The 70,966-nt window shown below is 46.5% G+C and overlaps 3 protein-coding genes, 1 non-coding gene and 3 pseudogenes across 4 annotated transcripts; 3 read left to right on the forward strand and 4 right to left on the reverse strand.

Annotated features, from left to right (window-relative positions):
• The first annotated feature begins 1,402 nt into the window (after positions 1–1,402).
• TRNAT-CGU (transfer RNA threonine (anticodon CGU)) lies at positions 1,403–1,474 on the forward strand. Its single transcript has one exon. It is a non-coding gene; the product is annotated as a tRNA-Thr (tRNA).
• A 2,154-nt stretch (positions 1,475–3,628) lies between these two features.
• Positions 3,629–14,019, forward strand: LOC136641882 (zinc finger protein RFP-like; annotated as a pseudogene).
• A 3,368-nt stretch (positions 14,020–17,387) lies between these two features.
• On the reverse strand, positions 17,388–52,100 carry LOC136641904 (zinc finger protein 585A-like). Its single transcript, XM_066618005.1, has 10 exons — positions 51,880–52,100; positions 50,180–50,225; positions 49,456–49,539; positions 48,265–48,385; positions 46,897–47,067; positions 43,365–44,679; positions 30,394–30,839; positions 27,383–27,389; positions 20,387–20,569; positions 17,388–20,302 (listed from the first exon to the last, which is right to left on the reverse strand). The coding sequence occupies exons 3-10, from the start codon at positions 49,477–49,479 to the stop codon at positions 19,942–19,944; spliced, it is 2,628 nt and encodes an 875-aa protein (XP_066474102.1). The 5' UTR covers positions 49,480–49,539; positions 50,180–50,225; positions 51,880–52,100; the 3' UTR covers positions 17,388–19,941.
• LOC136642521 (5S ribosomal RNA) lies at positions 23,942–24,061 on the reverse strand (annotated as a pseudogene).
• Positions 32,435–32,551, forward strand: LOC136642878 (5S ribosomal RNA; annotated as a pseudogene).
• Positions 52,101–56,989: 4,889 nt separating the features above from the next.
• LOC136638992 (histone H2B-like) lies at positions 56,990–57,484 on the reverse strand. The gene has a single exon (XM_066613016.1). It carries the CDS (start codon positions 57,482–57,484, stop codon positions 56,990–56,992), a length of 495 nt encoding a protein of 164 aa, XP_066469113.1.
• Positions 57,485–62,383: 4,899 nt separating this feature from the next.
• LOC136638993 (uncharacterized) lies at positions 62,384–62,899 on the reverse strand. The gene has a single exon (XM_066613018.1). It carries the CDS (start codon positions 62,897–62,899, stop codon positions 62,384–62,386), a length of 516 nt encoding a protein of 171 aa, XP_066469115.1.
• Positions 62,900–70,966: the final 8,067 nt, after the last annotated feature.

Consider the following 70,966-nt stretch of genomic DNA (forward strand, 5'->3'; position numbering starts at 1 on the left):
ACCTGCCAGAACTTTTCTATCTGGTCTGCTCCTATAAGGGGCAAATACAAAATAACTGAGGGTAAAAATGTGTTTGCTGTACAGTGTTTTCATAGTTTGCAATTCTCCACATGATCAGAGACAGTCTTTATTTTTTAAAGAAAAAAAAGATTCTGCAGGTGCTCAGGGGCCCTGTGTCTTCAAAAGAACAGCAAAACCGAAGGTATGGTAATTCCCATCACAAAAAAAAGGCTCTCCTACCTATGATTTTCTCAAAGCAGTTTATTCAGGGTGTACATGCATACATTGCAAATGTTCAGAGGTACTCAATCTGAAGGGCTAGATTTAAAAACAAAACAAAATCAGAAGCCTTGCTTCATTAAATAACATATACATTAAATACATGTAAACAAAACCTCAGCATAGTAGATTATTTCAGGAAATCCAAGTGCAGGCAGGCAGTTTTTCTCCCCCCCCCCCCAGTGTGAGATAGCTTTTGTACTGTATCTTCTAAGTTACCACCAGTTGAAAGGAGGAGAGAGGCCATCTTTAAGATTTTCTCTCCCATTAGTTTTGGGATCTAGAATGTGTCCTATTTCAGCACCACACCAGAGAGCCAAAATGGCTGCTTAAATGAAGGATTTCTTGGGATACAAGTGTGTGTGTGGGGGGGGGGGCATAGGAAGAGATCTGATGGTGCAATTGACAGGCAATGAATTATTACACTGGGAGAGATCTGATGCCTGCAGTTAGCATGCAAAAATTATTATGCTGGGAGAGATCTGATGGGTGCAATTGACATGCAATGAATTATTACACTGGGAGAGGTCTGATGGGTGCAATTGGCATGCAATAAATTACTGGGAGAGAGCTGATGGGTGCAATTGACATGCAATGACTTATTGCACTGGAGAGATCTGAAGGGTGCGGTTGGCGTGCAATTATTATACTGGGAGAGATCTGATGGGTGAAGTGGGCATGCACTGAATGATTGCACTGGGAGAGATGTGACGGGTGCAGAGGGCACGCACTGAATGATTGCAGCTGCCGATCGCTGAGCTGAGCAGGGAAAGGCCAGGGGAGGAGTGGGAGAGCGTCGCCACGCAGACACGCGTGCCCGTCCTGCCAGTCTTCGTGCTTCTGCCCGCCCGCGCTGGAGCAACTGGTGCTTGACAAGGAACGGGCGTCGTGGATGCGCGGAAGCTGCGAGGCGGCGCCCGAGCACGCACGTCCTTGCAAAGCCGCCCGCTTTTGCGCGGAGACCTCGTGCGGCGCAGCGCTCGCTGGGAAACAGGCGCTGCCGCAGCCATCGCCGAGCCCGGGCGGGCGGATGGAACGTTGGGCCGCGCGAAGGGGGGGGGCGCGAACCGCGGCTGCCCTTCCTCGCTTCCACTGGCTGCTTTCGCCTGCTGTTAGCCCGTCAGGCGCGGTGGCCAAGTGGTAAGGCGTCGGTCTCGTAAACCGAAGATCGCGGGTTCGAACCCCGTCCGTGCCTCGCCGTGGATCCTCTGGCGTCCCCGGCTTGCTCACGAGGAGTGGGACGGGGTTCCCTTGCACAAGCCGCTTTTTGTTTTGCAGGCTCGGCCTCCTCCGCCGCATTCCGAAAGAGAGCTCGGGGGCGGGGAGGAGGGCTCGCCCGCGGGCTGTGCCACCCTGTGCCCGGGCTCTGCTCCTCCCCGGGGAGGCGCCACTGCTGGCATCAGCCTCTGCCTGCAAGGATGCTGCGGGTTTCTTCGCGGGGTGGATCAGAAAAGTGATGCGCCCAAGTGACCCTCCCAAGTCCAGAGACAGAGAGTTGGAGGGCAGCAAAAGTTCCCCCACTCCCTCCCCCCCAGTCATGCAGGGGGATGCACAAAATGGATAGACTAGGGATGCCCTTTTCCCTTTTACACAACACCAGGGCCAGGGGACAGCCACGCAAATTGAGTGCCGGGAGAGTCAGACAAAAGAAAATATTGCTTTACCCAGTGTGTCTGGTCCAACAAGAAGCTGACGGAACATACCAAGATCCAGGTCTGCAGAGCTTTCGTCCTGAGTACACTTCTGTACTGCAGCGGGTCATGGACTCTTCGCTCACAACAGGAGAGGAAACTGAGCGATTTCCACATGCGATGCCCTCGGCATCACCTGGCAGGACAAAGTTCCAAACAACACAGTCCTGGAACGTGCTGGAATCCCTAACATGTATGCACTGCTGAAACAGAGACACCTGCGTTGGCTCGGTCATGTCGTGAGAATGGATGATGGCCGGATCCCAAAGGATCTCCTCTATGGAGAACTCGTGCAAGGAAAGCGCACTACAGGTAGACCACAGCTGCGATACAAGCACATCTGCAAGAGGGATCTGAAGGCCTTAGGAGTGGACCTCAACAAGTGGGAAACCCTGGCCTCTGAGCAGCCCGCTTGGAGGCAGGCTGTGCAGCATGGCCTTTCCCAGTTTGAAGAGACACTTGGCCAACAGTCTGAGGCAAAGAGGCAAAGAAGGAAGGCCCATAGCCAGGGAGACAGACCAGGGACAGACTGCACTTGCTCCCAGTGTGGAAGGGATTGTCACTCCCGGATTGGCCTTTTCAGCCACACTAGAAGCTGTGCCAGAACCACCTTTCAGAGCGCGATACCATAGTCTTTCGAGACTGAAGGTTGCCAACAACAACAACAAGTTAGCCTGTGGAACTCCTTGCCACAGGATGGGACAACCTCTCACACAACACCAGAACCAGGGGATAGCCACTCAAATTGAGTGTTGGAAGAGTTAGGATGGACAAAATAAAATATTTCTTTACTCAGCGTGTGGTTGGTCTGTGGAACTCCTTGCCACAGGATGTGGTGTCGGTATCTGGCCTGGATGCCTTTAAAAGGGGATTGGACAAGTTTCTGGAGGAAAAATCCATTACGGGTTACAAGCCATGATGTGTATGTGCAACCTCCTGATTTTAGAAATGAGCTATATCAGAATGCCAGGAGGCAGACCTCTTATTATCTGGTGTGCTCCCTGGGGCATTTGGTGGGGCCGCTGTGAGATACAGGAAGCTGCACTAGATGGGTCTATGGCCAGCCAGTGGGGCTGTTCTTATGTTCTTAAAATTTTTAACAATCCTAGGCTTGCAATCCTGCCCACACTTACCCAGGAGTAAGTCCCATTGACTATCATTGTTAAAAGCATATACGCGTACATAGCAGCCTGTTAAAAGTACAGAGCTGTAACATTTCCCCAGATGCAGGCACATCCCATGGTGGCATCAAATCTAATATACAGGGTGACCCAACAGTAGGTGGACAGTAAATGATAATCATTTATTCCACCTACTGTCCACCTACTTTTGGGTCACCCTGTATTAAAATAAAAGATTAAAATGAATGGGGACCCACCTGAAATGGGCTCACGACCCACAGTTTGAGAAACACTGGGCTGGAGGGTGCGTGATGTCCCTCATCATCAATGTATCCAGCAACCCTTGTGGAAGTGAGTGAAGTTCTTTGGCCCCGGAAAAATCATTTGGGGGTGGGCGAGACACACAAGCCTTCTCCGCCCCCTTTCTTGCCCCTGATGAGCCCCCACTTCCTGAGGCTGGCCGGAAGGAGCCGCCTGCAGTGAGAAAGCGAAAGGCAACTTTGTTTCTCCCACGTGTTGCCAGCGCAGGGCATCTCCATGGCCGCCCCGAGCCCCGAGACGGCTCTGCAGGAAGAGGCCACCTGCTCCATCTGCCTGGACTACTTCCAGGCGCCCATGATGATCCTGGGCTGCAGGCACAACTTCTGTCGCGGCTGCATCGCCCAGTGCTGCGGGGCGGGCGCCACCCGCGACACGCTCTCCTGCCCGCAGTGCAGGGAAGCCTTTCTGCGGCAGAACCTGGTGCCCAACCGACACCTGGGCCGCCTCGTGGAGCTGGCCAAGCAGTTCAGCGAGCGGCGGGCGAGCAGGCGCTGTGCCCCAAGCACCGCGAGCCCCTCAAGCTCTTCTGCCAGCGGGACCGGCTCTCCATCTGCCTGGTGTGCGACCGGTCCAGGGAGCACAAGGACCACAGCGTGGTGCCCATCGAGGAGGTTGCTCAGGGCTACCAGGTAAGGTGGGCTGGGCGGGGAGGCGGAGCCTTTGGTTGGTCTGTGGAACTCCTTGCCACAGGATGTGCTGACTGCATCTGGCCTGGATGCCTTTAGAAATGGGTTATGTCAGAATGCCAGATGCAAGGGAGGGCACCAGGATGAGGTCTCTTGTTGTCTGGTGTGTTCCCTGGGGCATTTGGTGGGCCGCTGTGAGATACCGGAAGCTGGACTAGATGGGCCTATGGCCTGATCCAGTGGGGCTGTTCTTATGTTCTTATGCCTTGAAAAGGGGATTGGACCCATTTCTGGAGGAAAAAGCCATCACGGGTTACAAGCCATGATGTGTATGTGCAGCCTCCTGATTCTACGCCAGAAGGTCAGATGCAAGGGAGGGCACCAGGATGCAGCTCTCTTGTTGTCTTGTGTCTTCCTTGAGGCTTCTGGCAGCTTCTAACAGTGTATGATTACCAATTTTTGCCTAGCCCACAGGTATATCCATTTGGTCCCTCTTGCATATATGCAACATTGGGCAGAAATGGCTTAAGGGAAGCTTCTGGAGACTTGGGCAATATCAATTTGCTCAAATAGCTTTAACAACAATAGCTTTAAGCTGTTATGCTGAGATGTTGGATGCCCGGACATGTGTGTCTTCTACTGGGAAGCTGTGGAGTCCTCTGTAAACATGAGTTGCCTTAAGTGGCTGCCTTCCATGAGAAAAAGTTGTTGACCAGCTCTAAAGTGTGTGCTTCTACCTCTTTTAGGATAAAATACATCATTGTTTGCAGCTTCTGAAAGGAGAGAGAGAGAAGGTTTCATCACTTCAAGCCAAAGTAGAGAAGCCAATCCAGGATCTTCTGGTAGGTGTTATAATGTGGAGATGCATTGGGGAGTTAGCCACAGTGTGATCCAGGTCCAGTGGCATCTTCACCCTAAGGCAGTGTGATTTATCCAATATCACCAAATAAGGACCCAATTCTAATAGCACCTAATGCAGCAACAATGAGTCTTCTGGCAGCTCTACATGCTCTGTGGTTGTTGCAAAAGGCAACCAACCAGAGAGTGCAGGCTGGCCGCCACTGGAAGTGGCAGGTGGCTGACTCTTCAGCAGAGTATGCAAGACACTTGCTGCTCCAGGTAGGATCCAGCAGGGAGTGGGAGGCGGGAGGGTGGAATGGGACTGGCTGGGTGGGCGGGTGGAATGAAGCAGCAATGGGAGCAGTTAGGATGACGGATCAGGACCGAGAAGGGGATGAGTTTGGTGGCGTCGACATCAACGAAATCCAAACCTCTTTCCTGGGCTTGATCTGCCTTCATGGGTCCACACAGACTTTGTTGGCACATGCCTGAGTAGACCCAACAGCTGACAGGGCCTTTCCCCTGGGCAAGGGAACAAATGTTACTTTGCCTCAAAGAAGTCTCCAGAGGCCAAAATTCCCCCAAGGGATGCATTGGATGCCATACTGGTGCCACTGCATTGCTGTGTGGGCAGTTATGGTGGATTGGGCGATATCCATAGCTGAGATGAAGTTTCAGTGTAGGTATCTCCAGCATTCTGTCTCGAGAAGGAAACATGGCAGCATTCTTGCTTTGTGTGTTGAGAAAATGGTGTGCTTGGGATAGGTGCTTCCAGATGTGTGGTGGCTTTCTTAGGTGACAACACTGCAGGCCCTGCTGGACCTTCAGTGCTGCCTGAGCCAGCCACACAAAATCCCACCTGTGTGTGTGCCTGACACAATCCCCCCACTGCTGTCTCCACCCCCACATTAAAAAAAACACAAACTCTTGCATGTGTGCCTACCCACAGGTGGCTGGTGGGGAGAGAACAAGCCAGGCCGAGCAACTCAGGTTTCTTAGCTGCTTTCTTAATCCATTTCTGCCCAGCAACAGGTGTACACAATTGATCCCTTTTGTGTATATGCAGTGCTGGGCAGAAATGGCTTAAGCAGCCAGAGGGTGGGGAGATGGAGAGGCAGCCATGGAGGGAAAAGGATGCTGTTCTTTTTGCTCAGTTCCTCTTCTCATTTGCTTTGAGCAAGCAGAAAAGGGATCAGAGCTCAAAGGGTGCCTCCATCAGCGGAAAGACAGATGGCGCAGTGGGCAGATGTGGTGTGTGGGCCCTTCCTCTCTTCTCATTTTGCAACCCCTGTGAATGATGTGCTGGCTCCAGGTGGGCTATAGACTGGCCCTGCCACAGCGTTAACACCAATGTTGTATCAACATTTGTTCCTTTGCATCATATGTTCATTTCTCTTAACAGGAGGAATCAGAACTTGGGGTTTCCCCCCCCCTTGAAATCCAGAAATGTTTATTCATGCAAAGGAGCACACAGTCTCCTGGAGGAGAAAATTAAGAATGCCATTATTATTATTAATTGTTATTAACAGTATTTATATACCACTTTTCAACAAAAAGTTCACAAAGCGGTTTACAGAGAAAAATCAAATCACTAAATGGCTCCCTGTCCCAAAAGGGCTCACAATCTAAAAAGATGCAAAAGAATGCCAGCAGGCAGCTACTAGAACAGACACTGCTGGGGTGAGGTGGGCCAGTTACTCTCCCCCTGCTAAAAAAAGGAGCACCCACTTGAAAAAGTGCCTCTTACCCAATTAGCAGGGGTTAATTACACCTAGTGGGTTTTCATAATAGCGCATCTAGGTGACGGAGGAATAATGAGATGTCTTACCCATGGACAACTGCATCTCCACAGGTTCCATTTCATAGGAACTAGAGACTTGCTAACCACCACAGGCATCACAGTGTCTGAAAGCCATCTTGTTTCCAATTAGTACATGAACCAGGCACAAAGTTACTGCCATTCGACTGTTACCCTGCACATGCCTGATCTTGTCTGATCTTGGAAGCTAAGCAGGGTCAGGCCTGGTTAGTACTTGGATGGGAGACCACCTGGGAATACTGGGTGCTGTAGGCTTATTCCATAGTCTTTCGAGACTGAAGGTTGCCAACCATTTTGAACAGAATAAGACTGATCATGTGGCAGTTTCCGCTGGTGGAATGCTTGTTCTGCCAGCCCAATAGGATTGGTCTGTAATTGATTTGTCTTTCAATTTATACACAAAATTGTGAGATTACTGCAAGTCAACTACTGATTCCCACATCTCAGGATGCAGGTCTTTCATACTATCACTGTTGGCTTTATTCTGCTCAGATGGTGATGGTTCACCATTTTGAGGCGCATGGCTTACTGAATGTACTTCTCATCACGTGCCTTGGTTCACCACAGAAAGAAACTGAAGCAGAGAGGCAGAAGCTTGTGTCAGAATTTCAGCAGCTGCAACAGCTTCATGAGGAAGAAGAGCAACAGCTGCTGACTCAGCTGAAAGACCTGGAGACAGAGGCTGAGAAGGCAAAGAAAGAAAACACAACCAAGTTTTTGGAGGAGATTTCCCAGCTTGGCGCCTTAATAGGTGAACTTGAGCGGAAGAGCCAAGAGCCACCAAGTGGACTCGTGCAGGTAAGGCTGTGTTGAAAGACCCAGTGCATCTGTTTTGGTGCAATAAAGATGCATGCTGTTTGTCAGGGTTGGAGCATAACCCAGGGAGTATTTGCAGGCCTGAATAAGGCAGGGCCTCATGTATTCCATGTAAGCCTACGTGGAAAGTGCTGAGTCATCTTGACATAGTGCATCCACAATAGTGCTGAGTCATCTTGACATAGTGCATCCACAATGCACTGCAATGTAAGTGTATGTGGCTGATGCAATCGCAGGGATGAGATCATGAGTCACAAGACAGGATGAGGTCAAAGGATGATGCAATACCCATCCTGATTGGCTCACAGATCCTTGTAAGGAAGGCTGTGAGAGCCCTTATTTGTAGGTTGGTGGTGGTTGTGGAAAGTCATGTGTGGTGTGTTATTTGCTGTATCCTCTTTGCTGTGCTGCTTTGTCTGTTCCTGCTGCTGTAAATATTTGTAAATACAGACTTAATTGGTGGTGGATATCTGCCCTGTCTGTGTATTCTCTGCTGGGTTGCAAGCTCTGACCTTGAAGACTGCATTCTACTACTCTGCCTGATAAGGAGAAACTCCCTCCTTGACTCAGGACACATGTACTTCCTACCACCTCCCTCAAGTAGCACATTGTTGTGGAGATGATACATTTTCGGAGTGCTTGAATTGAAATGCCCCATGTTGTGTCTGGAAAAGCATGCTATCTTCCCCCCCATCCCCCCAAGTGTCCCTTCATTGCACCTGTACTTCTTGTGTGGAAAGTGCTTGCACTCCAAATTACATTTGTGCTACTATTATTGTATTTCCTCCTCGGCTTTATACACAGTTGCACTAAATCAGAATTGAGTGGCTTATAGAGTATCCAGCAATGATCAAAGTAGTAAGGGTGGCTTAAATGGCACAGAGAGCAAAAGTTGAAGGGAAGATGATCTCTCACTGGAGTAAGAGTAATGTGTGTTAGCTTGCATTGCTTAACCTTGCTTTCATCTCTTTTCCACCAGGGTATTGAAAGTATCTTGAACAGGTAAGAGGCTTATTTTTGCTCCCATTTTTCCATGCTGGGCCCAAAAGACCTAGGAAATGGTGGGAGTGATGCTGGTGTAATGCCTTTCAATCCTGCCCTGGCTCTTAAGTAGCCCAACCTTGTCAAATCATGAGCAATATGGGAGGCATGCAAGGTGTATTTTGTTGGGCCTGCTTAGTTTGCTGTAGGAGCATGTCACCATCTTGGAATAAATTGTTCCATCTCCCAAGCTCATTACTTGTTGGAAATGTTGTCTCTGGGATGGTTTATCCTCACGACAACTTTTCCAGGAATGATATTGTGAGCAGAATTTCAGCTGCACTGATCATCTCTTTTTCTATATTGTAAGATTTTGTGATGCTTTGATTCTTGCTTGTAGAAAGGTTTTAAAATAAGAAAACTGGTTGGAGTGAACAAATTGTCTAAACAAAGGCTGCACTGATGACAACCAAATACAGGCACACAATATTAACATCATATGAAAATCAAATACCTCCTCTTCTAAGGTGCAAAAAACAGCAGTGAAAATGATCAGAGGCTTGGAACACCTTCTAACCACTACTGTATGAGCGATGGGTCTCAGCTATCAATATATAACGTAGGATAAGCCTCCCTCAGAGGTCAGGATAGGGGGGCTGTACAAGCTGACTACGCCAAGCCATCTTTATGTTACAGGCAGATGTTTCCCATTGGGATGAAGGGGGGGGGGTTCTGTTAATGACAAGTAGCTTCCTGTTTTTGTTTTTTTTAATCTTAGATGCAAGAAGGGCAAATTTCAGCCTCCTGCTCTACCTGATTTTTCAAAGCTCAAAAGAGAGCTCCAGGAATTCTCCCAAAAAAGAGCATCACTCCAGGATGAACTTAAAAAGAACTTCAGAGGTAACAAACGACACCAGTTGCTGGGATGCAAAGTTTGCAATTGATTCTTAGACACCTGTCTTCAGATATCTGCCAGTTTTAGTGAATGCCTGCCTGCCAACTGGACAAAGAACTGCTTTTAAAGTGGTACTCCTCTTGTGTTTAGCATTGGGCGAACTCTCTCTCTTCATCCCAGCACAGCATCTTTCCAGTGGCTGCTTGCTGGTATTTCTTCTGCAACTTATTAAATCAGGGCATTCGCTAAAACTTGTTTCGTAAAGAGGTCAGATGTTAGCATTCATGCTGCCTGCTGAGGGCCACAAGCGATGACATTGTGCAGAAAGTGACATCGTAAAGTGGATGATAGCCAGAAATAAGCATTTGGTTCTTGAGTAGAAACTCATTAGCTGCAAACGACAAGAGAAAATGTGCAATCTTGTTCCTATTTTCAAGATATGAGAGAGCCCAATGATCACGCTGGGAGAGCCCAGTTATAATGGAGGCCGGAGAAATTGCTTTGGGGGGCTGCATTTGGCCCACGGGCCTTATGTTTGAAATTCCTGCTTTAAACTGTGAACAGTCTTGGGACAGGGAACAATTTACAGCCCAATCCTATCCAACTTTCCTGCAACTGCAATGCAGCCCCAGGGTAAGGGAACAAATGTTTCCATACCTGAAGGAGACCTCTGCACGCCCAACACAGGAAGCAATGCATACCCCATGGGCACAGCAGCACCGGCACTGGAAAATTGGATAGGGTTGGGCCCTTACTCAGCTATGTAAATAGCTTTGTGAATTTTTTTTGGTAAAAGCAGTATATAGTCAAATTTAAATAATAATCACCTTTGTGAGATGGTCTCCTTTGAAAGAAAATAGCATAACATCCAGTGGGGGGGGAAGAGGGGTTATGGGGGTCTGGGCAAGATAGCTGAATTTCTCTTTGCTCTTGGGGGGGGAAAAACCTCACACTAGGGTAGATGTTGCTGCATGGCTGAAGAGGGGCAGCCCCAAGCCGTTAGCCCATAAACATGTAATGCTCACGCTGGTCTGTGACTGTAATGAAGAAACTACAGGTTATGTCTTCGCGTCTGCGGGGTTTCCATTCTCAGAATCCCGATACCGAAAATCATGTTAAGTGAAACCAATTTTTTTAAAAAAATGTTCCTTTACTCAGCTGTTTAAAAATAGCCTTGCTTACCACTGTAATGTGGGAGAGCAGCAGGCAATCAATCAACAGCTTAGTTTCAGTTCAATCCAAGCAACTCCCAGGAAGGAGAATGCAAATAGAATTCAAAGGTGGGTGGTGATCACTTCCTGTATGCTCCAGGAGGAAGGGAGGGCTCACTTAACTGTGAGTGAACCGAAACGAAGCTGATTAATTGCCTGTCTGCCTGCTGCTGTCTCACATTACAATGGGAACCTAAATCGCTAAGTAAGGGATGTTTTTCTTTTAATGTAAAGGGCCTTTTCTCATCTCATTGAGATAAGACTGCAGGTGAAAAATCCATGGATAATTAGGTCATGTGAAGCATATGTGTGATGCAGAGATGGTAATTTTCTGGGTGAAAGTAGATGGTAGACATCTACCCTAATGTGGGTGGACTCTTAAAGAGTCTACTGTTGTGGATGTATGTAGGTCTGTGTTGTATACTGTATTCATGCACAATCAGTGAAACTTCTATGTCTGTCCTTTTCTTTCTTTAGAGATTCTGAGTAATTCACAATGGATAAAAGGTACACTTCTGTAGAGTTTGGATGATATCTTCTCATAGAAAGGGCACAATAAGTCCTTTTTTATAAAATGGCTTAATTCAAATGTATGTATTGCACTTGTATTCCACCTTTCCTACATGACAGAACTTGGGGGAGGCGTACGTTTCAGTCAGAACATGACTGAGAGGAGGTCCAGGAAACTGAGCTAAGATCTTCCACAGTCAGTGAGGTTTCTAAATGGCACCTACTTATCAGCAACAAAGTTGCTGTCAGCCTAATCCTATTTCTTCCCCCATTGATGGAGATGTATGGAAGAGGCTTGCAATGCATCCTGTGGAGGGGTGGTGGAAGATCAGGAGGCTTGGGAGAGGCTAAGGAAACTATTTTGTCTTACCTCTCTGACTGGCAAGGGGTCTCCTTGGACCCGCACCTGCTCCTTAGCTAGTGCAAGTCTGAGGGGAAAAAGAAGACATGCCGGCTGCTATTGAAGGGGATAGCATCTTGTGCAAGTTGCCTGCACCAGTTGCCACTGCCTCCTGCGTCCATCATGTCCCCAACCAAGTCTACCTGAATTGGTGGCTTCAGCACCAATGGGCCTGCTCCAGCTTTGCTGCCAGCAAACTGGTGGTTCCAGGCATTTTCTGAAGGCCATTTACAATGGCCGGAAAGCACACGCTGCTGCCCAAAGGCTAGTTCTGGGGGGTGGTATGTTTGGGTCATTTATCGAGTGCTCTTCGACCATGTCCTATTCTTTGAGTCAAAACTTGGTTCCATCCTCAAGCTTACATGCTTTCCTTCCCTTTCTGCTAGTGAGAACATCTGCTCATGAAGCCTCTGCCTTCTTCCCTCTCCTCTGTTCCATCCCCATCTCCACATTCCCCTCCTCTTTCAGGAAGTTAGGTTTTTCCCACTCTCTTGCTCTTTTCTGTCCCAGAGACTATAGCTATGTGTGTGAACAGAATTCTTACCTACTTTGTTGCATTTCTGTTCTTAATTCTCCTCCCTCTTATTGCACATTTATCCACTCAATACACCTTATTGTCTGCAATGATATCGCCATCTTTGGCATCCTTGTCCAATGCTAATTTTCATGAGACTGTCCCATGAGCCAATTGCAAAAGGTTCCTACATATGTGTTTGGTCCCCCATGTTTGCATCTTGTTGTACATTTCCCAGGCATGTCTGGTAACACTCTTTGTCTGATGTATTTGCTTTCCTGCAGAGTATGTGACACTGGACTCAGAAACAGCCCATCCTCGCATTGAGATATTAGAGGATCGGAGAGGTATCACTTTGGGAGATGACCTAGTGGGGCTGCACTACAGTGTGAAGAGATTTGACACTGTCCGCTGTGTGCTTGGCTCTCAAGGATTCTCTTCAGGGAAACATGATTGGATGGTAGATGTGAGGAATGGAAGTTTCTGGGCTGTGGGGGTAGCCAGAGAGTCTGTGAATAGGAAAGGACAATTCCATTTAGTCCCTGAGGAAGGAATCTGGGCTGTGGGCCTTTTTAATGGTCAGTACAAAGCTCTAACTTCACCTCCTGTCCTTTTGTACGTCAACAAACACCTTGAGAAGATCCAGATTTGTTTGGATTACGAAGGAGGAACTGTCGCTTTTGCTGAAGACAAGGAGCGCTCAATTTTCTTTAGCTTTGAGGGAGAAAAATTTTTTCCCTTCTTTCGAATTGGGCATGAAGACACTTGGCTCTGGCTGTGCTAAATGTTTCGTCTGTAGGTTTTTTAGTGTAGCATCAACCCCTCCAATAACAAAATAGCAACACTCTGTCTGGCTCTTGTCCCATTTAAGTTCCAGCTCCCCTAAGTGAATGACTGTTTCTGATCATGTATGTATATCGGAGGGTACTGAAGGCAAAGAAAAAATTACCTTCTCTAGATACGTTGCCTATAAAGGGCAAATTCAATCTATTAATATTTCTAGGCCAGGGCTTGTCCGAGATCTCATTGTCTGCCTTTCTCAGCTTACCCGTCAGACTAGACCAGGGGTCTCCAAACTTTTTGGCCAGAGGGCTGCATCAAATGTCTGGCACGGTTTTGAGGGCTGAAAAAAATTTAAATATAAAATTTATATAAATCAGAAATGGAACTTAGATGTGTGAATAAATGAATGAATGGGCTCATTCATTCAATCTCTCTGGCCTTTAGAACACCCTCCAAATGCAACCAGAGCATAGTTCCAGTTATGTTTGGCAAAGTGGGCCAGGGGCTTTCAGGGGACAAGAGGCTCGCCGCGGGCCGCATCTGGCCCCCGGGCCAGGGTTTGGAGACCCCTGGACTAGACCGATGATAAGAACAAAACGAATTTTATAAAGATCTTAATATCTATACTTGACTAAGGTGCATGAGATTTGTGCAGGGATGATTTAGCTAGCAGGTGCAGCTTTTAAGAAAGTATTAACTTGCTCATGGTAGAAATTTCTTGTAGTTTGGTTCAGGATTCCAAGGTACAAAACACCTACACCATTCAATTGTGAAGGATACTTGTATTTAAATTGTTGCTTTTTTAAGCACAGAAGATGTGAATGGTGCACATACATGCCCTTTCCTGATCACAAGTGGTACAATGCATGTGTGTCTTGTGTTTGGCTATTTGTGTCCAAGTACAAACATTATAAGAAGTATAATAAGTACCATAAGTATAAGAAGTTATGGTAGAGAGCAAATTTTTAATGAAGCTAAACTCTGAGAGAAGAAAGAACATGGCACAGATTAATACAAAAACGGTACCTATCAATTTTAAAATGGTAAATCTGGTAATTAAGTCGATCCCTTCTATGTTTAGTTAAAAATCTGTTTTGGATATTCTCTTGTAAGGTTTTTATGTTCTGGAAAACATTTTGTGATCACAAATCTTGTTAGTGTAGTAATCCGGGATCCAGATTTTAAGAATCTGCTCTCTTTTCTATTGCTGTTATCAGTCTTATTTTTAATAAATTTTTTAAATAAGAATAAAAAAAATTGTTTGCTTCTTTTAAATATAAAACTACCAATTGAAAGAGCACAGATAACAGGTGAATGTTTAGACCAGGGGTGCCCAAACCCCGGTCTGGGGGCCATTTGCAGCCATTGGAGACTCCCAATCTGGCCTGCGGGGAGCCCCCAGTGTCCAATGAGCCTCTGGCCCGCTGGACACTTGCTGGAGCCCTCACTGGTCCGATGCAACTGCTCTCAGCATGAGCGCAACTGTTTGACCTCTCGCATGAGCTGTGGGATGAGGGCTCCCTCCACTGCTTGCTGTTTCATGTCTGTGATGCTGCAGCAGCAGCAAAGGAAAAGCCAGCCTTTTATAGTTCTTGAGCTATTGCGAGATCTTCATTCATTGATATAAGTTCATCTTTAATATAGTCATTTATGTATATTTACTCATGTATATTGGCAACCTTCAGTCTCGAAAGACTATGGTATCGCGCTCTGAAAGGTGGTTCTGGCACAGCGTCTAGTGTGGCTGAAAAGGCCAATCCGGGAGTGACAATCCCTTCCACACCGGGAGCAAGTGCAGTCTGTCCCTGGTCTGTCTCCCTGGCTATGGGCCTTCCTTCTTTGCCTCTTAGCCTCAGACTGTTGGCAAAGTGTCTCTTCAAACTGGGAAAGGCCATGCTGCACAGCCTGCCTCCAAGCGGGCCGCTCAGAGGCCAGGGTTTCCCACTTGTTGAGGTCCATCCCTAAGGCCTTCAGATCCCTCTTGCAGATGTCCTTGTATCGCAGCTGTGGTCTACCTGTAGGGCGCTTTCCTTGCACAAGTTCTCCATAGAGGAGATCCTTTGGGATCCGGCCATCATCCATTCTCATGACATGACCAAGCCAACGCAGGCGTCTCTGTTTCAGCAGTGAATACATGCTAGGGATTCCAGCACGTTCCAGGACTGTGTTGTTTGGAACTTTGTCCTGCCAGGTGATGCCGAGGATGCGTCGGAGGCAGCGCATGTGGAAAGCGCTCAGTTTCCTCTCCTGTTGTGAGCGAAGAGTCCATGACTCGCTGCAGTACAGAAGTGTACTCAGGACGCAAGCTCTGTAGACCTGGATCTTGGTATGTTCCGTCAGCTTCTTGTTGGACCAGACTCTCTTTGTGAGTCTGGAAAACGTGGTAGCTGCTTTACCGATGCGCTTGTTTAGCTCGGTATCGAGAGAATGAGTGTCGGAGATCCAGACTGAGAGCAAAATCCAAAGTCCAGCTGAAATGTCTGCGTGACTTCCTCTTTGCCGACGATGCAGCTGTCACTACCCACTCTGCCAAAGATCTCCAGCAGCTCATGGATCGTTTTAGCAAGGCCTGCCAAGATTTTGGACTGACAATCAGCCTGAAGAAAACACAGGTCATGGTTCAGGATGTGGACTCACCTCCCTGCATTACAATCTCTGAGCATGAACTGGAGGTTGTCCATGACTTTGTGTACCTTGGCTCAACGATATTTACTCATATTTAAAATGTAAATTAATTCTTTTTTTCCCCGGCCCCCGACACAGTGTCAGAGAGATGTGGCCCTCCTGCCAAAAACTTTGGACACCCCTGCTTTAGACAATGCAATTCATCTTGCTGCCCTACACATAAATTCCAAAAACTCATACAGGTTGAGTACCCCTCATCTGGAATTCCAAAATGAGAATATTCCAAAATACAGCATAATTTTGAGCGCCAACATGACTTTTTAAAACTTTTGCCTAAAGAAAAAAATCACTGTTTCATACACAAACCTTGTTCTATGCATAAAATTATTTAAAAATATTGTATAAAATTACCTTCAGGCTATGTGTGTGAGGGATATAAACATAAAATTCATTTGCGTTTAGACTTGGGCCCCATCCCTAAGATCTCTCATTTGCAATTATATGCAATGATTATGAAATATGGAAAAATTGGATATCTAAAACACTTCAAGTCCCAGGCACTCCAGATAAGGGGATGCTCAACCTGTAAATGCTGATAATTTATCTTCAAAATATTCTGTAATAGACAGCTATTCAGTGAACTTTCTGTTCCTTCCACTTCAGCTCATAAGGCAATCAACCTACTTCCATGTCACGATGGACCCAAAGGGGCTAAGAAAGGATCAGGGCATTTCTTTCCAAAGCAACTGCTATCAGTAACTCAAGCAACCACCCTGCTCTTTCAGCCCTCCTTCCACTGTGGTCTGCTAGCTGCATGTGCTTCCAAATGGCTCCCATGCATTACTCAGCTAAGCGTGTGGCCTCCCTTCAGCCATCATACCTTAGGAACTCTTGCAACTGCCAAAGGGGGAATTGAGAATAAATGATACCCACCCTACCAGTAATCTACCACCATCCCCCTTCAGTATTGAACCCTACATATACCTCCTGACAGTGGTTGCAGTGTGGTATACAACATGTCATTCAGCCTTTTTGATTGTCAAGGCCAGAGGAACAGTAGGGCCTCTGCTCAAAACCATCAGGGAATTAGAGGGCAGGTCCTCTCCTGAACTGAGAACTGGTTGAAAACCAGGAAACTGAGAATGGGTGTCAATGGGCAATTTTCACAATGGAGAGAAGTGAAAAGTGGAGTGCCCCAAAGATCTGTCCTGGGACTGGTGCTCTTCAACCTCTTCACAACCTCTTCACAGCGGCATTTAGTGGGCTGCTGTGAGATACAGGAAGCTGGTCTAGATGGGCCTATGACCTTATCCAGTGGGGTTCTGTTCTTATGTTCTTAACAGGCATTCAAATTCCAATTATTTTGACTCTGAGGCCTTTGGAATCATGACCAGGGCCGGTGCTATCATTAGGCCAACTAGGCAACTGCCTCAGGCGCACACTCAGAGGGGTGTGATATTGACCTTTGAGGGGCACAGTTTTATACAGGATAGTTTTTTTAACACCTGTAAAAAATGCAGCTGACATAAGAAGAGCCCTGCTTGATGAGGCCAAAGGCTCATCTAGTCCAGCTTCCTGTATCTCACAGTGGTCCACCAGATGCCTCGGGGAGCACCCAAGACCACAAGATAACTGCATCTTGTTGCCACTTCCTTGCATCTGGCATTCTGAGGGGGAAAAAAAGCTCTGTAGCACTTCTAGGTGAAAAACAAACACAGCTACTTACCCTCCCCTCCTTAAAATACTACTGGATGCATCTCCCTCAATTTGCTCTCATTTTGTACCCTTTCCAGTTTGTCAGCATCACTGTGTTAATGCAATCTCAAGTAACCCTGTCCTCTTTAAACAATAAACTTGTTCCCTTCATTGTTAAAAATTTCTTAACCCTTTATACCACAGAATATTTTCTAAACCAAAAGCACGCTGTCCTAAAAAGTATCAGTCCACAAAAAATGTATTTTCCTCAATGTTCTATTTATTATATGCTTACGTTTCTTAAAAGTCACACTCCAAAGCACAGAGATACCCAGCGAGCAACTCTGTGCAGACTTTGGGAGTATAATACATTTTTTTTTTTTTGGTGTTCAGAACAAAAGAAAACACTGAATACTGCTTCCGTATCCCGGAAGTAGAAAATGCTTAGATGCCCTCTTTGAATAGAGAATGGGTCAGGCACAAAAAGTCACCTTAACTGCAATGAGATTAAGAAATTCTGATGGAACTGGAGCAAGGGCTTCACAGGACAGTTGAGGAAAATGTCCAAACACTTTGTCAGGTGGGCCCTGCTCCTAGAGTTGGACTTCTTTCAAAGACACCTTCACCCTTCTGGTCCTGGGCAGAGACAAGTTCCACTTCTATACTCTCAGCTGTTCCTTCTCCAGATTGGTTCCCTTCTCAGAAAGCATGTCACCACTCCTGAACCTTTCTCCCCTCTCCAAATTATCCCATTTACTTCAGAGGGCGACAGGAGAGAATGTTTTTACAGAAAAGTGAATGTGGAACCCAACTTGGTGCCAGCTTTCGGGTTGCCCTCAGGCGCGAGCTATGCAGGGGCCCCCTTTTTATGCACACTGACATGACCATGTGCTTGCCAACCACTCCCATCTGCCTGGAAACTGGAAGGGGGGGAAGGCAAGTTCTCTATGCCACCACTACAGTGACACAAAGAAATAGTGCCCAGCATGGAGCTCAGCAAACCAGAAGTTTGGCAGCAACACATGATGTCATAGCTGAGCGTCCAGAGATGGCATTGCAATGCTGTGCAGCAAGAAGAGGGACTTGTGCATCAATGCAGACGCCTTACAGAGAACATAGACTACCACCTCCGTGCCCAATCAGTTGGCAGGGATGAAGCAGGAGTGGCCTGTCCTTTCTGGGTACCCATTTTAAAATTCCTCAGGGCATCTGGGAAGATGGCACCGGGGCTGCTGCCCCTTCTTCCGTCACCCAGTAAGCCATGGGGGTAGCCACCAACACTGTAACGGCAGTGTGAAGAAGAAATCCCAGCTGCACCTAAAGGGAGTTCTCCTCCATAATGAAGGTGGTTGCTAGGTGTACTTTCAGAGAGCTCTAGGCCCTTGGCCAGGACCCAACCTGGCTGACCTCTGACACCAGTTCTGAACCCGCTTCTCCATGCAAGCAACTTAAAAAACGTTATCTGAAACCCAAGATGAAAATAATACTACTGTTTAACACTTATGTAGCACTTCAAAGCACTTCACATATAATACCTTCTTGTAATCCTTACAAAGACCCTGTAATGTCAGTTAATATTACTGTGTGACAGGGCAGGGGTGCCACAGCTAAGAGAATAGTGGCATGCCCAGGGCCACCTCATGCGTTTGTGGCAGAGGTGAGATTTGAACCAGAGATTTTCAGATTCACAGCTTAATCTCTTAGTCACTATGCTAGTGTCACTTGGGGGGAAAAAAACAAACACACAGTCTCACTCCACTCAGTATTTTCAAGCTCAGTATATGCCAAGAGCTTGCCCTGCTTCATACTACGGGAAATTTGGGCAGGTACTGGTGTCAAGACATGAACACAGAACCTGCCTATGATGAAAGACAGCATCTTTCCAAGTCCTCAGGCACAAGTTTCTGAGATCCATTTGCCCAGATATGACGGGAATTAAACCTGGGGCCTTCCACAAGCAAAGCATGTGCTCTTCCACTGCCTTCTGGCCCCTCAGCAATGTGAGGCACATCCTCAGTCAGAGTGACCATGCCACCTTCCTGTGATGCAGGCTTATAACTTGGACTTCAAGCAGTTGAGATTCAACAGCCTACCACCAAAAAACAAACAAAACTAGAACAGAGGTAAGGAGGCATGCCGGATCCCGCCTTTTGGCAAACCCTGTCATTAACAGACCATGAATCTTCTGGCATGTAGCCTCCTGGCTTCTGTAAAGGGTGTCTGTTTTGGACACAAAAAGCAGTTCCAAAGGGTGAGGTGTCCCCACACATTCGAAGAGGGAGGTTGTTAGCATCTCAGCGGAGCTTGCTCTGTAACAGAAGAGGAGGGGGAAAAGACGGTAAGACCCTGGCCTATCTCAGCTTCTAAAGAGTTTGGAAACAACCGGTGAGAAACCAGGGGGTTTCTTTGAAGGCTATCAAGAGAGTCTAAAAATTGACAGCCTGTAGAAAAACTCAGGAGCTGACATTCTGAAGGTATTTGAAATAAGACATTTTTAAAACTGTTGGGGGAAAAAAAGATACAGTTGCTCCAGGGAGGATTCCAGGGTCAAGTTACAAAGTAGGGAGAGACTAGGAAATCCAGTGAACAGATATTTATCAAAGCCAGGAAAAAAGGACCTTTTAAGAACATATTGTCAACATCTCAAGTCTTGCCCAAAGCCGTATTCCCAGGTTCTTGCAATGTGCATGTGAGATGATGGACCAAAGACCCCCCCTTGCCGAAAGATGGGAGAGGCCTGCTAACTAGCTTCCCTTCTCACAGGGGCTGTGATTAGAGAGATTCCAGCCCTGGCGGAAAATCATTATCTTGGAATTAACTCATGTGAGTTTTCTGGTGCCTAGTCAGGTGTGAGTTCCGATTGAACCTTTTCCCACATTCGAGACACACGTAAGGTTTCTCTCCGGTGTGGATTCTCTGGTGCTTCTTGAGACATGAGCTCTGGCTGAAGCATTTCCCACACTCTGAACATTTATAGGGCTTCTCTCCTGTATGAATGCGCTGGTGCTGGATCAAGTCCGAGATCCCACGGTAGTTCTTCCCACACTCCGAACACAGGTAAGGTTTTTCTCCAGTGTGGATTCTCTTATGTACAACAAGGTGGGAGCTCTGAGTAAAGCATTCCCCGCACTCTCGGCAAATATACGGTTTTTCTGCAGTGTGGATTCTCAAGTGCCTGATGAGATGCGAGCTGACCAGAAAGCCTTTCAGACAGACAGGGCACCCAAAAGGCTTCTCTCCTGTGTGAATTCTTTGATGCGCAACGAGGTTGGAGCTCACACTGAAGCTCTTTCCGCAGTCAGGGCACTTATATGGTTTCTCTCCAGTGTGTATTCTCTGATGCGCAATGAGGGTTGAGCTTTGGGAAAAGCTCTTCCCACACTCTGGGCACGTGTAAGGTTTCTCTCCCGCATGGATTCTTTGGTGCTTGACTAGGGCCGAGCTGTCGCTGAAACGTTTTAAGCACTCGCGGCAGACGTATGGTTTCTCCCCAGTGTGGGTTCTTCGGTGTCTTATAAGAGGTGAGCACCGTTTGAAGATTTTGCCACAATCTGGGCACTTATAGACTCTTCCTCCCTTCTGAGCTTTCTTCTGTGCTGCAGTTTTGCTGGGTTCAACAGCAGTTCCCACACCCAGTGCTTTACATTGCCTCTTTTTTGGGACATATCTTTCCTGGGTTTCAGAACCAGGCTCACTGTCACAGGGTACATCATCGTCAGGAATCTGGAAAACATTTATTTCATATTCTTCTGGGAGGCACTCATCCTCTTTGGTCTGTTCAGGATCTTCGTCCAGGGGAATATTTATCACTTGCACCAGATCCTCCACCTCTTCCTCCTGAGGGACCTCCTCCTCTTCAACTCTCACCAAGTTGTCCTCCTCTTTCATCATCTCTAACCTGCTGGAACAAAGAGATTTTCCGTGTGTCACTCCTTAAACAAGTAATCAAGTTTAACAATAGCAGCAAGATTTCAAGTATTGCGTCCAGTTCTGGTCGCCGCATCTCAAAAAAGACATAGTGGAAATGGAAAAGGTGCAAAAGAGAGCGACTAAGATGATTACTGGGCTGGGGCACCTTCCTTATGAGGAAAGGCTATGGCATTTGGGCCTCTTCAGCCTAGAAAAGAAATGCTGGAGGGGGGACATGATTGAGACATACAAAATTATGCATGGGAAGGATAAAGTGGATAGAGAGATGCTCTTTACACTCTCACATAACACCAGAACCAGGGGACATCCACTAAAATTGCATGTTGGGAGAGTTAGAACAGACAAATGCCAAACAGAATGCCAATGCAAGGGAGAGCACCAGGATGCAGGTCCCTTGTTATCTGGTGTGCTCCCTGGGGCATCTGGTGGGCCGCTGTGAGATACGGAAAGTTGGACTAGATGGGCCTATGGCCTGATCCAGTGGGGCTCTTCTTATATCTATCAAGGAAATAGATTTCATCTATTATCAGGGCTGTCTGTATTCTGTAGTCTTAATTCTAGGCTTCATTGTACCAGGAATGTGTATGGGGTCTAAAAGCAGCATTTGGCACCCTTCAAATCTCAGCTTTTAAAAAAATTCTAATACAGAGTATTTATTATAGCCCATCAACAAGGCATTTGGTGCATCCTGTGATGTGGGTGAGCCAAAAAATATTCAGATTCAAAATCTGTGGAATTCTTTTTGGAAAAAGGGAGAACCTGTATTCCTAGTGGCCAGTCGTGCTGTGTTTATACTCATAACTCTTTAGGAATTGTACAGGACAGGGTTTGCCCAGCAGAACCAGATGTCTCCAAATGGTAGCTGGTTTTTGGGAACAAAAAATTCCATTTAAAAAAATGGTTTCTCTGGATCCTGAACCGGTTAGGATGGTTAAAGGAAGGTTCTGAAAATGTCTGCTATGGCAATGGCTATACCACTGAAATGTGTTGGTCCCCTTTTACCCTGTTGTTTAAAAGATCTTGTGCAAGCCCTCGAGCCAGCTGAAGGTGAACAACCTTCTCAAGTGTGAAAAAGGCCGTTCAAAGCGGGGGACACACTGTTGGGTGAAGGGGAGTTTCTGGAATGTTCAAAGAGCAGTTGGGAGAATCAGTTGGGGAACCAGAGACAGGGAGCAGAGAGAGCTACTGGGTCCTGGGGAGGAGAAGGTTTCTTGCTGTGAAGGAAGGAAGGGTTTTTTGTTTTGTTTTTTTTTAATCAATTTTTGCCTGGCCCACAGGTGTACACATTTGGTCCCTATTGCGTATATGCAACATTGGGTAGAAATGGCTTAAAATTACTTATCTATGTACCTACTTTTTCCAATCCTTTCCTTCCCTTTCCTCTAGGTCAGGGGTGCCCAAACCCTGGTCCTGGGGCCACTTGCGGCCCTTGAGGCCTCTCAATGCGGCCCTCAGGGAGCCCCCAGTGTCCAATGAGCTGCTGGCCCTCCAGAGATTTGTTGGAGCCCGCACTGGCCCAACGCAACTGCTCTCAGCTTGAGGGTGACTGCTTGACCTCTCCTGTGAGCTGTGGGATAAGGGCTCCCTCCACTGCTTGCTGTTTCACAGATGTGATGCAGTAGTGGCAGCAAAGGAAAGGCCAGCCTTGCTTCATGCAAGGCCTTTTATAGGCCTTGAGCTATTGCAAGACCTTCATTCATTCATATAAGTTCATCTTTAATATATTAATTTATGTAAACTTCTTCAAATTTTAAATGTAAATTAATTCTTTTTTCCCCCAGCCCCCAGACATAGTTTCAGAGAACTGATGTGGCCCTCCTGCCAAAAACTTTGGACACCCCTGCTCTAGGTCCTTGTTTTAGTTAGCTCAATAAATATTGTTTTATGTTTCAACTGCTCAGACTGTTTTTCCTTTTTTTTCTGGTCAGGCTGGCTGGGTCTCTCTCTCTCTCTCTCTCTCTCTCTCTCTCTCTCTCTCTGGCACAGCTACTGGGTAAATTTTCTATTGGGTAATAGAAACTATTTGATAAATTTTCCACTTTGAATGGGCTCCTAACATTGGTTTCCCACTGCGCACAACATCCAGATTTGGAGGGCATGGTCTGAATCACTTCCTTTCAGGGGGATATATTTCAAACAGGGCTGTAGGTATGCTTGCACTCAACCTCCCTCCAATGAGCTACTTCCTTGCTCAGACTGTGCTCCTGAAGGCTTCTGCATGGGAATTGGTCTTTGGTTGATTTTGATGGGGTTTCATCCAACAAATGGCCATTAAAATAATCATTCCAGAAAGTTTAAGAGCACTTAATGCAGACTGGTTTCCTTTGCAGAGGTTCTGCTCTTTCTTTACTGGTGCTGCAGGAAAGGTGCTCTGCTACACACATGTTCACAGGGCCCATGAGAGGAGGGCAACGGGGGTAATTTGTACCTGGGACCAGGGTCAGCAAGGGGGCCCAGGAGCCAAAGGAGGGGACCCAGAAATTTTCTGGGATTTTACATTTTCCAACCTCACCCAAACTTGCTGCCTGCATGTGATGCTGGGGGAACTTGCACCAGCTCACAATGGCAATTGCTGCTGCAAGCCATATGCGCCAGGTCAAGGAATGCATACATGACACTTCTTAACACAGTGTCAAATCTGGGAGGAAACTGGCCTGCTACAGTAGCTCTTCAGCTGTGGATCCGTTTACCATGAAGTCAATGGATGAGTATACTGAAAAGTGAATCATGAGTATACAAGAGCTCAGGGACACAGCTGAGGGATGACAGCTCCTGCAGAAATCAGTTTTGATACACACAAGACACTTTCCATTCGAGTGTGAATCTAAATATGATGATGCTATGGTATGGTTGGCAACCTTCAGTCTCGAAAGACTATGGTATAAGCCTATAGCACCTGGTATTCCCTGGCGGTCTCCCATCCAAGTATTAACCAGGCCTGACCCTGCTTAGCTTCTGAGATCAGATGAGATCAGGCATGTGCAGGGTAACAGTTGCTATTTTTCTGCAATTATTTTCTATATTTAAAGATTTTAGAGAGACTTCGGAGTGTGTTTGGTATTCCATATTACTGTATCTAGCTGCTGATGCTGCACAGGTGGGTAGGCCTGGGCTCTGCATTGGGAAGCCCAGTAGACCTGGGCTCCAAAAACTATTCTGGCTGTCCCACCCTCCCTTTGCCCTGTTTCACTCCATTCCCCCCATCCCCATTGGCCCTCCCCTTTGGAAAGGGGCCCAAAAGAAACTTTGTACCCCCTGATAAAACTCCTCTTTGAGGCTCTGCATGTTCATTTATGCTTCCTCACATTCAAGAGCTAAGCCCTGACCCTTAAAACAGGCTTCAAGGGCAACCCTCGGTCACCCCCCCAAGTATGCTTACCTGAAATGAAAACTGCCTAATACTTAATCAATCAAATTAATAAGAATGCAGCCTGAACAGCTTGGCTGGCTTAGCAGCAGAGGCTTTCCATTATGAGTAAAGCAGATCCCATCCTGTCATTCTGTCTGCATCCAATTAAAAACAAGCTTCAGCCCTCACACGTTTTGGCTGGCCAGCTATAAAGAGGGACACAGTGTGGCCCCCCATACCTTAATCACTATATAAAAAAGGGAATTTGGGAAGGTGCAGCTCAACATGGAAGGGTTTGAAAAGGTGTACCTGCCAAACTTCTATACAACGGTTAAAGGTATAGGGGAACACTCTGGTCACTCTAGTCCTATGCACACTGACCTGGAAAGATGTGTTTGGTGGCGTAGCTGGAGGGGGGCAGAGCAGCCAGTCTGGTGGGGAGGCTTAGTCCAGCTCTGTTTTGCTCCTCCTGCCGGGAATGGCTCCGAAGGGAGGGGCCACTTGCCTGCCCCGCTGAGCCTCCCCGCCGGACTGACTGCTCCGCCCCCCTCCAGCTACGCCACTGGATGTGTCACCAGGTGGCCTCAGGCAACTCCCACCCAGCCTCAGCTGCAATATGGGGGGGGATAATAATTAGGGTCACCAGACAGACCATTGTATAGAAGAGGGCATTTGGGCAGGTGCAGCTCAACAGGGAAGAGTTTGAAAAGCTGTACCTGCCAGAACTCCCTCTTTTATACAAGGGTTAACCCATTGTTGCCTGGCTGACAGGTGTACACACTTGGTCCCTGTTGCAAATACATTCAACGTTGGGCAGAAATGGCTTTTAAGTAAAGCAGCGATTTTCAACCAGTGTGCCACGGCACATTGGTATGTTGTGAACTGTCCACAGGTGTGCCGCAGGACTTTGGGGGAGGGTCATTTATTAGTAGGGGGGATGTGAGCCCCGCACACCAGTAGCATGGCGTGCCCTGTCAATTGTCACTCAAACCGATGATGCGCCTTGACCATTTTAGTGCCTCGTCCGGGTGCTATGGAATGAAAACGGTTGCACATCTCTGGGTTCAAGGAATGCGGGGGGGGGCACTCTGCCCCCCTCCCCTTTGTATGTGGTGAGTGACCCTAGCACTCTTGATCTGCTCTCTCTCCCCCCCCCCCAGGTCTTTCCTAGGTTACCTGGCACGTCCAGCCGCACAAGGGTTAACGGATGCAACTGATCGCAGCTGCAGCTGATCGCAGGCTGGCAATGCACGCGCGAATGGACGTTCTCACGACCACTTGCAGACCCGGATCTCTGCTGCAACAACGTCGCGACTGCCTATTGAAGCTGCTACAGAAGCCAACGAAGGCGGGCATACAGTAGCTTTGCTGGGCTGCCGGCCTGCTCCTCTTTTGTTCTTTCCTCGCCCCACCCCGGATCTCCTCCCCCTGCTCCGGCTTCTTCCGTCGTGCTGGCCCAGCACCGCAGACAGGCACCCCCCGTGCACACGGATCAGGAAGTCCCCTTTGCTCTGCATGCCCAGGAAGTGCGTGCAAGTCGACGCTGGTCTTTGCAGGGCAAAGAGGCTCCACCTCCCTGGAGTCTGCACAGGAAAAAAATCTGCCCTGATCCTAGAATCAGAGAAACATAAGAGTTGGAAGGGACCTCAAAGGTCATCTAGTCCAACCCCTAACACACCCCCATTTTTAAAAAAACCATTTCCGCTCAACGTTGCATATTCACAACCAGGACCAAATACGTACATTTAGGTCATCTAGTCCGAAGGTCATCTAGTCCAACCCCCTAATACACTTTTTTAAAAGCCATTTCTGCTCAACGTTGCATATACGCAACCAGGACCAAATGTGTGCACTTGTGGGCTGGGGTAAAAAAGCCACCTGGAGGGCGACAGCAGCACCACATGCACCCTACCTCTATGATGGGGACGGTTTGCTGCAACTGGGGGTGGGTGGGTGAGATTTCAAGCCAGTGCAGGGCGGCAGATGTCATAACTGCAAAAGAGGACATGGCACCCCAAAATAAGAACAGAAGAAGAGCCCCCAAGTGCTGGATCAGGCCAAAGGCCCATCTAATCCAGCTTCCGGTATCTCACAGTGGCCCACCAGATGCCTCAGGGACGGGGTAACTTGAAGTCATAACCACAAAAGAGGACCAGGCACCCCAAAATGTAGGACATCCAAGAAAAATGTAGGGCATGGCAAAAGCTAAAAACAGTCGTATATTATTTCAGGTGGTTAATTTCAGCACTACATTACTTACTATTAAATTTAAAATTATATTACCTATAATTGATTACATAATAATAATAATAATAATAATAATAATAATAATAATAATAATAATAATAACAACAGTATTTATATACCGCTTTTCAACTAAATGTTCACAAAGCGGTTTACAGAGAAAAATCAAATAACTAAATGGCTCCCTGTCCCAAAAGGGCTCACAATCTAAAAAGATGCAAAAAGAATTTAAATAAATAAATTTGTAATTTATTAATTACAAGAAAGCTATGCACTGCCTGCTTACAGGGAAAAGGAGGACATTTAAGTTCTTTTCCAGGACACAAGGCTAAAGAAAAGGACATGTCCTGGAAAAAGAGGGTGTCTGGTCACCCTGCTCAGGAAGCATACAAGACAACAAGAGACCTGCATCCTGGTAGCCTCCTTCTACAGCCAGGAGGTTGCACATACCCATCATGGCTTATAACCTGCAATGCACTTTTCCTCCAGAAATCTCTCCAGTTCCCTTTTAAAGGCATCTAGGCCAGATGCCATCACCACATCCCCAGCTCAGCCAGATCCAAAGCCTCACATCAGACCTCCTGGCCTGACATGGGACTGCTTTAGTCTGTGCCGGCTAAACAGCTGGCACAGAGTCGAGTAGCCCCATTGCAGGGTTGCTTACCTTCCCCCAAGGAGGCATTGGGAGCCACTGGTGGCTGCCCATTTTGGCACTGCTGCAGCCCTCAGCACTGGGCAACTCAGGATTGGGCTGTTGGTTACCACCACAGAGTTGAATGTAAAACTGAAGTGGACATCAAGAGGTTACATGCCCCTGCACCACCTAAATCGCCCCCAATGGAATCTGGAGATATGAGTACCCTTATAATTTTGAGATCTCCTTTTATTCTCACAATAACCCTGTGAGGTAGGCTAGGTTGAGAAATGATGAGGTCTAAGAGAGCCTGATCCACCTACCTAAGGAGCTCCAGCAGCATTTTATTAAGAATGTTAGCTTCTGTTTTCACTGGGTAGCTGCTGGGTGTTTCTCAATTGCTTTTACAAGATTAGGGTTTAATTGTATGCTGTCTCTGTCTTGCTCAGTTTTTCTTGGAGGAGGAGGAAACCCAGGCTTGGTGAGCTCCCTTGAAGACCTGACCTGTACAAAGATGGACAGTACTTCACAAACTGTGGGTTGGGACCCACCAGGTGGGTCACAAACCAATTTCAAATGGGTCCCTATTCATTTCAATATTTTATTTTTAATATACTTGATGCTACCTTGGTATGTAACTATATTTGGGGAAGTGTTACAGATCTGTACTTTTAACAGACTAATATATGTATGCTTTTAACAACGATAGTCCATGGGGCTTACTCCTGGGTATATGTGGATAGGATTGCAGCTTAGGATTGTTAAAAACTTTGCTTGATGATGTCACTTCTGGTCATGATATCACTTCAGTGGGTCCTGACAGATTCTCATTCTAAAAAGCGGGTCTTGGTGCTAAAAGTTTGAGAACCACTATTCTAGGATATCTAAGTTGTTCTTTAGGAATTTGACCTACCCAAAATAAGCCAGAAGAAATGCAAAGGCACTATGGTTCCAGTTTTTGGTGTCCCATGCAACAATCCTATGTATGTCTAGTGTTGGCAACCTTCAGTCTCTAAAGACTCTGGTATCGCGCTCTGAATGGTGGTTCTGGAACAGCGTCTACTGTGGCTGAAAAGGCCGATTCGGGAGTGACAATCCCTTCCACACTGGGAGCAAGTGCAGTCTGTCATTGGTCTGTCTCCCTGGCTATGGGCCTTCCTTCTTTGCCTCTTTGCCTCAGACTGTTGGCAAAGTGTCTCTTCAAACTGGGAGAGGCCATGCTGCACAGCCTGCCTCCAAGCGGGCCGCTCAGAGGCCAGGGTTTCCCACCTGTTGAGGTCCACTCCTAAGGCCTTCAGATCCCTCTTGCAGATGTCCTTGTATTGCAGCTGTGGTCTACCTGTAGGGCGCTTTCCTTGCACGAGTTCTCCATGGAGGAGATCCTTTGGGATCCGGCCATCATCCATTCTCACAACATGACCGAGCCTACATGTCTACACTACCCCTATTGTGTCCAATGGTGCTTACTCCCAGAAAAATGCATATAGGATTGCAGCCTCAGAAAACCAATACTCAGCCACCTAATTGAGCTCAGAACTTTTATTAGCATGGTACATTTTGCCAGGGCATATCAGAACATGATAGGCAACTGGGGAATGAAAAGGGGGTAGTATCCCGCATTTGGAGCCCAAATCTTCAGCCTCCCATCATTTTTATTTTCCACCACTATCTGTTACTTATTGAAGATAACAATTGGGTCATCATCTTCTACCATCTCAGCTCACAGTGTCTTGTTATCAGGATTTCATTCATCTGGGTTTCCTGAAGCAATGCACAGATACTGGCAGGGAGAGGAGGTTAGGTTAAGGAGGAGAGAAGGACCATTTTGGAAGACAAAATCCTGGATGTGCAAACACACCTGGCCGTCTCAACGTGGCTTTCCAGCTAGAACCATTTTTCATTTTCAATCATGCTTGAAGAACAGTGGAAGCCCTGACAAAGGGCATCAAGAAAGGTGGAAGAAAATAAAAATGATGAGTGTTTAAAGGGAGTTAGAGGAGGGATGTAATGACGTATTTCACAACTGCTATAAACTATCCCCCTCTCAACAACCCAGTGATAAACTGAACATCTGCAACCCCCAAATCCAGGACATATAGGCACAGAGAAACATGAACACTCAAATGGAAATCGTAACTTACAATCCCAAACATAGTTTATGTATAAACTAAACAGGATTTCCATGTAGCTGCATACATTCATTGCTACATTTTTCTAGTGCATAGTTAAGAAAGGTGGAGGAAGCACCAGCTCAGTTCAAGCCATGTTCAGCAGATGTGCCAGATTATTTCATGGCCAGTATACGGAACCTTCACTGAAGGGTCTGGCCTCATTCAAGGCCAAAATTCAGCAGATAAGATGAGCAAGGGCAGCCTCAGCTCTGCACTGTAGATACAGAATGGCTTCTGCTAGCAGATTTTTCTTTTCCATAACTGACAGTGCTATCCCTGGGTGTAAGATCTGTTGAGCCGGGTCAAGAGATCGCAGCTTTCATAATAAGTATGAAAGTATGACATACTAACCACTGAAAGTGAGCAGTGTAGTTTCGTGTCCTCATATAAATATGGTTTGAACTCAGACCGAAGCTTTCCCACACCCCCACAGTCAAGTATTTATAGGGCTTTCTTCCTTTGTAAGAGCAGATTCAAATGCGTCAAACGGTTTAGATCTCTTGGGATTGTACCATTTCAGAATGCAGGTGGGGGGAATTTTATGTTCAGCCCTGTGGATAAAAACTAATTGCACATGAATACCTAGCACATCAGGGAGGAATCTGGACCACACCTCTCTTCCTGAGAGGCTACCTTTCTGCATGCATTAAGTTTTTTGTTTGTATGAGGGAGGACTCAGTTACATGAACCCCCAAACACAATCGAGAATGGTACTGTCCTAGAAGGACCATATATTTTTTTTTCTCCCCTGCTTGTGCAAGATGGTTTTTTTTTCTACAGTTGAAACCAGCATTTTTATTGTGGTTTTTCTTCTGTGTGGATTTTCTGATGTTTAAGGAGACTGGTGGAGTTGCAGAAGCTTTTCCCACAATCTGAGCACTTATTTTTCCCTTCTCCTGTGTGCGTTCTCTCGTGGGCAGTAATGTTTGATCGCTGACTGAACCTTTTCCCACAGTCTAAGCACTCGTAAGGTTTCTCTCCCGTATGTGTTCTCTCATGAATTATAAAGCTCTCCCTCCGATTGAAGCTCTTCCCGCAGTCCGAGCATTGATATGGCTTCTCTCCTGTGTGGATCCTTGCATGTTCTTTAAGAAGCGAGCGATAATTGAAGCTTTTCCCACAGATCGAGCATGCAAAAGGCTTTTCTCCTGTATGGGTTCTCTCGTGTTCAATCAGGTGCGATCTTCGACTGAAGTTCTTGCCACACCTGGAGCACGTGTGTGGTTTCTCTCCCGTGTGGATTCTGTGGTGTCTCGTAAGGTGTGACCTCCGGCTGAAGCTCTGCCCACATTCCAAGCAGCGATATGGTTTCTCTCCTGTATGGATCCTCTCATGGACCAAATGGGCTGAAGCATGGCTGAAGAGCTTCCCACAATAGGAACATCTGTATGGCTTTTTCCCTGCCTGGATAGTCAAGTTTTTAAGAGGGTCAGTGCTCTGGCTGGAGCTCTTCCCACTGCCCGTCCCTGCCTTTTTTCTTTCACCCACTCCGAGTCCCTCATGCAAAGTGCTTTCACTTGAATTTCTCTCCTCTTCACAAAGAAAGGCCGTTTCCACCGTCTGCTCTGTGTAGCTTCCCTGGTGCCTCTGTGATGCCAGCTGACTCACAGATGTCTCTTCTATCTCAGGAAACAGAAAGTCCTTCCTTCCAGCTGCCAGCCGACTTCCAGGAATCTCTTCTATCTCAGGAAACAGGAAGATGCTCCCTTTTGCTCTTTCCTGTGACAGCCTGCTGCGTTCCAGGTGCTCCGGGCTTTCCAGCTGAAGGCTCTCCTCCTCATTTTCACTCATTTGGCCACTGCCTGCTGGAATTAACAGACATCGCAAAATGAATTCACAGCTGCAGCTCAGTGACAGTGCAAGTGAATTGCATACGGAAGGTTTAAGGTTCAGTCCCCTTATTTTCGGTTGAAACGATCTCAGGTAGAGGGGCTATGGACAAGCTCTTGCTCTGTGGGACTGGTACCAGGGGAAAAAACTAGACTAGAATCTGGCAGCTAGATGGACCAATATTGAATGGACCAAACCCCTGAATCAAAAAGTAGGGATATAATTTAGATAATCTGTATGAGAAAGTTTCATAAGTTCATACCTTTGCTGGGCAAAGTCAGCAGGGAAAAGAGGAGTTAGATGTCAGCTGTGGTTACCAATACATGCATTCTCCCATAACCCCGGATTTGGTTAACTTCAGTTCTTTGCAGCTCTCCCACGACCATTACCTTCTGTTTTCTTCATTAGCAAGCAGGCGTGTTTCTTGCTTTTATAGACTCTAGATCAGGGAAACAACATGCAGGCAGGCAGCCTACATGTTGGACACAGTCAGATTGTTAACAGGAAGCAGGAAGCTGCCACCTTCCGGTTAACATTCTGTGTCACCCTGCTTGCCTGGGTGCAACAGCCATATCCCTGTTCTAGCTGTAAAAGCAAGAACAGGGAACAAAAAAACAAAAAATGCTTGCTTGCAAATAGAAGTAAAGTGGGGGGTTGTAGAGTATTGTACAGTAAATATAGGGTTCCCTCGTATCTGTGGTTTCTGTATACATGGGGAGGGGGCTGGAAAGGATCCCCCACAGATACAGAGGGACACCTGTACTTTCCTTGAAGGATGGCAGTCATCCAGTTTTGGCTTAAAAAATACATTTTTTCCAGCCAGGCCCATTTCATTTCCAACCTTTTCTTTCTGGGGAATGGAGGTGCAGTAGGTAGTTTATTCTGCATACCTTTGGGCACACCTGGACATTATCAGATTCCTAGGCATGTGACACTCTTGCTTTCAACCCATGCATTAGAGATGGTGCTTTGTGATGGAAACCAGTCATGTCCCCTGTTGGTCCCAATGGATTGTTATGAAATGTTCGTGGCACGGATGAAGGATCAAACATGCATCACAAACTATTCTTGAGTTATTTTGATATGACAGCACCAAGGCGTGACTGACTATTCGTTATCTTCCTAGGATGTTCTTCCCAGGGTTCAAAAGCTTTCAACTGTTATCCTGCACATGCCGGATCTCGTCTGATCTTGGAAGCTAAGCAGGATCAGGCCTGGTTAGTACTTAGATGGGAGACTGCTTGGGAATACCAGGTGCTGTAGGCTTATATACCAAAGCCTTTCAAGACTGAAGGTTGCCAACCATTTTCTCCCCTAGTAACTTTGTAACAAGCACACAGCCAATCCCTTCAGGCATGCAGTCAGTCCTTACCCAGTAAACTGGCTATCCTTTCCCCCTCTTGCATGGCCACCAAATACAGCTCCATCTTCAGAGGGTCTGCCTTAGAGAAATTAAGGGTCATGTTTTCAAATGGTCCTGGCACCTGAATCAAAAAGTACGGATGTGATTTAGCACAGTGACAGGTTCGGGAGGGCAAATGAGCAAGGTTCTGGTTTAACTCTGCCAGTTCATCCAGGGGGGAAAAAAATAGCAGCCCCTGCTCTATAACTAACAACCCCATTGAAAACAATAAGACTAGAAATGGGATTAAACTCCAACTTGGAGAGAATTATATTAGCAATGGACCTTCAGAAACCTGCCCCAGTTTTACATTTGGACAGCCGCCATCACTTTCATTAGGCTTTGTGGAATGTCTGTTTTTATTCATTCTTACCTGCTGGTCCCATCTCTTGCTCCCTTGGAGCTTCAGTGAGAAAACCTCTGCCAAGGTCACTGCTTGTGCACAAGTCTCTGGCTGCTGCTTCCTGACCCAGACCTGCATTTCCTGTGGCAGGATGGCCAAGAACTGCTCCAAGATCAGCAGCTCCAGCATCTGCTCCTTTGTGTGCTTCTCCGGCTGCAGCCATCGATAGCAAAGGTCCCGGAGTCGGCAGCACACTTCTCGGGGTCCCTCAGCCTCGAGGTAGCAGAAGTGCCTGAATTGCCGGCGCCATAGCTCTAGGCTTACAGTGTCCTCATCCAGGAGCTCTGTCTTCAGTTGCCCAGAGCAGTCCTGGCTTCCATACGCTTGGGTGGCTTCCATGCTGAGGTCCAGCAGGGTTTGGTTCAGCCTCTGTTCTCTAGGCTGGTGGAAGGCATTGGCGATCCTCTTGAAGGAGGTCTGAAAGGTTTTGGTATTGTCCCAACGAGTAGGCACCAAGGGTTTCCTCCGGGACTTCACTGCTTTCTGGAAATCCTGCTGTTGGGATTCTGGGTGCTGTGGTAGCCTCTCCTGAAATATCTGACTGGCCGCTGGTGGAATTGCCTCATCAGGTACCTGTTGAGCATTTTGCAGAGCTTCATCATCCGATGCCTGTTTAGCCTCTAGTGACATTTCCTCATCCAGAGCTTGTTTAACTTCTTGGAGACCTGCCTCAGTGGAAACCTCCACAGTTGTCCCAACATGGATGACAGGAGGGTCTCTTCCTCCTTCCTCTGGTCCTTCCTCTGTATTAGGTCCTGCAGAGTCCTGCTTGTCCATTTTTATTCCTTTCTGCTCTCCCCGAGCTGCAAGTGAAATTTCATTTTTTTTAAAGTGTAAAGAGATGCATACCAAGCAAGCACAACCAGCCACCAACAAGAATTTGGGCAGAAATAGGAACCGTTTCTTCAAAATGTCAGCCTAGCCGCTGCCTTTATGGCAACGCAGTTCTTAGGAAAGGAGCAGAACTAATAATGAATTAAAATGATCTTTTATACATCAACCGCATTTGCATATCCAATATTGTGGCTAGTTTTATCGTCTCAAAAGAGAGAACGGGAAAAGGCATGCCATTTCGAGGCAGCCAAGGGAGTGCCGATAGGATCTTGGTGCATGCTGATGTCACTGAAATCCACCCCCTCTCCCCCTGCCCTCTCCTTCCCTCCCCACAACACATCCCCCTCCCTGCCGCCATCTTACTGTCGCCGGTGGAGCTTCCAGAAGCCACTGCTATACACAGCGCACCTCTGGCTTTTTGCTGTAGCAGCTCAGAAGTGCACGACAGCGGCCCGGCTTCTGCATTGCCATAAAGGGTCTTGTGCTGCTGTAACATGGTTCCAGCAGCACAAATGCTGATAGGGCAAGGGCCTAAATCTCATTGGACACAACAGGAATGACACCTGAGTAGTCATGCATAGGATTGTGCTGTTACTCTACTTTACGAACAATCCATAACTCATAAGGAATTTTATGTTTTATGTCAAAGTGCTCTTCCAAACAGTGTTTTGGGGGCTGGACAACACCCTTTGTCAGTACCCAACACAAATCTTCCATGCTTACATAGGCACAAACTATACCACTGGCTTTTTGCATAAAAATAAAACCCAACTGATTTTGTATTACCAGCATCTCATGGCAATAACATTACAGTTTGAGTGTTGACTCATTTGCACATAGTATCATGTGACAATCTTGTCACCTGATGAACTGTCTCCTGTGAAAAGGGCGTCACGTCTGAGATGATGTCATGAGTCATGAAAGCTCTGTCCATGGTGCTTAAACTGTGATGACTGCTTCACAGCCCAATCCTAACCTGCACTGGAACAGGCAGGCCAACTGGCCTGCAGTATCCAGTGCAGGTTAGGAGGTGGCTGCGGTGCAAACTGGACCTGTTGTTTACCCCCCACCTCCACAATTCTGTAACTATCATGGAAGGAGGACCATAGCAAAACTACCATCTGGTTGACCATTGTGGAAACCTAATGCTGGACTAAATGGACTTCTTGCGGGATCTAGAAGGGCCCCTCTTATGTTCCCCTGACAACACTCTCAGTTGGGTTTTTTCTCACCCACTGCACATACCTTCCACATATGAGGTACAATCTCTCTGTCTCTGATTAAAAAGATCTAAGGCGGCAGGGCTGGAATGCAATGCAACACATAGCACTAAGCTAGGGGAACCAATGGGCCAGTTCAGAATAGGGCACTCCATCATAGCTTAGGTTAGTTCAAAACATCACATTCCACCAGCCCGACCGCAAAGCAGGCCTGTACTACAAGAGCTTTGTATACAGAAAGTCCCTGGTTCAAACCCTGACACTTTCACTTGAAGAGCCAGGATGGTGTAGTGCAGGGTGTCAAATGCATTTCATACAGAGGGTTGATTAGCATTTATAGTGTCTGCTGCAGGCTGGAAGTGACATCATTGAACAGATGATGGCCAGAAATTAGCTGCAAATGACAGAAGAGAAAATGTGCCAATCTTGTTCATATCTTCAAGATATGAGGCATCCCGTTTTTCATGTTGGGAGAACCCAATTATAACGGGGGCTGGATAAATTACTTATGGGCGCTGCATTCTGCCCATGGACCTTATGAAATGTACCCCCTTATGTTTGACACCCTGGTGTAGTGGTTTGGGAGTTAGACCTGGAAGACTGGGGTTCAAAATCCCCGCTTGGCCACGAAGCTACCTGAATGACTAGCTCTCAGTTTCACCTACCACACAGGTTTGTTGTGAGGACAAAAGAGGAACTATGCACACCACCCTGATCGCCTTGGAAGAAGGGTGGTATGAAAATGTGAAAAAATAAATAAATAGTCCTTGTGCGAGTCATTCCCAGAGCAAAGGGATTGAGCCTAGAAAATGCAGTGGGCAAAAACATATGCTCTGTCACTGAGTTACATTCTTTTTTAAAAGGGAAGGAAAAATGGAGAAAGAAGATAACCAAATACAGAAGAGACTAGGACTACAATCCTATCCACACTTTCCTGGGTGTAAGTCCTATTGACTATAATGGGACTTACTTCTGAGTAGACATGCATAGGATTGGGGTCTAGGCTTCTTGCACGTCTAACAGGTACACCAAGATGGTGTAGTGGTTTGAGAGTTGGGCTTAGACCTAGAAGCTCCAGGTTCAAATCCTTGCTCTGCCATGAAGCTTCTTGGGTGAGCTTTGGCCAGTCTCAATTTTTCTCAGCCTTACCTACCTCACAGGGTTATTGTGACTCCAAAAGGAGGAGAAGAACTCTGTACGCAGCCCTGAGCTCCTTGGAGGAAAGGTTGTGAAAAATAAAATAACCCCCCCCCCAATGCAACAAGCTGGAGAAAAACTATAGGCTACAGTGCTATACCCAACTATTAAGGGGTAAATGCCATTCAGATCTCTGGAGTTTATTTCTGAGTAAACATGCAGTCAGGGGTGACACTGCAAGCCAGCCCTGGAAAGAGCACATCAGGAAGTCTCAGCACAAGCCTCACTCTGTCTACTTAGAAGTAAGTCCCATTGAGTTCAATGGGACTTCCTTCCAGGCAAGTGTGCCAAGGATCGCAGCCTTTATCACCTTGCTCTGCCCGGATCTGGGAGGGTGCTGGGATCAGCTGGCTCTGAGCTGGAGCGGAGCTTCTGTGGAGTGGCGCCTCCCGCTTCTCCCCTGCCTCCAGGCGCAGCGGAGCTCTTTCTGGGCTGCATGAAGCGGGGAGGTCCCTGCGATCCCCTTCGCAGCAATCGGCTGCAAACTGAGGCTGCGCTGCGCTGCCCAAAGGGGATTTCTCAGCGGAAGAGAGGGCTGGGGAAGGAGAGGAGGGCTGCACAGGAAGGTGGCTCGATCGTTTCCTCCTCCATTTCTCCAGACCCATCTGGGAGCTGGAGCTCTGTCGATTTAACCCATGCACCATCACCTGGGGGTCTGCTGCCTTGTGCGCGGGTCCGTCTCCCGCCCTCCACAGTCACTTCGTTGCAAAAAGAGAAGCTGCGTCATCTCCACTTAAAAGGAGCTTCTCCATTTACGCGATTCTGGGATTCGATCCCCCCCCCCCTTAAACCCAGAAGGTGCAACGATTGGCTTTGCTTCAATCTTGTTTTTAATGCAAAACACTTAAGCCATTTCTGCCCAACGTTGCATAGACGCAACAGGGATCCAATGTGTACACCTGCGGGCTGGTGGCAGAAATGGGTTCAAAAGAACTGCAGGTGGCAAGCAAGGTCTTAGAAGAGGCTTTCTCCCCCACCTCTTCCTCGCCTCCAGGAATGTCTCTTCTCAGGTGATGGCTGCAATCCTAACCACACTTTCCTGAGAGTAAGCCCCGTTGAACAAAATAGGACTTACTTCCAAGTAGACCTGGTGAGGCTTGTGCCCGATGGCTGCTGCGATAGCCTCTTACATAATTGAAAAGCAAAACACAGGTCCAACCTTGTAATACACGGATTTTTTTTATACACAGATTTGACTCAACAGGAATGGCCACTGCAAATGAGAAGGAATGTGCTGATTCCTGGAGAAGGGGAAAAATGCACCCCTTTAAAATACTATTCTTACCATTGTAGAGATTTGTATCTCAACATGATGAGAAGGGCCCTTTAGGTTAAAGGAAAACAGTCCTTTACAATAGTTAGAGAGAGGGCAGCCAGCTGACAATCCAACAATATCTCTCCAACAATATCTCTCCAAAGGACTCCCTCCCTTCTTCCTGAACACATGAAAGAAAGATAATCCTTTCTAAGGGCCTGGAGAGAGACGGATTATTGGTTTGTCCTCTTAATGAGTCTACCTTAAAATCACAATGGTCAGCAAGGCTGTTTTTAAATCACTGGAGCAAAGGCACTTTGTTTTTTAAATTGATTTGCTATAGTGAGATTTTTGCCATCAGCTTGAGTTCTGGGAAGGGAACCCACTTGAATAATGAGGTTTAACCTGTATGATTTTGGCTTTGAGCAAAGAAATATTTACTTTTGTCTGTCCTAACCCTCCCAACACTGAATTTTAGTGGATGTCCCCTGGTTCTGGTGTTATGTGAGAGTGTAAAGAGCATCTCTCTATCCGCTCCGTCCATCCCCTGCATAATTTTGTATGTCTCAATCATGTCCCCCCTGAGGCGTCTGTTTTCTAGGCTGAAGAGACCCAAACAACGTAGCCTTTCTTCATAAGGAAAGTGCCCCAGCCCAGCAATCATCTTAGTTGACCCCTTTTGCACCTTTTCCATTTCCACTATATCCTTTTTGAGATGTGGCGACCAGAACTGAACACAATACTCCAGGTGTGGCCTTACCATCGATTTGTACAACGGCATTATAATATTAGCTGTTTTGTTCTCAGTACCTTTTCTAATGATCCCAAGCATAGAACTGGCCTTCTTCACTGCCGCCACACATTGGGTCGACACTTTCATCGACCTGTCCACCCCCCCCCCAAGATCTCTCTCCTGATCTGTCACAGACAGCTCAGAACCCATCAGCCTATATGTGAAGTTTTGATTTTTTGCCCCAATGTGCATGACTTTACACTTACTTACATTGAAACGCATCTTCCATTTTTCTGCCCATTCTGCCAGTTTGGAGCTTCCTTCTGTAGTATCCTTCTGGAGCTCCTCACAATCACTTCTGGTCTTCACCACTCGGAAAAGTTTGGTGTCGTCTGCAAACTTAGCCACCTCACTGCTCAACCCTGTCTCCAGGTCATTTATGAAGAGGTTGAAAAGCACCAGTCACAGGACAGATCCTTGGGGCACACCGCTTTTCACCTCTCTCCATTGTGAAAATGTTTCACCTCTCTCCAATGTGAAAAGGAAACACTCTCTGTTTTCTGGTCTTCAACCAGTTCCCAATCCATGAGAGGACCTGTCCTCTAATTCCCTGACTGTGGAGTTTTCTCTGTAGCCTTTGGTGAGGGACCATGTCGAATGCCTTCTGCAAGTCCAGATATATAATGTCCACGGGTTCTCCCGCATCCACATGCCTGTTGACCTTTTATATATACTCACTGTAAAGTGCTTGTTGAATATCACCCTGTGAATAATTTTTCTATTAAAACATGCATTAATTGCTTATAACATGGTTTTGATTAATTGGAACTTCCACAGAGATGTGTGAAGATTCAGTTCCACTGCCACTACTTGGAGTCTTTAGAACTTTTTGGTAGTCTGCAGATTCTAGGGCAGTGATTTTCAACCACTGTGCCGTGGCACACTGGTGTGCCACAAATGGTCTGCAAGTCTGCCTTAGGAGTTTGGGGAGGGTGATATGGTACTTGTTACTTGCAGAGGTAACACAGAAGCTTGTGTGCATACACATGCTGGATCAGGCCAAGGGCGCATCTAGTTCAGATTCCTGTACCTCCCAGTGGCCCACCAGATGCCACAAGGGGCTCACAAGGCAACAAGATACCTGTGTACTGCTGCCACTCCCTTGCATCTGGCATTCAGAGATAGGGCCAGACTATATCTAAAATCTGTGTTACATACAGTCATCATAGCTTATTACCTGTGATGGATCTTTCTCTATAAATCTCTCTCTCTCTCTCTCTCTCTCTGTCTCTCTCTGTCTCTGTGTATGCATCATGCAGGTGTATGTTTTAAATCAAAATATGGAATGGGCATACCTCTTCCCCCTGCTATTTTCTTGATTTTCCAGGCAGTCACATGTCACTCCATGTAGTTAGTTTTAAATTAAAAAATAACATTCTGATCGTGCATGATGTCTACTTTGACAAAACTAATTTTGTCCAGTTGCGAAAGCAAGAACATCTGGCTCTCCATGAAACTGGATTTCTGCAGTTTGTACACTTCACATTCCATTTACAACATGCGCCCTTGCCCCACCGTGGATTTCACATCAAACAGGCAAAGCATGGATGTTTATGCAAAATAGGTGCATTTGCAGAAAACATTGATTACTTGCAGAACTTCTGCGCAGGACAATATGCATATCACAAATTCTTATCATAGGTTCTGTGGTTCCTTGGTGTCTGTTTTGGGTTTCTTAAAGGTCTGTGCTGTTTTAACACCACTGTTCTGGCAAAAATCAGCAATGCCCTAGATGTGCTGCTTTATACTTTATGTGGCAATTGCAGCAACACTGGCCTTGCACACTAAACAAATATAAACCTGCCTTGAGGTCAAACATTTGGTCTACCTGCTCATTATTCCCTACTACTTTGAAAAGTGATGGTTTTCTGAAAAAGAGATGTCTAGCTACTTAAGACACTTGGGCTCCAGAACATGGGATTTTGGGGGGCATGCAAACCATATCCTTACCACTGAACTATGCCTCTTATCTAACAGAGAAAACAACACATAAAAGACACAGAATGTAACTCTGAATTTATATTTGGCATGTGTTAGGAAGCTGTAACCAGAGACTCTCAGCCATGGAACTCACTGGATCAGTCACTAGGTCTCTCATTCTAACCTACCTCACAGGGCTGTTATGACGATATAAGGGAGGGGAGAACCATGCATGCCACCCTGAGCTCCCTGAAAGAAGGGCAGAATATAAATCAAATTAATAATCACTGGCGTAGATAATTTGACAGCGGGGCCCATACAACAAAATTAATTAATGTGGGCTTCAAGTTCAACCAGGAGCCCAGGTCTACCCACCTGAAGAGATGGCTCCAGAGGGCAGTTAGAATGGGAGCCCAGGTCTACCCAGTAGGCAGATCTGGGCTCCTAGTCCATGTGGGAGCCCAGGTCTACCCACCCAGTAAACCTCAGCCACAGAGGCCAAAGTTCAACTGGAAGCTCATGTCTACCTGCCTGGTTGACCTGGGCTATGGATTTAAGAATGCTCATACCCCTCCCTCCCAAACACAAACACTGGATCCATCCCTGACTCAGTGAGATGCTGCCCTGCATCTGGAGGTTCAATGTAGTCATCATGGTTAATAACCACTGATAGACGATAATCCACCGTGAATGTTTAGAATCCACTTTAAAAGTCATCTAAGCCAACAAAACCCAACCTTCCCACCAGTGGGTTGGTGTCACCCGGTCTGGTAACTCATGGTGTCACCCCCATTTATTTATTTTACTATAGAACAGTATTGGTTACCAAACCAATCAGTAACCAACAAAAAAAAAAAGTGGCCAAATTGATGACACTCACAACTAAATAGGAGTTTGACTGTTAGCTCTGATACATGGAAAAGGGAGCTGACTTATGATAACTAGGCTGTGTCATAATAACACCTTGTTAGCTCTCGTAACACTCAGGCTCATTGGTCAGTTTTGAGTTAAGCAAATCCACTTTTTGTGACATACGGCAATTGTGCTTCCTTTTCTGGTTATTTGGCTATAGCTTTTGATAGAACACAAATATTTCAATGGGGTTTGTTTCATTGCATTCTGCTGTAAATTATGATTCAAATGGTATATTCCTTGAATTATTTTCGCCCTCCTCCATTTGCTGTTCTCCCCACTGTACTCTACTCTGTGTGTGTGTGTGTGTGTGTGTGTGTGTGTGTGTGTGTGTGCGCGCACGCGCGCACCTTGGACATCTGCTTTCAGCAAAGTGGGGTAGAAATCTTTTAAATAAATAAATAACATGATGGTATTATTCCTAAAGATCACAATTTCCACAATTTGGTTCACAAGTGGTGTCACCCCCCCAATAATGTAACGCCTATGTAAACTGCCTTGAATAAAGTCTTGAATAAAGACCAAGAAAGGCGGTATATAAATACCTGTATTATTATTATTATTATTATTAATAATAATAATAATAATAATAATAATAACAACAACAACACCTTATTGGTTCCATACTGTGTCATAATAACATCTCACTCGTCTGTTTTGAGTTAAGAAAATCTACTTTTTGTTACATAAGACAGTTGTATTTTTATTTTTGGGTTATTCAGCCATAAGTTTTGACATGGTTTTTTTTCCATTGCATTCTGCTGTAAATTATGCATTGAATGGTATATAACATGATTGTTTCATTCCTAGAAACTGCAATTTTTACAATTTCGGTTACTAGAGGTGTCCCCCCCGCCCCGCAGTTTGGCACCCGGGGCCCACAGCCCCTTCTCTTCCCCCGTTTTGATGCCACTGTTAATAAAAATACAATTGTATTAACAATAGTAGAGTTCTGCCCTTTACACTTTGTGCTTACTGCAGGAAGTACCGGAAGAGCAGTCCCAAATACAACTGGAACATGCATAAAATATTGTGTGACTGTAAGGGTCTGAAATGAGCAATCCACTCACACTAGTCTCACACATATCACTGCTATTTAAGAAAGCACAACATGAATAACAAAGTAATTTTTTTATTGTCACATGATGCACGTGAAACAAGCCTAGTACGGAATCCAGGACATCAGTCCTACACACACACACACACACACACACATACACACACCCCAGCAAAAGTTCCTGTGTGAAGGGAAGCATCCAATAAAGAAAGTCATTTTCCCTAGAGCAGCTGCTCTCTTTCTTTTTTCTGTAGCAAGGTCAGCCATGGAACAGAAAGTTACACTGATCCTGAAGGACCCCACCTGCCAGTCAGGGTCAGGGTCAACTGGTGCATCCTTATTCCCAGAAAGAGCAATTTGGAATGCTCAAAGCTGCCACAGCACTTTCTGCCCAAAGGCTAAAGAGCAAATGCTTCTTCGGGGCAGCGTAGATGGATTACTGGGGTCTACTGGAGCTTTAGATTTACTCTCAAGCTAGAGAATCTGCAGCATTCTATGCAATGTCCAAATCGTGACTGCAGTTTCCTCGCACATTAGAACAAAAATAAGTTTCCCCCATAAGCAGATTTTGTTGTGACAAGCAAGACAAAATCAGCTGACAAGGAAACCTTCCTTGAAGTTACCATGGAATCCGGCCTGTAAGGATTCTCTGATGTGAACTAATCAGAATAAGCTGGTTAGAGCCCCTCCCACATGAAAGGATTCCAACCAGGTTCTGGTTGGTGTAACTTTGCAGTGTGTATTTCATCTGCACCATCACCATCACTGCTCATTACCATCAGTAATGAGCAGTTACTGCTATGTGGAACTCAGTGAGGAACAGGTGTTCATGAACAAGGGGAAGGAGGAAGGGCTAGCCACAATTCAATGGAAGGCGTTCCAAAGCAAGGACAAAGTCAGATGAGACGGTCAGGTTAATAAAAGGCAACCAGATTCCCAGACAGGTAACAGTCACCTGTCAACAGTAGAGATGAGAAAACCTATTTGATCTGAAGGACCCTAGTGGGGCCACTGTTCCCATGGTGGAGCTTCCGATGAGTGATGACGTTGGAGCTCTGGCTGAAATTCTTCCCGCAGTCGGGGCACATATAGGGCTTCTCTCCTGTGTGGATTCTCCTGTGCTTAGTGAGGGATGAGTTGACATTGAAGCTCTTTCCACAGTCGGAGCAGACATAAGGTTTCTCCCCCGTGTGGACCCTCAGATGCGTTGTGAGGTGGGCCCGCTGGCTGTAGCTCCTTCCACAGTCTGGGCACTCATAAGGCTTCTCACCGGTGTGGATTCTCTGGTGCCTGGCCAGGTTGGAGATGACAGTGAAACTCTTGCCGCAGTCCCCACAGATGTAAGGGGTTTCCCCTGTGTGAGTACGCTGGTGGGTGATGAGATAGGAACTGGTGGTGAAACTCTTCCCGCAGTCGGCGCACTTGAAGCGTTTTTCCCGGCGGTAGGCGCTCTGCCGGTGCCTGGTCAGGTGGGGCCGTTCACCGAAGCTCTTCCCACAGTCTGTGCAGTCGTAGGGTTTTTCCACAGTGTGGATTCTCTGATGAGCAATCAGCTTGGAACTGATAGTGAAACGCTTGCCACACTCGGGACAGGCATAGGGCTTCTCCCCTGTGTGGAGTCTCTGGTGCGTTATAAGGTTGGAGCTGCCACTGAAGCACTTCCCACAGTAATGGCACTCATAAGGCTTTTCGCCCGTGTGGGTCCTCCGGTGTTTGATCAGATCAGAGCTAACGTTGAAACTCTTCCCACACTCCAGGCACTGGTAAGGCCGTTCCCCCGTGTGGAGGCGCCGATGGGTGATCAGGTGGGACCTCTGGCTACAACAGCGCCCACAGTCAGGACACTGGTAAGGCTTCTCTCCTGCATGACTCCTTTGGTGGCGCAGAAGGTTGGACACCACGTTGAAGCTTTTCCCGCACTCGTTGCACACGTATGGTTTCTCCCCGGTGTGGATCCGCCGATGAGTGATAAGGGCTGAGCTGTGGCCAAAGCCCTTACCGCAGTCAGGACACTTGTAGGGCTTTTCCCCGGTGTGAGTCCTCTGGTGGTGAATGAGGTCTGAGAAGATGCCAAAGCCTCTCCCGCAGTCAGTGCACCGGTGAAGCTTCTTGTTGCCATGAAGTCTCTGGTGGGCAATGAGGTTTGAGGGCCTGGCCTTCAGGATTGTTCCATGCTCCTCGTTATGGATAGTGGACCCCTGGAGAATCACAGAGTCTTGAGCACCCCCAAGGATTTCCATGTAGGGAGGGGGATTAGCCCACCTCTCTCCAAGGTAGCTTTTCTCTTGCTTCCCTCTAGCTTCCCCTTCCTTAACATCAAGGGGCACCCTCCTTTTGCAGGCTCCCACCAAGGGCACGAGAGACTCCACAACTTCCGGATTCTCTTCATCGTTCTCACTGCCTGAAAAGAAAATGAAACATGAGTAAGTCATGTACGTGTTTTTATTTCAAGCTAAAAATGATCTTCAACAACTAGTGGGCTGGAAGAGACTCCAAAGCTCTGATATTTGGAGTCCTCAGAAAGGGCTAGTATTGCATCAGCACTTGCATTGGTCCAAACTGGTTGGTGCTGTGGTCTCTCTGGGTTATGATAAGAAACTATGGCAGCCAGCACTATACTCAAATGCTTTTGCATTAAGGCTCATTTTTTGTAGTAGTTACAGAGTGGGATGGTGCCCTTGGTCTTGTTTTTGGTAAGAGAACTGAGCTTAAAGTATAAAGTGTACAAAGCTTAGTGTACAAAGCTTAACTTTGTACACAACGTACTGGCCTTTTCAGCCACACTAGACGCTGTTCCAGAACCACCATTCAGAGCGCAATACCATAGTCTTTCGAAACTGAAGGTTGCCAACACAACCTGGATCTGGAACAGCTAAACGATACATTTTGATAGAGACACATGAATACATCTCTGTCTCTTTCAATGTTTTTCAAATGGGAGGGGTGCTATTACCCAATTCCCACAATTTAAACACAGAACCCAATCCCATGCTAACTGCCAACCAAACCACTGGGTGCTCCGTGCTTTCCCGCACTGGCATAGCAGTGCCAATAGGACATGTGCTGCATCCTGCAGTTGGGTGTCACTCACGGAGGCCTCCTCAAAGTAAGGGAATGTTTGTTCCCTCAGCGCTGCATTGCCCTGATGTCAGTGCTGGAAAGCACTGACATAAGGGGTTAGGATTTCGCCCTGAGTCAGTTAGTAGTAAAGGATCCTCACTTCACCCCATGGAGAAACTGGGACTAGAACAGGAAAAGGATTAAAAAAAATGAGAGAGTTAGAATAAGCACATCTAAGGCACATTTAAAGGCAGCAAGAAAATAATAAAGTTAACTAAGGGCCTGATCATAACTGGCCTGAGTAAAAAGTGCTGGGAAGCAGTGTCAAAAATGTGCCTGTGACACTTACCACAGGTCCATGCTGCAGCATGAGTCCATGCTGAGCCAGTGCTGGGCAGAGGATGGATGAATGCCACCCATACTTCTGGGTGAGTGCCAGCTGGTGGAGTAGTAAGTAGGAGTGGGGGTGTGTTCCGAGGCAGGGGGATGGGGGGAAGGTGTGGTGGGGAGAGAGCAGGGCAGGAGGTGGCAAAGACAGTGGCAGGTCTGGGAGACCCAGCATGGGAGATCTCTGGGACAGCCCTGTTAGTGAAAACATATAGGCAAACTGCCTGTGCCTATATGCTTCTATAAATGGGGCAATTGGCTAGTAAGTAGTGGCAGCAACTGTTACCTTGTACATGTCTGATCTCAGAAGTTAAGCAGGGTCAGGCCTGGTTAGTACTTGGATGGGAGACTGCCTGGGAATACCAGGTACTGTAGGCTTATACCATAGTCTTTCGAGACTGAAGGTTGCCAACCAAATGGGGCAATTAGCAGTGGCACTCTTCACCAAGAAAACAGTGCATAGAGAAAGGGTTCATTGAGAAAGGTTTTTCACACACCTACACAGGTTTGCAAAAATTTGAAAGAGATGGAGGTGTATTCACACATCTCCTTTGTATCATGTAATCTTCTTACGGAAAAATCTTCTCATAGAAGAACATAACATGTTCTTATGGAAATATGTAATAGTACAGCTTAGGCCCTGGGAATATACCTTTCTTCCACCTGAAGCCATTTTGTTTGGGTCAGAGTGTTCCTCTTCTGTGGAAGTAATTACAGAGGTCTGTGGCTGAAGGCCAATGAGTCACTGATGTATTTTTCTGCGATATCAATGCTACAGCTTTTAATAAGTAGGTGCCATATAAAGGAGGCAAAGGCCTTCTCGATGGCATCACCTTTGCCACGGAAGCAATGGTGAAGTCCTGGTTTTTTTAGGAAAGCCTTTGGAGTGAATTGGTGAATTGATCTGTTGACCTGGCTACTTTGTATTGCTATTAGATTGACCTTGAGTCATTCTTTAAGTGCTGTTTTGATATTGTGATTTGTTTTGCTGCGATTTTCTTTGTTAACTTTTTATTAGAAAGAAAGGTGGGCTGGAGACCTTTTGACAGACAGACAGACAGACAGACAGTGAGAGATAACTACTTTTGGTCTTGGATTGCATACGGACATTTAAAAGGGATTGGCTAGGTAATGCTCCAGGAATCCGGTGTTTGCCAAGTTAGCACCTGACCTGGGAGCAATGAGACGGAGCAAGGAGAGCACACAAAGACTTCCTGGGAATCCCAGCTGTCATCTTCATCAGGATCGTTGCTGCCTTTTGTGTTCTCAGCTTCTTCTGTGCACTGACCCCAGGATGCTTCTTCCCCTTCCAGTTGGGACACCCCAGCAGAATTTGGGGATCCTGCATTTGACAGACCATATCTTTTGTCAGGCAAACAGCAGAATTCTTTTCTGAGAAGGTAGATATTCCAGTTAGCACTTTTTTTGCCAGCTTCTTGTGCTTCTGGCACAACAAGCAGAAATTTCACAGGTGGTGCTTTGCACCATGGCTGTATCTTCATTGCAGGATAAGCATCCTCAGCTGAATTTCTACCTGCCAGGCAAAAGTTAGAGGCACAAAAGCTGTACCAAAAAAAAAAGGGGGTGGCAACCTTACAATCCAATCCTAACCTGGCCTGCCCCACATCCAGAGCAGGGTTGGAGTGGCTCAGCCTGGAGCAAGGAGAATCATTTCCCCTTACCCTGTGTCACACTGTAGCATCCCCAATGGGGCTACTCAGATCTGCGCCACCTCAGGAGATGGCACACATCTGAGCAACCTGGAGCTGCTCAGGCAGCCCAAGAACAGGCTACTCCAAGCAGCCCTGCCCCCTGCTCGACCCCCACCCAACCACAGGCCCGCCCTCAACCCCACCCCAGAATGCTTCCCTCCCCATGCCCCCTCAGATCCCTGCACCGGCCTGATTCGGCTGGCATAGGCCTGCCTTTCTGCCGGCCCAATGGGTCTTGGGCCAGTGTCTGCAGACAGGCCTTCCCGCTCTCCCAGTGGTGCAAAAGTGCTTTACAGCACTTTCACGACACCATTGAGCCAGCACAAGAAACCTGCGCCAGCCCAACACGAGTTTGGGATTGCAACACGAGTCCTTATTCTGTTTTCCCCCTTCACTCTTAACAGATCATTATCTATGTGTTTGCAGAAATACAAGTCTCTGGATGGGGAAGAAGTACAGATGAGGACATTGATGAAAGTTATTGGGCTCTGCCCCTGTAACTAGCAAGAGGATAATCTGGAGAGTGCTTGGGACGAAATGTTTCTTTACAGAGAAGTTGGAGGGTGCAACAATAATGCAACAAATTGCATTATTGATGATGTATTTCTCTCTCCATCAGTTGGTGTCACCTGCCTTCTTTCTTCATCTCTTCTCCACTCACCCCCAATGCCCCCAGGACAAAGCACAGAGGCAATAGTTTGATTCCTGCTCATTCAGAGGACAATCTCAGCTAAGAGGCAATGAAGAGTTTGAGGGAGGTCCTGGAAACCTAGCCAGGCACTATACAGGGCACCTCCGAAAGAGGTGGAAAAAAATGGCTTCTTTACCTGGTGATGCAGCACAGTCTTCTTCTTCCCCCTCTTCAGCACTGTTTGCGGAAGATGCCTTACCAGGATCAGGCAAACCCAGTGTTTTCTCTCCATCTTCTTCCTCAGGCGGACCCAGCTCCTTAAACAACAAAGGAGTTGTTCAATACCTGCTGCCCCAGGCTGACTGCAAAAGGCAGAATCAATTTCTGTCCCCTCTGCTTACTGTATTGCATCACCTGATTCCAGGCCTGCATGTGTGCCATGCTAAATGAATGAATGAAACTCTGCCAAAGCAATCTAAGTTCTGCACCAAGAAATGCTAAATTTTGCAATCTCTATAAACTATACAAATTGACAGGAAATGTGCAAAATATTGGGGTTTTTTTTGTTTTTGTTTTCGGGTTTTTTTTTTCTTTTGCAAAACTGACACTAGAATTTTCACTATTTTGCAGATTCAATTTTCTTTTTGTTGGTCAAGCAGCAAGAGTAGGTCACTGAAGTGTTTGGAAACCTCATTGAGCTGCTTCTGGAACTTCAGTAGGCACTGATCACTGTCAAGCATATCTTTTAAGTCATCATAAGGGCTATCAACTTTTTTTTTAAAGAGCGAGCGAGCTGAATTTTCAGGAAGCTGAATTCTGTATTACCACATTTGGAAGTGGGACAAATATATCAAGATCCTTACCATTTTGTTTAGCTATGTCTCCGTGGTATTTGATTGAGCTGCTGTTGAGAAATTTCTCATGGTTGTATCCCACACTGAGGGGAATCAAGGGTTGAGTTTAGGTAGCTGTGGGAAGGAGTTGTAGCTCCCGTGTTAGAGGATATGTTTTGCACATTGAAGATCCTTCTTCAACATGTTGAAGATCCTCTTTCAATCCCTCAAATCTCCAGGCAGGCTAGAAAAAGACCCCAATCCAAAATGCTGGAAAAGATGCCCCTAGTGACTATAATGGGCCAATGGTCTGACTCGGTATAAAGCAGGTTCCTATGTCCATCAAAGTGAAAACTACAAGAACGCAACAGTGCTGTTGCACATTTTCTGTTTGTTTCGTGTTGGCTTGTGCAAACAAAACGTCTGCTCAAAATTTATCACTTAGATTGACCTCTTCATTCACTACCTAATCTGAAAAAACCTTATTCTATGTGCATTCAGCTGCCTTCTCCCTCTGCCCGAAAATAGTGATGTCTTCAAAATGCCCTACCTACCTGAGCCCGCTCTGCTGTGGCCATTCTCTCTCCCTCAGCAGGATGCACTGACTTGGGACCAAAAAGGGGCCATTTCTTGGTAGCCTGTTTCAGGATAGGAAAAGGAAAAAAAAATAAAAGGAATGGGGAAAGTGATTTCAAAAGGGCTTCAGTTCATTTCATTTCCTTTCCCAAGAATCAGAAGCTCTTTGCAGGTTTCCTTGTTGGGTCTTCACAAGCATTTGATCTAATCAAATCATCAAGGCATTGTAGTCCTTTCAGGGACAATTTCCAATTCAAGTGCAAGAAAACCATGAAGACACTGCTTTAGGGATTGCCCTGATAATGACCCCCTATGGCAGCACATTTCCTAGACAGAAAGCAAGGGGTTTCTCCTGTCACTGCTCTTCAGTCTTACTGAAGAAAACAAGGGCAAAAATGCAGTACATCTTTAAGCTGGTATCTCCAGGTATCTCCTGAGGAGTGCAGGTACTAGGTAGCCGGAAAGATCTTTGCCTCAGATTCTGGAGATGCACAGCCAGTTGGAATATAGACAATATTAAGCTAGATGGGCCAAAATGGCTAGGTATAAGGCAGTTCCCCAAGTTCCCAACTGCGGTTATTGCAATCCTTGGGAGTTTCACAGAAAACGTCATCAGACAGAAACAAAGTGCTCTGTGAAACTTGACATGTTACACACTCATGCAACAAGTTGCCCCCCCCCCCCCCAAAAGCATTATCCTACCTATTTTGTATTTCCTGTCCTTCGGGACCAATTTGGCAGTCATCATCTATTGAACAAAGGAAAACTATTCAGCCAAAACACCACCAACAAAAATAAAATCTTTGCAAACTGCACCTCATCATCTTGCCATTTATTGTCCATCCTTCTCCATACTCCTCCTTTTTCTCCCTCCTCCAAGTGCTCCTTCACACAATACTTAGATACCCCTTCTGTTGCAAAAGTGTGTGTAAAGCATGATGTGCGGCAGATGTTTTTGTGGCATGAATATAGAAGTATCATCTGTGCAAGAATCTGCCTTATAATTCTGCATAGGAATATGTGCAATCTGTGCATGGATTGTCGTGTGCAGGACTTGTTGCTGCATGTATACACAGACTGTACGTGTGACTGGCAACTTGTTGGCATCCTTCAGTCTCGGAAGACTATGGTACGGCGCTCTGAATGGTGGTTCTGGAACAGAGTGTCCTCTCCAGTGCGCGAAGCCTGGGTAAAGTAGAAATGGAGGATAGACTGTTTCTATTCTATGGGCAGGAGGTCTGGTCTAGAGGGTAGAGTCTCCATTGCCTGAAGATTAACATCCACAAGGTCGCCAGTTCGAGGCCACCGGCACCGTGCGACCTTGAAGCAGCTGGCAAGCTGCAGCTGAGCTGTTCCATCTGCTCGGAGCGTGGGAGGATGGAGGCCAGAATGTTAAACCAGATCGGAGTGTAACACCTTGAATGTAGTGGTTCTTGAAAGAAAGAACCTTCTTTCAATTTGTAAAAATCCCTGCGTGGATTTAATAAGCCTGCCTATGTAAACTGCCTTGAATAAAGTCTTGAATAAAGACCAAGAAAGGCGGTATATAAATACTGTATATTATATTATTATTATTACTGTTTCCCATGCAGCAAATCCCCCCTTCTCCACTGAAATGGTCCAATGGAAAGGCAGAGGCCAATACGGTTGGTTCCAGCGGCGTCGCAGGAGTTGCCAGAACGTGACTGTGTTCAGCCATGAACTGCCTCAGGGACTCCGGCTTCGGATTTTGCCTTGAGGTTGACTCCTGAAGCCTTTTGCATAACTGGATGTAGCCACAAGGCAGTGAAGGTTTGGGATCAGAGTTTTCCTTCTCTCAGATGAGCTGCCTTCCCAGGCTGATGAGTCCCATCTACCCGGTGGCTGTTTGGTCGACTCTTATGACAAGTACAGCCAAACTGAGGGCCTATTCTTATCCCCCAGGGGTTTGACTGGCAAATACAAGTATTTACATGTTAATAGCTAAATCGTGTAAGAAATGCTGTAAGGCAAAGGAGTTGGAGGTCTAACTGGAGATGTGGGTCACTTTTTTAGGGGATCTGCACTGACCATGAAAGCTCACACTAGGCGACTTTGGGTCAGTCTCTCTCAGCCAACCTACCCCCCAGAGTTGTTGTGAGGACTAAATGGGAGGGGGGGACGACGACTAGTTTAATATATACTATCCAGAGCTCCGATGCAAATCCAGATGATGGTGATGCAAATGAGCAAATAAATGAGAGGAAAGACCTTTGCAACAGAGATTGCAAAGTCACTCTTTCAAGTGATTCAGAAACACACACCCCCCCCCCAGGGTAGTCAGCTGATGGTGCATCCTCAACAAGGCCGAAATAGGAGAAGAGATTGATGAAAGCAAGGGCATTTGGGAAAATTGCTCCCCTACCACCCAGCTCCACAATTACCTAGAGACTCCGGCTATGCAAGAGTTAATCGCTGGGACCCTCAAGGGGCTGGATTGGTGACACTCAGTCTCCACTTGGGTCCTGCAGAGGAGGAGGCGGAGATCAAGAAGACTGTGTGTTCCCTCCACCCCCAACACTGAACTGCCCAGTCTGGGTTGCCGGATCACAAAGGGGCTTTGCTTGCCAACCACTCCAAGTGCGGAGGAGCCCCATGATTTCCGATCTGCCTACTCTGGGCGATCCCTCCTTCCTTCCTGCCCACCTCCCTCCCCACTGCTGCTACCCACAGCCCTTTAATCAGCCTCGGTTACTCCAGCCTCTTCCTGTGTCGGCATTAAAAGCAAACCCGGCTGCAACAGTCACTGTGGTGATGGGAAATGGGGGGGGGGGAAGGAGAGGGGAGCAGGAGAAGACCCTCCAAGGCACAGCAGCGCCCCCAGCACATCTGAGCCACCACCGGGTTCCCAAAGGGACAGGCGCCTTATGTGTTCATAAAAATGTACAGATCCATAACCATGAGTCTGGACAACATCAACTGGCTAGAAAAAAATATATACTAGGTGGGGAAGGACCCTAAGCGAGCCTGGTCTGTTCCCTATCCAGAGTCTGAGATGCAGAAATCTCCACTGGAGGTTTCTTTTTCAGCATGGAGCAGTGGTTCTCAACTGGTGGTATGTGTACCACCAGTGGTACGCCGGGCAGTGTTGGGTGGTACACATAGCACCCACCGTCCGGCAGTGAGATTACGACAAGTGCGTCCAACGGCAATAGGAAGCGAGAGCTGGCGGGCAGAGCTCTAGCATGCAGTTTCCGAGCGCAAGAAAAAGCTCTTCCGCACACCCTGAGCCTCTTACTGATCTTGGAAGCTCCCATCATGGTCTTCGAACCTGGAAGTAACTGGCGATGACGTCATTGCTGGTTACTTCTGGTGGTACGTTTGAGGACAGTGTGACAGCAAATAGTATGTTGGAGGAGCAGCATTGAGAAATGCAGGCATGGGACAAAACACCAGGGCCTTTTCTGTAGTGGCACTCAACCTTGGAAACTCTGTCCCATTCCTGGCCTTGGATGGATGACAACAAGAATTTTTATTTCCCCCAGATGATTTGGTTCTGATCAGCTGTGGAAGGAGGCACGGTTGATGTGTCAGGTTTTGTATTTATTTCGGATGGTGGTTGGAGATGCTTAAAAATAGGATTTATTGGTTATGTTTTTAATGTATGACCAGCTGAGGCACTGCAGAAAAGCGACAGGACAAAATGACCAAAATGCAACAGACCAAAATGTTGTTTAGGGGCTCCTACAAGGCTGCCTCTACAAAAGCTATAGACATTTTGTAAAGTGGAGATGACTGGGGGTTGGCCCAAGACCACCTGAGATGGCATGCCAAATGCCGCCCCCCCCCCCCACTATTACTTGTGCGAAGATTGTGTGTGGTGAAGTGCCAGCCTCTGCCCTTCCCATTGACTTGATTGGAAAAGGAAGAACAGGGTGGAGCAGAAGAGAAGACTGACTGGCTAGAGCCTCTCTAACTCATCACACATCTTCTTTTGCTCCCCTTTCCTTCTCCAAGCCAGGAAGTGGGGGAGGAATAGTGGTACTGAAGGCCGGCCAGGGAAGAGAAATGCCTCCCCCAATCTGCTTCATGAGGCAATTGTTTCAGTTAGTCTCCTGGATGGACCAGCCTTGATCCTAGTGCCACTGCATTCCTTTGACTCCTGTAGGGGCTTCCAGGCCTGCTGTTTTTCTCTAACACACACACACACACACACACACACACACACACACACACACACACAGAGAGAGAGAGAGAGAGAGAGAGAGAGTTAACTATTGGCAATCTTTCCATTATTTTTTATTGCTCTAAAATTCCTTCAGGGAAACGGAAGGTATTAGCATAGCTGTGCTACAGTCAAAGTAGCAGGGCATTTTGTGCCTGCAGTTGTACCATAGGGTTGTCTTCCATGCAGTTTCTCTGCTGTTGAACCAAAGTTGGCCAATCATGAAAGCTTTCCCCCAGGGCATAACTAAAGGATGAAGCAGTGCATTTTAATAAGCAATACAGGGCTTGGTTTAATATGTTTCCCCCATCCCAGGACCAAGCCAAGATCATGCTATTTTGAGCTGCCATGCCATCTTCCATGCCATCCTGAGGTGGCATGACAGATGCTTCCCCCTCACCTGATGATATACCAGCCTCTGCTCCTTCCACTCTCCAATGTTCCGGCTCAGCACACCCCTCCCCTCCACATTTCCTTGTCTGTCCTCCTCTTCCTTTTCCAATCCAGAAAGTGGCAGGAGAACAGAGAACAGCAGTGGAGGCAAGCAGGTGGACAGATATGGGTACCCTTCACCACTTTGCTACCTGAGGCAACTATTTCAGTTGGCCACATGGATGGGCTGGCCCTGGGACACCTACTAAAAAGTAAAACAATTATGTATGGTATGGATTTAGTGGGTCTCACGGATGGGCAGGATCTGCCCCACACCCTTTCTATCACCTATACAGGCAGTGGTATAGCTAATGATTGTGTAACCCAGTGCCAAGCTCAAAATGATGCCCCTGAAGTGATGTCATGCCCAGGTTTTTAAAAAAAGGCAAAATAGGGGAAAATCTGCCTCCTTCCCCTAGCAGCTTGCTGCCCACTTGCCGTGCCGACTCACCCCCCATATTAACACCTTATTGGTTCCGTGCTGTATCATAACAACACCTAATTGGCTCTCAGAACAATCAGTCTCATTGACTCATTTTGAGTCTAGTAAATCCAGTTTTTGTTACATAAGGCAGTTATTGTTTTTATTTTCTGGTTATTTGGCTATAACTTTTAAGAGAATAGAGATATTTTGATGCGATTTGTTCCATTGCATTCTGCATTAAATTCCATATCAAATGGTATATAACACGATGGCATTATTCAAAAATACCAATACAATTTTGCCCACTAGTGTAAAGCTCTGCTTGTTGCCCCGTGCAATTGCTACACCCTGCAACCCCTTAGCTACACCACTGTGCACAGACAACAGAGGGCTTAAAAGCTGCAGGAGCAGAGCTGAGGTTTCTTCTCCTTCTGAGCAGGAAGAAGACATCAGAATTCCCCAAGTATCTGTACTGAAACCAGAGCTACATTATTAATATATTTCCAAAAGATCCACAATCAGGCATCAGCCAAATTTGCAGAGGGTACCATCCATTCTGGATGGTGAAATTCCAAGCAGACTCTGAAGGGCTCAATAACGATATTTTCAAACTAGGTGAATAGACAACTGAAGGGTAGGTAAGAAACAGGTGAGGAAAAAGCAAGAGGGGGGAAAAAAAGTTCCGCCAATCCAGTCCCCCCCCACCGCAGTTCCTTTCCCTCCCTGCCCCCACACTCATTTCACCCTCCCTCCACACACACCCCTCCCAAAAGAAGTAAAAACAAAGTTGGTGTTGTTCCCATCCCATAAAAAAGAAAAAAAATCTGATTGAGCAGAAAGGCAGAGCTTGAGGGGGATGTAGGGTCAGGATTATTTTTTTCTCTGAAAATTAATTTTTTTTAAAAAAAAAGAGCAAGAAAAGACTAGGCTTGGGCAGAAAATGGAGCTCAGGATCAGGCTTCTAATTTTTTTCAGGCTCCTTGAGTCAAAGCAAATTTGTTGAGCCTTATATGGGCATCTTGAGAGGCACCTACAGATGCCACCATCTTCTGAAGTGCAGAAGGCCTGCATGTCATTCTATACAGCAAGGTAACATAGACAACATGATCTTGGTTTGCCAGTGTTTCAGTTTCCTGCCTCCTAAATCTGTTCTGTTTTTCAACCAGCTGGAAGTTTAGACAGCTCCTTTCATCTTCAGTTCATTCCACCTCCATGTGTAAATCTTTGACCTTTCCCTCAACTCCAAATGCTAATTTTTATACCCTCGGAGAAGCAGTGCAGCCATTTTTAGATTCTGCGCAACTCTTATCGTGCACTTCCTGCAAGCAGCAATCCCCAGCGCCAAACAGCTGCTAACTTTGGTGTGAGCTGCACTTAAAACGTGGTGAAAATTTCTCCCATTTGTGACTGTGTTTTGAGTTGTTGAATCTCTTAAAAGTTTTTAGTATGTTGTATGCCATTTCTAAGGCAGGCTGTACTGGAGTTCGGAAGTGATAGACTTGGAAATCTCACCAAACTGCTGGGATTTAAATTATCCGACTTCTATTTAGTGTTATGTCACTGATGCCCTTTTTAAGTCAGTGTTTAATATAACTCACAGCCCAATCAAAAGTGCTGTCTCTGCTGGTGCACCAGCTACTGTGCTGGCCTAGAGTGTTGGGAGGGTGTTCCAGAAGAGGGGAATGGGTGTCACAGGATGGGGGGAGGGCAGGATGGGAGGAGACAGGCCCAGGAGGGGGATATCCCTTCCCAGGCCTACAGTGTTACATGGGGCTTCCCGGATTTACGCCAGTGACATCACTGGTGAAGTTCCAAGACGTCCCATTGGGCTTTATCCAGAATAAGAGGACAAACATCTTGAATAGACATCCAGTCTCCTCCTAACCTGGGCTGGATACAGTGCAGGCCATGTGGCCCAGCTGTGCTAGCGCAGGTTAGGATTGGGCTGCCCAGCATTTTCAATTGCTAACCAAACCATCATTCCCCAAATTAACACACAGATACAGCAACACACTTCAATGAATAAAGCTGCAAAAATCCTGGTTTATTGGAAGAACATGATGTTTCTTTTCCTTTCAGTAACCACCTCACAATTATTTTTCATACACGCACACACATGATCACGGTGGTTTTCTCCACTCAGTCTCTGCTGGTCCTGGTTCACAGTGAGAGGAAATCTCTTAGCATAGATGCAGTCCCTGCAAGATATCATCTCTCGTGGATTCAGTCCTAGAGCAATGGTCCTTCCATAGTTTTTCATTAATGGCATGACTGGCAATGGAGGTGAAGCTGGTGTCGTAAGAAGTGGTAGATCACAGGACGGTTTGTACATGTTCAGGCAGCAAAATATTTTAAAAAGTCTTTCAAGTACTGTATTAGGCTCTTTTCAAAGCAACTTTTGGTCTTTTCAAAAGATCTTTTGGTCTTCTCCCTTCTTGTGAGTCCAGCCAGGGAGAAGGGGAGGGATGTTTCTCTAAGCGGAATTGGTGGTGGTAGTGGTGGTGGTGGTGGTGGTGTTGTTGGCAGTTGGGGTGGTGCTGGTAGAATCGGCTGTGTGCTTGGCCAGCTCCTTTGCCATGGCATCCTTTAAGAAATTTTGTACATCAGCACAGCTGATGGAGGACGGATCATTCTTCTGGCTCAGGGTCTCAACCTCGGTTGCCACGTGGTTGTATAAGTCTGTCAGCAAGGTCTTCACCAGGCCTCTGGCCTTGGCCTCCATGCGCACCTTTGGCATCTGTCGCAATATCTTGGATGCAAAGAGCCTTGGGGAGCAGATCTTTTTCTGTTCCCTGCTTGCTGCCTTAGCCCTGGAGGTCTGCTTGGCTTTGCGACCAAGGTGAGACTGAGTCTTCTTAAGTTTTCGAGCCTGGAACTTCTGCTTTTGCTTGGCCTTCTGGTGCTTTCTTTGGACTTTATTCTTCTTCAGGGTCTTGCCTTTCTTTTTAACTCGTTGTTTGGCAGCCATTGTTCTGTCCTTTTATCCTTTATCCTCAAGCCTCTGGCTTCAAATGTTGCCAGGCTTTTGTCTGGTACCATCAGATATAGACAACAACATGCAAATGAAGGGCCAGCATGGTGTGTGCTGATTGGGTAGCATCAACCTTTGCTGTAGCCAAGGCACCATTGTGACACTGAATGTGACTATGACCTATTCCTTGCTATAACCATTTATGAAGTTTGATAGCGCCGCAGCTCATTGGCTCTAGGAAGATGATAACTTCACTTTGCAATGCTAATTTTGCAGTAAGATCAGACTTCATCAGCCATTGCCTCTATCATGACCACCTCTCCCATGTTTTAAAAACATGTATTTCATCAACCAAAAACCTCTCTATCATGTTCATTGCCAGTCTTTCCCCACCAAAACAAACTATGATGCCATGAGTGGTTTCTCAAAATCATTGCGGAAAAATTGTCAACTCTGCAATATTGTTTTCAGCACTGCTCCAGCATGGTGTCACCCTAGATTGATCCTTCCCTCCAAATACTGCAGATTTTAGATCATCCTGAGTTTCCAAAAGATTTGTTGATGTGTCTACATTAGTTTGGGACATTTTCTATAATAAAATGTACTGAATGATTTCCCATTTAAAATGCCCCAAAGAGTAAGAACATAAGAACAGCTCCACTGAATCAGGCCATAGGCCCATCTAGTCCAGCTTCCTGTATCCCACAGCAGCCCACCAAATTCCCCAGGGAGCACACCAGATAACAAGGGACCTGCATCCTGGTGCCCTCCCTTGCATTGGCATTCTGACATAACCCATTTCTAAAATCAGCAGGTTGCACATACACATCATGGCTTGTAACCCATAATGGATTTTTCCTCCAGAAACTTCTCCAATCCCCTTTTAAAGGCATCCAGGCCAGATGCCGTCACCACATCCTGTGGCAAGGAGTTCCACAGACTGACCAAACGCTGAGTAAATAAATATTTTCTTTTGTCTGTCCTAACCCTCTTAACACTCAATTTTAGTGGATGTCCCCTGGTTCTGGTGTTGTGTGAGAGTGTAAAGAGCATCTCTCTATTCACTTTATCCTTCCCATGCATAATTTTGTATGTCTCAATCATGTCCCCCCTTAGGCGTCTCTTTTCTAGGCTGAAGAGGCCCAAACGCAACAGCCTTTCATCATAAGGAAGGTGCCCCAGCCCAGTAACCATCTTAGTTGCTCTCTTTTGCACCTTTTCCATTTCCACTATTTCCTTTTTGAGATGTGGCTACCAGAACTGGACTCAATACTCCAGGTGTGGCTTTACCATCGATTTGTACAATGGCATTATAAATTAGCCGTTTTGTTCTCAATACCTTTTCTAATGATAAGCTCTTTTACTCTTTTAATCTGACTACTGTTTTTATGGCCCTGTAGTGTGTTTTTAAATGTTTTTATCTGCTTGTATTAATGTTTTTAAAATCTATTGTTTTTTTAAATATGTTGTTAGCCGCCCTGGGTCCCGTTAGGGAGAAGGGCGGGTTAAAAATAAAGTTTTATTATTATTATTATTATTATTAATGATCCCAAGCATAGAATTGGCCTTCTTTACTGCTGCTGCACATTGGGTCGACACTTTCTTCGACCTGTCCACCACCACCCCAAGATCTCTCTCCTGATCTGTCACAGACAGCTCAGAACCCATTAGCCTATATGTGAAGTTTTAATTTTTTGCCCCAATGTGCATGACTTTACACTTACTTACATTGAAAAGCATGTGCCATTTTGCTGCCCATTCTGCCAGTTTGGAGAGATCCTTCCGGAGCTCCTCACAATCACTTCTGGTCTTCACCACTTGGAAAAGTTTGGTGTCGTCTGCAAACTTAGCCACCTCACTGCTCACCCCTGTCTCCGGGTCATTTATGAAGAGGTTGAGGAGCACCGGTCCCAGGACAGATCCTTGGGGCACACCACTTTTCACCTCTCTCCATTGTGAAAATTGCCCATTGATACCCACTCTCTGTTTCCTGGTCTTCAACCAGGTCTCAATCCAGGAGAGGACCTGCCCTCTAATTGCCTGACTGTGGAGTTTTTTCAGTAGTCTTTGGTGAAGGACCGTGTCGAACGCCTTCTGAAAGTCCAGATATATAATGTCCATGGGTTCTCTCGCATCCACATGCCTGTTGACCTTTTCAAAGAATTCTATAAGGTTTGTGAGGTGAGACTTACCCTTACAGAAGCCATGCTGATTCTCCCTCAGCAAGGCCTGTTCATCTATGTTTTGAGATTCTATCTTTGATGAGGCATTCCACCATCTTCCCCAGTATGGATGTTAGGCTGACCGGCCTATAGTTTCCCGGGTCCCCCCTCTCTCACTTTTTAAAGATCAGCGTGACATTTGCTATCCTCCAATCTTCTGGCACTGTTGCCATTTTGAGGGACAAGTTGCATATTTTAGTCAAGAGATCAGCAACTTCATTCTTCAGTTCACACATAAAACTGACAGGATACAAACATACAACTGCAAAAAGTAATAGCCCGAATGATCACAGGCCAAATTGCTCCATATCAAAAGTTTGAAAAGCTTTGGAGAACAGAAATGTCTTAATATGGTGCCAGAAGCTGTTGGAAAGTGCCTGGTGGGCCTCTCCAAGAAGGGCATTCCATAGTTTTGGTGCTACCACAGAGGGAGTGCATGCCCTCAAGCACTCCCAGATCTTCCCTCACAAATCCCAGATCTTCCCTCACACCCAGAGCATTAGAACATATCCTCCAGTGAGCTTAAAGAATTGGGGAGGGTGATTGTATATAGGAGACAATACTCCCTAAGGTCATCTTCAGTCCCTGGACCAGAAGTGTTAAACATAAGGCCCACGAGCTGAATGCACCTCTGCAGAAGCAATTTATCAGGCCCCCGTTATAATTGGGCTCTCTTAAATCTTGAAATGTTCACATTTGCAAGATTTAAGCAAGTCCAATTATCAGGCTGGGAGAGCCCAATTATACCAGGGATTATAATTAGCTGCATTCCCTGCAAATAACAAAAGATGTGCACATTTGAACAAGATGTGCACATCTTCTCTTCTGTCATTTGTAGCTAATGAGTTTCTATGTGAGAAAAAAGTGCTCATTTCTGGCCATCATCTGCTTAATGACGTCACTTCCTGCTCAACATCGTCACTTTCGGCCCTCAGCAGGCACCATGAATGCTAACTTTGGCCCTCTGTATGAAATGAATTTGACACCCCTGCTCTAGACTGTTTAGACCAGCAATATTCAATCTTTTCCACCTCAGAGCACACTGACAAGGTAACTAAAACTGTCAAGATACACTGTGCTGCCAGTGGGAGGCTTGCATTCCTCAGTGGCTTTACTAAAAAATGACACTCCCTGAAATTCCTGCAGCACATCTACAGACCATTTGCACCTATGTGTTGCAGCACACTAGTTGAAAATTGCTGGTTTAGATGTTACTAATGGCAACCAATAACTTTTGACAGACTAACTTGACAAACTTGCACACATGCTGTCTGTCATCCCAGAAGTGTCACAAATAGATCCACAAGTCTTGAATGCCATATTTTACAAAGGTGCCTCTGGCTTCTTTGTTATTACACATAGTGTCTTTAGCTGAAAGGGAATCATGAAAAGTATCTCCTCCCCAGCCCCACAAAGATGAAGCACAAAGACCAAACACCTAAGAGGTGGATTTTAGCAATAGAACTTAGTCAAGAGGATACAACTACTACCTAGGAGTTATTTCTATAGATCTTAGTATCCTATATTCAAAGATGGAGTGTGAACAAATGAACCAAAGAATCAAACAAATGCACACTTATAGATGCTGGGCCATAGCCCTACAATAAGATTGACAAGCTTGCAAGTCTAACCCAAGAAAATGATTCTGGAAGTGGAAGCAAGCTCCTTGCTAACCCAACAATCCAAATGATAACACTTGCCCTGAAGACACAAATACACTCAGAAACTGTTGAAATTGCTCTCTTTGAGTTAAATTAACAAATATCTAAGGACTGCACATCTTCCAGAGGAGCAGGGAACCTGGTCATGGACATGAGATGAAGCAATTACTGTGTCCTTATTGATGAGATAAATGTTCCAACTGCAGCACAAATCAACTTTGGCACTGAACTCCAACATTTACATGAAGCATTTTGTGCAAAGAGATGAAATATCACTTTGATTTGATGAAATTTTATTCTCATTTGCTGGAAGCATGTTTTGCTTTTTTATTTTATACTCACCCACTTTGAAGATGGGAGAAACTATAAATCAAACCTATAAATAAAGTAGGATTATCAGATTCTAGATAACCTGGACAATACCATGCACTGAATCTTTTGTCAAGCATCCAAGATAAGCTCCTTATTGACCATATGAATGAACCTGGTTCTATCTCAGTTTCTCACCCCCTTTCTGATGTGCTGTTATTAGTCCAAGGGGAAGAATTTTCTTTCCCTCCACCCATTAGCAAATATCACATTAGATATCATGGAAAAAATAACGTTTCCTTCCTGTTTTCTCTTTAGATGAACAAGCGGATTCCCTAAACATCCTCTGCAGAAACCCCAATATTTGACATCATTCAAAAATTTTTAAAAAACCACACCAAAAGAACCTGGTAAAATCCCATTTTATTATATTCACAAGAATTAAATGATGTTCTTCTCCCAGCGTTTTTGCAGTGACGCAAGGATACTTCAACAGTTGTTGGTCTCTGTACTCATGGGAGGGTGTTGTCTTCCCTTTTAAGTGAAGAGTTTCTCAGCATCTTCAGGGCAGCATCAGGACTTTTCATCAGGTGGAAGCTGGTACATGTGTTTTGTGTGGGTGTGTTAAGGTTGGTTTCTCCTTTCCATCCTTTCTCCTTTGTAGATGTCACTCGCACCAACCCAAGGAGAACAGGAAGGATGTTCTAATGGCGGCGTGACACGTTGCGGATGGTTTTGACCAACTCCAAGGCTTGCTTCTTGCGCATCACCCGCTTCAATGCATTTTGGAGCTCCCTGGAGCCAATGGTGCAACTGTCCTTGCATCTCTTGCTGCATTTGGCTTTCTCAGACACATTGTTGTAGAACTGTCTTATGAAGGAGATAATCTTTCCCTTGGCCTTGGTCGAGATGGGCACCTTGTCCTTGTGCAGTCGCTGGAGGACTTTGACAACAAACTCATCATAGGGTCGTTTCAAATCCTGATGTTTAGGTTCAACTTTCTTGCTCACAATCTTCTTGCTCACAATCTTCTTGCTCACAATCTTCCTTCCCAGTCTTCTTTGTTTTACAGGTTGCTTCCTCCTCTTTGGTAAGAGCTTCCTGCTTTGCGTTTTCCTGCGTGTAATGCCTTTCCTTTTCTTATGAAGCTGGGTCCTCCTACGAAGCTGGGTTCTCCTACGAAGCTGGGTCCTCCTCTTCTTTCTGCAGGCAGCAGCCATTGCCTCAACGGTCTCCAAGGTAGCTCCACTCTATCTTCCACCTGAGTATGCAACAATTGGTCTTCTGTTGCTTTCGTATAGTGGCTGATGCCCAAGTGAGATGCTAGTTCTTCACCTTACTGATGGGCTGTCTGGCCAGACCAAGCATCCCAAGTTCTGATGTTGCACCAGTATCCAATCAAAAACTGCCACCTCACAATAAGTACCTCTGACCTTTCCCTCCCTCTCACACACCAACTGAGAAGATTGTGACATACTGCTTGCTGCTCACCAGCCAGTGGGTGGGATTAAGACCACATTTAAGCCAGTGCTATGATTTTGTCATATCTTTCAGTAAGGGTTTACCCATATTTTGATGTAATAACATTCAGGGTAATCCTCATGGTTACTTCCTTGGCATCCTTTATGTGTACTTAACTAATTTTTAATATGACTTGCTTAATCCTTTTTTTTCTTTTCTTCAAGGAACTGGTGCTAGTTTTGCAGTACTGCATTCACATATCACATTTACGTGCAGTTCTAATTCTGAGGGTTGCAGTAGACATTTCATTGGAATTCCATAACTGAAAACTCTTCCCTTTCCCCCTTCTTTCTCAAAAAGTAGATGCAGGGAGAGTGCAATTTAGACCAGCCCCACAGGAAAGAGGGAAGCGGAATTTAACTGCCTAACGTTGCGTATACACCACAGGGACCAAATGTGTATGCTTGTGGGCCGGGCAAAAATGAGAAGTCTTTAGGCCTGTGTACTTCCCCAACATAACCCCATATTAGCCACAGAGGAAAAAATATATAATCCCAATACTGGTTCCTATATGGTTTCCCTCTACAACTTATTTATTCTTTTTATTTTAAAACACTTTTCACCCTTATGGAAGATCAAGGCAGCTTGAATTGTGATTAAAATGATACAGTAAAAACAAAAAAAATCAAAACACAAACAACACAATAAGCAAAGCAATTGATCGCAGCCAACCGAGAAGCCAAAAGAAAATATATATTAAGTAAAAACAAGATGTAATAAAAATGCCTCACATTACAAGCCTATGCATGTCTACTCAGAAGTACAGTTGAGTTTAATGGAACTTACTCCCAGGTAAGCATGTATAGGGGTCATGACCTGATTGTTGGTGGGTTGTGAAACTGACAAGGAAAATATATCAGTCCTATAGAAAGTGAAATGAATCCGCCTGTGCACATTTACTGTGAGCAGAAAACCATGCCTCAGCTCCTACTGAAAGCCAGCCAAAGGAAAATGCAAGGCCACCAGAATGGTCCTGATCTGATGAATGTGGAGCTCATCAAATGCTCCAGAAGGTGCTCCCCCCACTATAATAAAAAGGATAAAAAAGAGAGGCTTGACCAGCTAGTATGGTAAACTTTCTTTTAGAGCACAATCCTAATCAACTTTCCAGCAATGAGGTAAGGGCAATGCAGCTCTGAGGTAAGGGAACAAACATTGCCTGACCTTGAGAAGGCCTCCATGATTGTCCCCCAACTGCAGGATGCAGCACATGCCCCACTGGCATAGCTGTGCCAGTGTTGGAAAGTTGGTTAGGATCGTGCCCTTAGTCTTGTAAAACTAGGTGGGTTCCGAGAATGTCATTTTAAAAAGTGAGTCCCCGTGCTAAAATGTTTGGGAACCACTGGTGTACAGCATTGCAACCTGAAGGACCTTACAAAAAGCCAGCAAAAAGCAGGCAGTCCTAAGCTTCAGGGGGAGAGTGTTCTAAAGCCCAGGTGCAGCAATCAAAAAGGCCTTGTTATGAATTTCCACCACCCAAACATTAAAGGACAACAGCGCTTTAAGCAGGACCACCAGGAATGACCTCATTTGACAGGCAGATAATAATGCTGATATTTAATTGATTCTTCATGTGGGAGAGACAGTTCTTCGAATATGCAAGTCCAAAACCATCAAGGGCTTTATAGGTCAGCAATATGAATTCCATAATGGCAGATGATCGGGGGCTTGACACAGTCACATCTCCTAGCCCATGTAAGGAGTCTAGTAGCTACATTCTGTACTAATTGACGATTTTGAGCAGTCTTGCAAATCCCACATAGGACACTACGAGTGCAACCCCAAGCGCTGGTTGGGCCGGCGTGAGTCCCTTGCACCAGCCCAGGAGGGTTGCAAACGTGCCATAAAGCACATTTGCGCCTCCATGGGAGTAAACCATGCTGGCGCACAGAGGTGTGCCTGCCTGTGGAGGCCAAATTCAGCCAAGGAAAGGTAAGTTTGTGCTGGTCAAGCTAGGCTGGTGCAGCGGTCTGGGAGGCAGGCAGAGGGCGGGGAGGAGGCGGGAGGGAGGCGTTTCATGGCAGGGGAGGGCAGGAGGCAAGTGGGCCTGTGGACAGGCAGTGGGAGGCAGGGCCAGGACTTGGTAGTTATGCTGGATCCTAGCCCTCGTTCCCGGGCAGCTGTGAGTGGCTCCTGGCTGCTTTGTTCTGCTCAGATCTACACCACCTCATCAGGTGGTGCAGATCTGAGTAGACCCATTGGGGCCACTGTGGCTCTCCCCGGGTAAGGGGAAAAATTACCCCTTGCCCCCGGCAGAGCCACAGTCTGTCTCAAACTTGTGCTAAACGCATCACAGGCCTGCTGGCCTGCCTGTTCCAGCACAAGTTAGGATTGCGCTACCTCATAGTCCAATCCAGATGTTACTGTAACAAGGTTTGTCTGATCCAAACATCAGGGGCAGTTGGTGAACCAGCCAACGTTGGTTTAAAGTGCCGTATGAACACTTGATAATTCAAGATGAAGGCTGGATCCAGGGACATGCAGACCTGCTACTTCAAGGGGAATGTTAACCTGTCACAAACAAGATGACAATCTATATCCCAGATCACTGATCACCTTTCTAACAGTACCTCTATCTACTCCAGGTTAAACTGATGCTACTCTGCCCTCATCCAATCTATCACTGACATCAATTCAGGACCTCCATGGTATCCTTGGGTGAAGATGAAAATAGCGTTGGGTGTCATCAGCATATTGGCAACACCCAACCCCGAACGCCAGATGATCTTCCTCACTGGTTTCATGTAGATATATTAAGAAGCACGGGAGACAAGAGGGAGACCTGAGGGGTACCAGTTGGGCCACGCACCAAAGAGAAGTCCTCCAGTATCACCTTCTGGGTCCGGGGACCTTCCAGCAACACAATAGCATTTACTTCTTAGTAAGTTTATATAGGATTGTGCTATATATCTGATATGTGCTATATATCCGATATATATCTGATATACTGTATATCAGGTGTGCTCCCTGGGGCGTTTGGTGGGCCGCTGTGAGATACAGGAAGCTGGACTAGATGGGCCTATGGCCTGATCCAGCGGGGCTGTTCTTATGCTGCAAAGATGTGTCTTCTATAGAACAGACTCATTTATTTTCATGAGTAGTCACTTTCCCATCAGTTGATAACAAAGGCACATTCATTCATCCAAATATTTGTTTGCTCTGTTCTGAGAAGTCCAGAAAAATCAACTGCTAGACACAGAAAATCTAGCGTCCAACCCTAACAATTCTCAGCTCCTGTACTAAGCCCTAGAACCAGCGCTGTAAAGCACATTTAAGGCATCCGGTGAGGAAGGAGCACCGGAGCAGAGCCTGTGCCAGTCAGACACCAGGCCCTGCGCCAGCCAGAAGAGGACATGCTGCTTCTGGGAGTGAGGCTGCTAGGCAGCAGTGCAGCCTCTGGGGGGTGGGGGTGGGTGAAATGAGGGTGAGGGGCAGGGAGGGGGAGGAACTGCGGTGGGGGGGACTGGGTTGGTAGAACTGTGCTCCACTGTATCCTGACCTCTGTGTCAGGCCTTCTGGCCTGACACAATGCCTCTCAACCTTGTGCTGGCTTGAGAAGCCCCATTACAGGGCTTGGGGCTTTCCCTGGGGGAAGGGGAGAAAAGCAGGAGACCTCTGGCAGCTTCCTGGTGCCTGCTGGATATAGCGGTAGCAGCTTTGGTGCCACCACTCCAGTGGGCACCAGTAAACTCAGGATTGGGTTGCTAATCTCTTGCATGTCATGCCTTTTGATCCTGTGTATATTTGGAAGTAAATGCTGATGAAATCAGTGATGTTTACCAAGGGAAGATGGGAATCTGCCTACATATGTATGTAAATCTGGGATCTAAATTGAAAGGGGATTGTGGGGAATGGAGAATGCAGGGGGAGAAAGGGGATTGTGGGAGATGGAGGAGTGCAGGGGGAGAAAGGGGATTGTGGGGGATAGAGAATGCAGGGGGAGAAAGGGGATTGTGGGGGATGGAGAATGCAGGGGGAGAAAGGGGGTTGGACCTCCTCTATAGAGAACTAGTGCAGGGAAAGCTCCTTACAGGCAGATCACAGCTGCGTTACAAGGATATCTGCAAGAAGGATCTGAAGGCCTTAGGAGTGGACCTCAACAAGTGGGAAACCCTGGCCTCTGAGCGGCCCGCTTGGAGGCAGGCTGTGCAGCATGGCCTTTCCCAGTTTGAAGAGACACTTGGCCAACAGACTGAGGCAAAGAGGCAAAGAAGGAAGGCCCATAGCCAGGGAGACAGACCAGGGACAGACTGCACTTGCTCCCAGTGTGGAAGGGATTGTTACTCCCGAATTGGCCTTTTCAGCCGCACTAGACGCTGTTCCAGAACCACCATTTAGAGTGCGATACCATAGCCTTCCAAGACTGAAGGTTGCCAATGATGAATGAAATTGATTGCAGTTACTCAGGAAAGAAATATTGGGATGGAACTGGAAAATTCACTAAAAATGTCAGCACCTTGAGATGAAGTAGTAAAAAAAATGATCAGGAGAGGGAATTCGAAAAAGGAAAACTAGTTGCAAGAATTGCACTATAAAATATGAATCTATAGCATGCCCACATGGCGCACACTTCTTTGGTTCTTTCTCTTCTGGTCCCTGCCCATTGTCAGGGGAAGGGGAAAAGTCTTGGGGCTGCAGGAAAGACTTCACTTATTGAGGAAACAGCAGTTCACCTTTGGCAACCTTGCCATGTATTTATAAGCTTTTGACAAATGTCCCCCAGCCTGGCAATTCAGGCTTCACCCTGGAGCACCCACTACAGCTACTAACAGTCCTAAGGGCACAGGTGGGTGGCTACTTCCCCCTGCCTCCTCCTTCTTCACAGCTCATACTAGAAATCCTCTAGGTCAGTGGTTCTCACACCTTTTAGACCAGGACCCACTTTGCAGAATGACAATCTGTTCAGAACCCACTGGAAGTGATGTCATCAACCTGGAAGTGATGTCATGGCCAGAAGTGACATAATCAAGCAGGAAGTGACATCACTGTTCTCACCTAGTAGTTCATAAACTGCAAATGACAGGAGAATATAATCCAGTTCAGAAGCTTGTTTCAATTCTCACCACACACACACACACATCCATTGCTACCAAGCATCCCACCTGTTCACTGTATTAAAGGGACAGTATCTCATGGTATTTTATTAGCTTTTATTGGATTATTTCTCAGCCATTTTCCAATAGCAAAGCATAAGGAGAAAAAACCTATTTAAACCTTGACACATATTTAAACCTATTTTAATCTCCCCCCACTTCAGGGATCTGCTGAGGTTTAAGTTCCTGGAGGGGGGTGGGAAGGGCAGAGCTTGGGCTGGATGGGAGTGGGGGGAGAGGGGAGCTGGATCACAGGGCAGAGCTTGAGCTGGAAGGAGGTGGTGAAAGAGAAGGCAAAACAAACCAAAAGACATGCCCCCCATTTGCAGGGAGAGGTTGCAGCCCACCTCAAGGTAATCCAGCAACGCTCCCTGAAGGCACACTCACTCCTGTGCGCCTGTGCAAGCAGCTCTTCTGCTCCTGGGAGGAGCTTTTACACACAGGCAAGATCGGGCAAAGGCAGTTCTAGCTTCCAAGATGGCTGCCTGCCCTCTTTGCCAGCCTCCAAGATGGCGTCACACACACAGAGAAAGCTCAGGGCTTTAGGCAAAGGCAGTTCCAGCTTCAAAGATGGCGCCACCTGCCTAATTTGCCAGCTTCTAAGATGGCCACACACATACAGAGCATGCTTAGGTAAACACAGTTCCAGCTTCCAAGATGGTGCTGCCTGCCTAATTTGCCAGATCACAGCTGCGTTTCCAGTTTCCAAGATGGCAGCGCCCATCTTTCCACAACCCACCTGACCCACAGTTTGAGAAACCCTGCTCTAGGTCCAACCTTGCAAATGGGACATGCAACGGATCTCTCCCCAGGCATTGCACCCGAGTTGCCAGCTGTCCCTTAATAAGAACGCAAGAAAAGCCCAGGTGGATCAGGCCAAAAGCCCATCTAGTCCAGCCTCCTGTATCTCACAGTGGCCCACCAAATGCCCCAGGGAGCACAGAAGACAAGAAGAAACCTCATCCTGGTACCCTCCCTCACATCTGGCAATCTGAGGTAGCCTTTCTAAAATCAGGAGGTTGCACATACCCATCATGGCTTGTAACCTGTGATGGACTTTTCCTCCAGAAATCTGTCCAATCCCCTTTTAAAGGCATCCAGGCCAGATGCTGTCCCCACATCCTGTGGAACCAAGGAGTTCCACAGACTAATGACATGCTGGGTAAAGAAATATTTTCTTTTGTCCGTCCTAACTCTAGCAACACTCAATTTTAGTGGATGTCCCCCTGGTTCTGGTGTTGTGCGAGAGGGAAAAGAACATCCACCTATCCACTTTATCCATCCCCTGCATAATTGTGTATACCTCAATCATGTCCCTTATCAGGCGCCTTTTTAGACTGAAGAGCAAACACTGTAGCCTTTCCTTGTAAGGGAGCTGCCCCAGCCCAGTAATAATTTTGGTTGCTCTCTTTTTCCCCTCAGCTCAGTGAGTAGTGGGTGACCCCCTTGTACACAGTCTTGGTGGCCCAGAGCAGGGAACCCACTGTCACGGCCTCTCTCCCCCCCTGGACTAGGGGGGTGTCTTCTGCCTTCACCACTCCCAGGGTGGTGTATCTACTCCCGACCTCAGATGCTGACCCCTTTCTTCATCCATGTCTCCTTGCATATACTGTACTGCCCTTCCTCCTTTCCAAAGTTTCCACCCTGCACCTCCAGATTCTCCTCCCCAGTTCCCTCATGCTTTTCCACTCCCCAAAGCCTATCATGCCTTCAACTGCCATTTTTCTTTTTCCACCTCCTTCACCCCAGGAGCAGGTCTCATGGGCTGATATCTGCCACAACCCAAGGGCTGCAGTACCCTGAATAGCATCATTGCCTCGGCAGCTCTCACCATGATATGAACTCCACCCTTGCATCCTAGGCCCCCCCATCAGCTGCGGGGGGGGGGGAATACTATAATAGATGAGGGTGACCAGCTGCAGAAAAAGGTAACTAGAATAATCAGGGGATTGAAGCACTGTATGCAGAAAAGAAATATACAGTTGCAATCCTATAAGCACTTGCTTGGATATCAGTCCTATGAAAATAAATGAGACCCACTTCTGAGTAGTCAGGCTTAGAATTGCACTGTTGGAAGCTACCGCTTTTTAGTGCACAGAAAAGTATCATGGATAAAGATTTCTAAAGTCATGAACAATACAAAGGGAGTGCATAAGATCAGTGTCTCTTTCACTCACAACCTTAAGACTTGGAATCAGAGAAAAATAGGTTGACAGTAGGTTATATGAGGGAAGCGCATATATGTAGCAAAATATTAACTTATGCACTCACCACAAATCACAATGAAAGATATAAATGGAGCTTTAAAACATGATTGGACACCTGCATACTAGCCAGGGTCTATAGTGCTTATGACTGAGTCATGCTTGCTGCGTGGAATCTCCTTGTTCAGAGACAGCACATCCAAAGAGAAGACACTGCAGACAACAGAGGATGGGCATCTCAATGATATCCTGTTTGCAAGAACTTCCTACAGTTGGATTTAAGTCTCCAGTCAAAGAACAATTCAGGCCCTTAACACTTAAGAGTTCCCTTGCCATGGGTAAAGCACTATACAGTTCCTCCCATGGTACACCCCCTAATGGTGCGTTGGGCGCTATGACTGCCACTGAGGTGACAGCCCAGTCAGGTGAATGCTCAGCTAAGTGTGGGCCCATCCTCTCTATTTCAAAT

Source organism: Tiliqua scincoides, chromosome 2, assembly GCF_035046505.1.
Source record: "Tiliqua scincoides isolate rTilSci1 chromosome 2, rTilSci1.hap2, whole genome shotgun sequence".
In the NCBI taxonomy this organism is placed as follows: domain Eukaryota; kingdom Metazoa; phylum Chordata; class Lepidosauria; order Squamata; family Scincidae; genus Tiliqua; species Tiliqua scincoides.

Excerpts from the sequence above, each read along its gene's own strand:
- LOC136638992 (XM_066613016.1), bottom strand. The coding sequence starts at position 57,484 with ATGGCTGCCAAACAACGAGTTAAAAAGAAAGGCAAGACCCTGAAGAAG.
- LOC136638993 (XM_066613018.1), bottom strand. The coding sequence starts at position 62,899 with ATGGCTGCTGCCTGCAGAAAGAAGAGGAGGACCCAGCTTCGTAGGAGA.
- LOC136641904 (XM_066618005.1), bottom strand. The coding sequence starts at position 49,479 with ATGGCCACAGCAGAGCGGGCTCAG. Across the intron at positions 47,068-48,264 it reads AGACTGTGCTGCATCACCAG|GATCCCCAAATTCTGCTGGG; the intron begins GTAAAGAAGCCA and ends TGTCAAATGCAG. Across the intron at positions 30,840-43,364 it reads ACAGGAGAGAAGCCCTATAT|ATGTTCCTATTGTGGGAAGC; the intron begins GTGCCCCGACTG and ends AAAGCCATACAG.